Below are 52809 nucleotides of genomic sequence, written 5' to 3'. Positions count from 1 at the left end.
TTAAAATTTTAATATATTTTAATATATTAAGTATATTAAAATTTAAAATTGGTTATACTCAACATTTTCTTTAACATATTTAAAATTTTAATATATTTAAATTTTTAAAATTTTAAATATATTAAAATACTTTTCTCTTTACCTATTAAAAATATATTAAATATATTAAAATTTTAAAATATATTTTTAAAAATATATTGAATATATTAAAATTTAAAATTGCTTATACTTAATATTTTATAATATATTTAAAATTTAAAAATTTAAATATATTAAAATTTTAAATATATTAAAAAATGTTATGTATAACCAATTTTAAAATTTTAATATATTTAATATATTTTAAAAATTTAAATATATTAAGAAAACATTTTTTGTCTTTACCTATTAAAATATATATTAAGTATATTAAAATTTTAAATATATTAAAATTTTAAAATTAATTATACTTAACATATTTTTAATATATTTAAAATTTTAGAAAACTTAAAAAAAATTACATTGGAAACTCGTGGCGCCAACTTATTTGACTCCATTAGAAAGTGGAAACTTTTTTAAAGTCCCCCATTTTTCAAAAATTATAGTATTTTCCTAATATTTATACAGGTTACGCCATTCTACATGGCTCCACCAAAAAATTGATTTTTTTTATTCCGATTGCTAACGTGGCATGTTGGTGGCACCAAACTCTTTGGCTCCACCAACTTTCACTGTAGATTTTAGGTCATTTACGTGTTTAATAAAAAACATGGGTCATTTATGTAATTAATTAAATTTTTTGAGTTAATTTTATAAAAAAGCCTTAATTATATACAAGTGAGCCTCCCGTCATCATTGGAGTAAATTGATTACCTCTTTAGACAGGCTGCTATGATCATAGAATCCAATAGAAGTGTCTAACCCCATTTTAATCAATGTTAAAATTTGATGAATTTATTTTTAATAAATTTTATATTATATCTGAAGTGATATTTAATATTTGAAGTTAATGATTAGATTAAATAAATGATAATAACACTAAAATGATTTGAAGGTTAATGACAATTTAAAATCCGAGTAATAGTTTAGCACCTCTTATGGATTAATCCAAAAAACCAGAATAAGACGGAATATCAAGGTTTTTGGAAGTAAATAACTACAACAATAATTCATAAACAGGCGGAACAAAAGCTTAATCAACATTGGCAGATAGCTATCTACCTTCAGTTTGAGGTTGAAGATGATGATGCATCTAATAACTCACATTACCGAGGGTATAATTCCGTGATAGAGGCCTCATTGTTAGACCATGGCATTGATCGACTAGTAGATTGATCAGATTCAAGACCCTTGTCTGGCATCCTCCCATCTGTTCTACTCTGAAGCACAAATGCTGGTTGTTTAGGCACTTGTAGTGTGGCAGAGTAACTGTGGAGCAAGAGAACAACGGTGGCCATTGTTGGCCGGTCAGCTGGATCTTCTTGAACGCATAATAACCCGAGCTGGATGCATCTAATGACTTCATTTGTCGAGTAATTGTATCTTAGAACAGGGTCCAACAATTCCAGGGATCTCCCATCCTTCCATAGCTTCCATGCCTGCATTGGTTCATCAAAGGTTCTGTAAGTTCTATTAAGGATATTTGAACAAACTAGGCCAAAAGAATTTTACTCACATAGCTAATGAGGTCCTGAGCGCCTTCTGTTTCGTAGAAATCACTGTTCCTTTGGCCACTTACGATTTCTAGAGCTAAAACCCCGAAACTGTATGCATCTGATTTAACCGAAAATTGCCCCTGCATTGCATATTCCGGAGACATATAGCCACTGTTGAACCGGTAACAATGTCAGTGTAATGGAGGTGTTAGGCCATCCAATAGTTGAATTGCTTATGAACAAAGGTAAAACTTACTAGGTGCCAACAACTCTTCTTGTTGTTCCTTGAGTTTGATCAACCCCGAAAATCCTTGCCATGCCGAAATCCGAAATCTTGGGGTTCATGTCTTCATCTAATAATATATTGCTGGCCTTGAGATCACGGTGGATGATTCTAAGCCGGGAATCCTCGTGCAGATAAAGAATTCCACGTGCAATCCCTTCGATTATCTTGTATCGTCTCAACCAATCCAAATTTCCTTGTTTTGCAGGATCTAAACAAAACAAGCAATTGTGTTAACAGATCATCAATTCAAATTCTCAAGAGGGTCATTGCAAAGTATGAGAAAAATACCAAAAACAAAATAGTCGAGGCTCTTGTTGGGAGCATATTCATAAACTAGTATCCTTTCTTCTCTTTTCAAGCAAAAGCCCAATAGTCTGACTAGATTTCTGTGTTGAAGCTTGGCTACCAATACGGCCTCGTTTTTAAATTCCTCATCACCTTGTCCTGAACCTCTTGATAATTTCTTAACAGCTATTTCTTGTTGGTTAGAAAGGATACCCTGAGCATATACAAATTAATAACCAATCATTAAATGCATATTTAGATCAATTACTTGGTTTTTCGGGTCAGGTTACAATGGATTTGCATCCTTCCCTTTACTTTTTATGATCAAATTGTGTTGGGTCGGGTTTAGAATCTGGTTAATGAAATCGAGTTTTCTGCTTCGGGTCAGAATCAAGAGGAAGTAACAATACCTTATAAACCTCACCAAAACCGCCTTTACCTAGCTTGTTAGCATCTGAAAACTTGTCTGTTGCAGCTTCAATTGTGGCATAATCATACTGCAAGGAGTCTATGGTGGTTATGTCATACCCTACTGCACAGCCCAACCAAATAGCAAAGACTGTCAATTTCTTTTTTTGAGAGACAAGGAAATAAATATGGTATGGCTCAAAAGGAACACAAATTTAAAATTCCCATTACCATTAGTGTCGTACTTCTTCTTTGCTCTTCTCTTTAACAGCCAACACATCAGTAATAAAAGCAAAATGGAAGCAGCAATTGGAACAACAATGGCAACAATTATTGGCCATGATCTTCGGCCATTCCCTCCTGGAGCTGGAGGAGAAGGTGTTGGAGAAGGTGGAGATGCAACGCCTGTTTGATTATAGAACGGGTAAATTTCATATCTAACGTTACAGCTAGGATTCAACACTCTTGCGCCTTGCCATCCAGTTGGAAGAGTTGATATTACCATTCGCAGACATCTATTGCAATCCATGCTTATCAAGTCCGGTGTACACTGACCAAGGGTATACAGTGCTTCAAAAGTTGATGAAAAATTAACATCTTCCTCTCTAGTCGCAAATTTTTTAGCACCTTCTGGTGTGTTTGCTGCTTGGTTTGCTGTATCGTTCATCATAGCTAAGACTTGCTGGTTGAAAAGGTCTTGGTTATCGGTCACATTCTGAGTGTTACGCAATCTAACTTCAGGTTCTTCTGTCACAACGGAAAAGATATTTTGATTCGAGTACCGTAGGAGGCACTCGTCGTACCAAACCACCGCTGTTGTTTGGTTGGGACAACGTTGGGAAATATCGGTGGTGGCAAAGGTGACACACGCTTGGCAGACGCTGGTAGAAAGATCCCCACGGCAAAGGAAAAGACCGTATACCATGTCAGGGCTCCTGCCGGCGGTTGTGTTGTAGAAACCATCACCACGGGTGCTATTAGACGACAGCGATGATAAGACGGTATTGCGGTTGGCTTGATAAGTGCTGTTTACGGTGAAAGTGGTGGTGTTTGGACAAGAGTGAAACCGATAAGTAGGCTGCTGAGCTTCAATTGCAGGGCTAAGCAAGGAAAGCACTATTACTAACAGCAACAGGTTTGTGGAAACTGTGGAGATTTGCATAATTTTTGTTCTAATTAAATTAATCCCCTTTCTTTATCTTGGATCATAAGACAAGAGAGATCAAGCATATAAATCTGGGTTCTTGTCTTGAAATTATGATTTGGGTGATTTTTCTTCCATTGCAGAAGCTTCTTTGATCCTTACTATGAAAATTTTGAGTCAAGATCATTAGTTTTTTTGGTAAATTCTGCTTTTAGTCCTTGTATTTTGTGAAAATTATGAATTTAATTTTTATACTTTAATTTGATCATTTTTAGTCTTTGAACTATTAACTATTTCCAAAATTTGAGGAGTCAAATATATTGTCATAATGTAATACCATAACATTTTATTATTTCCGTATGTTACTCACTAAAAAATTAGGTTATATTTGGGTTAAGATTGAAATTTCAAAGTTTAAAAAGTATAAAACTTAGAATGATACAATTGAAGAATATAGACCAAATTTACAACTGTACACATAATACAAGATTAGTAATTGAATTTAACAAAACATATTTAATTACTATTATTTAGGTTAGGAATAAAAGTTCCAAAATTAAAAAAATCTAAAACTAAAATTAATTAATTTTAAAAATATAAATATTAAAATTAATTAAATTAAAATATAAATTTATCACTTCAGATATAATATAAAACATATTAAAATAAATTCATCAAATTTTAACATTGATTAAAATGGGGTTAGACACTTATAATTAGGGTTTTTTTTATAAAATTAACCTAAAAAATTAATTAATTACATAAATGACTCATATTTTTGATTAAACACTTAAATGACCTAAAATCTACAGTGAAAGTTAGTGGAGCCAAATAGTTTGACACCACCAACATGCCACGTCAGCAATCGGGATAAAAAAATCAATTTTTTGGTGGAGCCATGTAGAATGGCGTCACTTGTATAAATATTAGGGAAATACTATAATTTTTTGAAAATGAGGGACTTTAAAAAACTATTCCATTTTTTGGTGGAGCCAAATAAGTTGGTGCCACCAATTTCTAATGTGATTTTTTAAAATTTTCTAAAATTTTAAATATATTAAAAAATGTTAAGTATAATTAATTTTAAAATTTTAATATATTTAAAATTTAAATATACTTAATATATATTTTAATAGGTAAAGACAAAAAGGTTTTTTAATATATTTAAAATTTTAAAAACTTAAAAAATTAAATATATTAAAAATGTTAAGTATAACCAATTTTAAAATTTTAGTATATTTAATATATTTAAAAAATAAATATATTAAAAATGTTAAGTATAACCAATTTTAAAATTTTAATATATTCAATATATTTTTAAAATATATTTTAAAATTTTAAAATATTTATTTTTAATAGGTAAAGAGAAAAATATTTCTTAATATATTTAAAATTTTAAAAACTTAAAAATTTAAATATATTAAAATTTTAAATATATTAAAGAAAATGTTGAGTATAACCAGTTTTAAATTTTAATATACTTAATATATTAAAATATATTAAAATTTTAAACATATTAAAAAAAATTGAAGTATAACCAATTTTAAAATTTTAATATATATTTTAATAGGTAAAGAAAAAAAGAAAATTTCTTAATATATTTAAAATTTTAAAAGGAAAAAGGGGCGGGCAACAATTAGGAAATGGGCCGCGCCAATTTATTTGGCTCCACCAAAAAAGGGAATTTTTTTAAAATCCCTCTATTTTTTTTATAAATTACAATATTTTTTTGGTATTTATATAGGTAGCGCCATTTTATATAGCTCCACTAAATAATTAATTTTTTATCCTAATTGCTGGCGTGGCATGTTGGTGGCGCCAAACTCTTTTGCTCTATCAACTTTTACTGTAAATTTTAAGAAATTTACGTGTTTAATTAAAAATGGGTCATTAATGTAATTAATTAAAATTTTTAGGTCAATTTTATAAAAAAAGCCTAGAGAAAGTGGTGGTGTTAAGACAGTCGTGATAGAGATAAGTAGGGTGCTGAGATTCGCTGGTAGAGCTAAGCACGGAAAGTACTATTACTAACAGCAACAGGTTAATGGCGGAAACCGTGGAGAGATGCATAATTTTTGTTTTAATTAAAGTTATCTCCTTTCTTTATCTTGGATCATAAGACAAAGATAGATCAGACATATAAATCTGCGTTCTTGTTATCAAATTTGATATGGTTTTTTTTTGCAATTGCAGAAGCTTCTTTGATCCTTGCTAAGAAAAAATTTAGTCAAGCCTATTGCATTTTTTTGGTTAAATTCAGCTATTAGTCCTTGTACTTTGTGAAAGTTGTGTAGTTAATCCCTATACTTTAATTTGGTCATTTTTAGTCTTTGAACTTTTTAATATTTAAAATTTCAATCCTCCTCAAATGGTAGCCATTAAATTAGTTAAGTTATATGCTATTTTCAAAATCTGATGCGTCAAACATATTATTATATTGTAATGTTACGACTATTACTTTGGTCAGATTGAACTTTAAAATTCAAAAATATAAGACTTAGAATGATCGGAGAATATGAACCAAATTACAATTGAACACATAGTACAAAATTAATAATTGAATTTAACCAAACGAATTTAACTATTATTGTTTAGGGTTAGGAATAAAATTTCAAAATTCAAAAAGTAAAGGGACTAAAATTAACCAATTTGAAAAGTACACATACTAAAATGATCAAATTATAGGGACTCATAGTAAATATAATATTTCCTTTATATTAGTCTACAAGAAAGAAGAGTTGGTACACAATGAATGAATGGGATGGAAAGTGAATGATAAAATAATATTGAATGCGACAGTTGGCTACATGGCTGCGTCCGGGATGGTGAAAGCACTGCATTTTGCATTTTGACTTTGATTTTCGAACAACATGACATGTATATAAAGACTACATGAAATCTAATCTGGTTAGATAAATTTGAATATCATCTGTTTGATTCAATATTAAAATCATTTAGATTTTTCTAGACAAGAAATTATAGATTCAAATTAAATAATTTTAAGTTAGTTGTTGGAATGAATTTGGGTTTAAATGGTTTTGAGTTGAATTAGATTTGATTTATATATTTTTTAAGTTTAGATTATTTATTTTAATAATCCAGTTTGATTAGGTGTGTTATATCTCATTCGAGTTACGATATGCGGTAAAGTAAAAAAAAAGAGAAAAAACCTAAACAATAAGCTACCAGTAAATCGTGAAGTCATCAACAACACCCTCCATTTTAGAATGACCATCCGGACAAATATGTCATTCACCATCCGTGCCCCAAGCTTTCATTGGAAATGTGATATTATTGGTCACCAAATACCATATGGGTTCAATTGCTCTATATTATCAAGTCAGAATAAATGGCAGGGTCTGCCCCATCATAGCATCTTCGTCCCAACGAAGACATCCACCCCATGTGTTCCACAATAATGGTTTAATGGCACTTGTACTACGAAATCAATTTGTTGAAAATTCTTATCCTTTGATAGTGTTAGTCAATTTGTTAATTGTTACTATAATATGAAATTAGTTAAATTAATTAAAACCTTCTAAAATTTAGAAATTTATTTTATGTTTCCAAATTAAAATCTAATCAAATAACTTAATTTTAATAATTGTTTATGAAACATAAATTTCTTTTAATTATATGATCTTGAATCTCTCATGCTAAGCTAAAAGCAATGAAAATTTTTACAATTAATTAATTTATTAAATATGAGTTAAGAATTCTTTTTGCTTTTAATTTATCTCGAAGATTCAAGATTATATAATCGAAGAAATTTAAGTTTCATAAATAATTATTAAATATAACTTATTTGAGTTCAAAGGATAATTTAAAAACATAAAATGAAAATTTAAAATTTAGGAGGAGATTAAATTAATTAATTTCAATAATATAGTAATAAATAGGTTGACATTATCAATGGATAAATTTATTTTAACAATTTTTGATTGATTTTGACGTTTTAAAGAAATTCAACAAGAATTTTCAAAATGAGATAAACATGTATAATATGACATTTTTAATGCATTATTTTAGTTTCTAATGCTTTTTCAGTTAATTTATTAATTTTTCTATTTGGACAAGTACACAAAAAAAAGAGATTTTTCGGTGACTAAAGTGATTTAAAAGTTGGGTGATCAAAATGAAAATGTAAACATGATATTGACATGTACAGTTAATCATCATTAATGATTCAATGGTTAGGTGACTAAAATGAAAGTGCTTTAAGAATTGAATGTCAAAATTACAAAAAAAAAATTAGTGGCCAAAATGAAGTATTCCAAAAATTTAGTGACTAACTGAGTAGTTTACCATTTTATTTGTTACCAATTAATGCATTTCTCATAAATTGCCAATCAAGTTTGTGGGAAAAAAAGAAGATGATTTTTGCCGGTTGTCGACTTTTAAAAACAAAAACTGGAGTCGCCACCGATCCTTTATTGAGGTGTGATCGGTTCACCTTAAAAACGATTCTGGTCAACGAAATTCGAGAAAATGGGTTCGGGAGTCAGTTACGTACGAGGAAGGGTTAGCACCCTCATAACGCCCAAAAATTGGTACCAAATTGATTATTTGATGTCTTAATGTCGAGAGTCAAAAATGTTTTTTTTTTTTAATCAAATGTTGAAATCTGAAAAGGATAATCAATTATTCAAGTCATACGAAGAAATTGAGTCCCAATACGTTAGGGTACAATTTCTCAAAAATCCCCGAACTTTGAATATCACTTTTGCTTTATAAGTAAATCTTCATTTCGAGGAAGCAATTATGTCATGCCCAATACGTTAGGACATAACAAACTAAGTTCCCAAAAATGATTTTTACTTATATATTTTAAATAACGAATATTCTCGGTTATTTGGAATTAACGAAGAAAATTGGAACCCAATACGTTAGGGCTCAATTTTCCTCGAAAATCCCTAACTTTGAATATCGTTTTTATTTTGAAAACCTTTGAATCATAAAATGATTTTAATGTTTTGACAAAATCAAAATGTATTTAAAAAATATTAAAATGTCAATGCAATATGAAATAAATATTTTAATCTAAAATAGACATGTATATGACATATATATATATATATATATATATATATATGTATACATATATAAATAATGTATAAATGAATTTTGCAAGTATGTGTATGACCATGCAATAAATAAAAATGAAAAAATGCATAATTGTTATAAAATGTTAATGCATACATATATATGAATACAAAAGTCATGAAAATAAAATATTAATAAAATACATACGAAATATATTCATACATAAAAATAATAATAATAAAAGTATAATATATTAATAAATTATGATAATATGAAAATATATACATAAAACATGCGAAAGAAAGGAAAAAATATTTATAATAACTTGAATAATGTATAAACATGCATATTATAAAAGAAATATATATAGGATTATAAAAATATGAAAAATGTATAAATATTATAAAATAATAATGTATGTAAAATATATATAAACTATATAAAAAAATGGTATGATAATAAAATGTATGCGTACTATATATATATTTAAAACATTTATAATACATATATTAAGTTACATATATATACGCGCATATATACATACAATAATAATAATTATATAGTAATAATTATACTAATAAATAACATTAACAATATAAAAAAAACCAAAAAAAAAACAAATTAAGGACTAAATTTAGAAGCCAAACAGAATTTATGAGCCGAATTTGAAAATAAAAACAAGAAAAGGAGTAATTTAAAACACGCGCAGCATGTAGAGAACTGAAAACGCAAATTACCCAAACCTTCCAAAATATTGCGCAGCATTGGATCAATTTGAAACAGTAATAAAATGTGCTGCCAAATTTAAAAGAAATAAAAAACGATTTAAAAGTACTGTAAAAACAGGGGGGCCAATTACGCAAATGCTCCATTTTTAAGAATGCCCTATAAAAGCCCACTTTTAAACTCTAAAAAATAACACTTCTCCAGCTACCCACAAATGTGCCGCAGCTCTTCATTTGCTCCTCCACCATTCTAGTCCTCTCCCTTTTCCGACCATGAAACGACGAAGCGAGGTCGCTTTCCGACGAATCTCCCGACGGTAAGCCTTCTTTTCCCTTTCCCTTGCGTTTATTATTTTTTCCAAAAAAAAAAACAAAGGAAAACAAAAGCAAATGAAAACAATAAAAGAACAGAAAGAAAAAAAAAACAAACTGTTACCTTCCAAAATCCTTTTCTTTCTATTGTATTTTCTATTAATGTTCACAATATTTTTTTTGCTAAAATCCCTTTTTACAGATTTGATTTCTCTCCCTCTTTTCTCTTTTTTTAATCTTGGTATACAAATTTGCTCCTCAAAATCAGTTTACATTCGGCCTCTTATACCCAAAACTAATAACCATTAATTAACTCCTATCCCCTCCTGTTGTGCTGTGATTCGTGGTTTATTGTAGGCGTGGGCGTTGTGCAAGCGAAGACGCGGGGCGGTTACTGCGACGTGCGTGCTGAAACTGCTGCAACAGAGGCTGCTTCTAAGTTTCTGCTGTTTTGTTTTTGTTATGGGCTAATATTTGGGCTAATTTGGGTTTAATCTAGGCTTGGGTTAATTGGGTTTAGTAATGGGCTATTAGCTTTTTAGTCAGGCCAAAATTGGCCTATTACACCGGCTAAACTCCACTGTATAAAAAAGCATTAAGCCTTACAACATCTCAACCTTTGATTCCTTGAATGAAAAAGAATATTTAGAAGTACGAGGACGGACGCCCAGGAGATCAAGGGCACAAATTCTGGTATCGAACTATAACAAAGAATCCATGAATTGGTAGAACAAAAGGCTTATTCGAGATTGGCAGATAGCTATCCACCTTGATGTTGATGATGATGCATCCATTTTTTAAAAGTTGCATTATTACAAATATAGTACAATTATAATAAAAGTACAAATGTGTGTTCAAAATCAGACTATAGCACAAAACATAACAGGCGAAGAACTAGAAAGAACAGGAACAATTTGGAAATAACTGAACAAAGCCTGAACATCGCATATGCACGTGGTGGGGATGCATCCATTAACTTACATTATCGGGGGTGTAATTCAGTAATAGATACCTCATTGATAGACCATGGCATTGATTGACTTGTAGATTGATCAGATTCAAGCCCCTTGTCTGGCATCCTCCCATCTGTTCTACTCTGAAGCACAAATGCTGGCTGTTTAGGCACCGGTAGTGTGACAGAGTAACTGTTGAGCAAGAGAACAATGGTGGCCATCGTCGGTCGGTCAGCTGGATCTTCTTGAACACATAATAATCCCATCTGGATGCACCTAATGACTTCGTTTCTTGAGTAATTATCCCTCAAAACAGGATTCAACAATTCCTGGGATCTCCCGTCCTTCCATAGCTTCCATGCCTGCATTGGTTCATCAAAGGTTCTATAAGTTCTTAATAAAGGATATTTGAACAAACTAGGCCAAAAGCATTTTACTCACATAGCTAATGAGGTCCTGAGCGCCTTCTGTTTCGTAGAAATTACTGTTCCTTTGGCCACTTATGATTTCAAGGACTAAAACCCCGAAACTGTATACATCGGATTTAACCGAAAATTGTCCCTGCATTGCATATTCTGGAGACATGTAGCCGCTGTTGAGCCAGTAACAATGTCAGTGTAATGGGGGTGTTAGGCCATTCCGGTAAAATTGCTTATGAACAAAGTAAGAACTTACTAGGTTCCAACAACTCTTCTGGTTGTTCCTTGAGTTTGATCAACCCCAAAAATCCTTGCCATGCCGAAATCCGAAATCTTGGGGTTCATGTCTTCGTCTAACAATATGTTGCTGGCCTTGAGGTCGCGGTGGATGATTCTAAGCCGGGAATCCTCGTGCAAGTAAAGAATTCCACGAGCAATCCCTCCGATAATCTTGTATCGTCTCGACCAGTCCAATTGTCCTTGTTTTGTAGGATCTAGACACAAACAAGCAATTGTGTGTAAAAACCACCTCAAAAATAAATTCAAATTCTAAAAAGGGTATTTGAAAAGTATGTGAAAAATACCGAAAACAAAATAGTCCAGGCTCTTGTTGGGAACATATTCATAAACTAGTATCTCTTCTTCTCTTTCCAAGCAAAAACCCAATAGTCTGACTAGATTTCTGTGTTGAAGCTTAGCTACCAATACAGCCTCGTTTTTAAATTCCTCATCACCTTGTCCCGAACCTCTTGATAACCTCTTAACAGCTATTACTTGTTGGTTTGGAAGGATACCCTGAGCATTTACAAATCATTAATCAATTATTAAATGAATTCTTTGGACTCCGCATGAAAAAAAATGACCAAGTATTCAAACTAGTGGTATAAATTGGTGCTTGTAAGTTATTTGAGTTTGATTAAAAAATTTTAAATTCAATTCAGTAATTATCAAGTTAAGTTTGAATTCAAGTAGCTTGAGCTATCGATGGAGCCAAATTTGAGCATAGTGATACTTGATTCAAATGGCTCGCGAGCTTAATCAAGCTTTTCATTTGACTTTATTTTGTATATTATGAAATTACAATTTTGCTCTTATTATATAGAAAGAGCTTAAGTACGAACGGAATTAATTGAGCTTGAGTATGAAAATTGATAAATGAGCTTAATTGAACTTAAGCATGAGTAGCTCAAGTATGTCTCGAGCTTAGAAATTGATGTTTAAGCAAGCTCAAGTTGAGTATTGAGCCCTAAATATTGAGTCAAGCTCGAGCTTGAGCTGAAGCTTGCTACTATTTAGGCTGGACTCTACTCGATCATAGCCCTAACTCAGACATACCAATTAGATTGGTCATGTTAATTTCGGAAGAGATAAATTTAGATTGAGTTAATTTAGGTTTTAAAATTTTCAGATCATGTAAGTTTGGGATAGTTTTGGGTTTAAGTTATTTTGGGTTGTTCGGATCTAAGGGCATTTCAAGTTAGGACACTATGGGTTCGAGTAATTTCTTATTATTTGTTTGAATTATTTTGGGTTTAGACTAGTTTAAGGGTTCAAATCTGTTGAGGTGATTGTTAAGTTTATATAATAGAGTAGCCAGTAATGTATTGACCAATGTATCCTTTTTTGTCCCAATAATGCTACATACAAGTATCCTTTTATTTTGTTGTACTATTTTAGATATACTAATATTTTTTAAAATATTTTTCATATATATTCGTAGCTTAATTTTAGTTTCTTTCTAAAGTATATACTATGTATATAAAAATATATCTCAAATGTCCATATAAATTTTAAAATTATTAATTAAATTTAATAATTAAATTAACAAATATCTTCTAATTTTAAATGTAATTATAGAAAGATTAAAACGTTTAAAGATAAAAAAATTGATTTTAAATATATATATATTTTACCAATCGGTATTAAACAATATAGATAGATACAATCCAGTATAGACCACAGGCTAAACGTACCAAAATTTGACGAAAACAAAACTTAAACTACCAACAACCATGTTTTATAGTCAGATTAGATTAAGTCGGATTTGATTAGATTTTTTTGGGGTTGGGGTCAGAATAAAAAGGGAGTAACAATACCTTGTAAACCTCACCAAAACCTCCTTCGCCTAGCTTGTTAGCATCTGAAAACTTGTTTGTTGCAGCTTCAATTTTGGCAAAATCATACTGCAAGGCCTCTACAGTGGTTATGTCATACCCTGCTGCACAGCACAACCAAATAGCAAAAACCCTAACTTTTTTGTGAAAGACAAGGAAAATAAGATTGTTATGGCTCATAAAATCACACGCCCTTTACCATTTCCCCCCTGGACAGCATCGTATTTCTTTGCTCTTCTCTTTGACACCCAACACACCAGTAATAAAACCAAAATGGAAGCAGCAATTGGAACAACAATGGCAACAATTATTGGCCATATTCTTCGTCCATTCCCTCTTGAAACTATAATATTATATACCGGTAAGGTCAAAGTGAGTATCATGATCTAACAAAAAGATCAAGACAAAAGAGCAAGGACCCAAAATTATGAATGAAACAGTAAGGATAAACCTGGAACTAAAGGAGGTGGAGGAGATGCAACTGCTGTTTGATTTAGATTATAGAACAGGTAAGTTTCATATCTTACGTTGCAGCTAGGACTCAACGCTCTTCCTCCTTGACTTCCTCTTGGAAGGTTTCCAGTTACGTATCGCAGACATCTGTCGCAATCAGAGGTTGGCAAATCCGGTGTACACTGAGCAAGGGTATATAGTGTTCGAAAACTCGATGTAAAATTGGCATCTGCCTCTCTAGTCGCGAATTTTTTAGCACCTGGTGCTGCGTTTGCGGCTTGGGTTGCTGTACCACTCATCACTTCTTGAACTTGGCTGTCGAAACGGACTTGGTCACTGATGTTCTGAGTGTTGAACAAGGTAACTGAAGGTTCTTCAGCCACGGCGGAAAATATATTTTCGTCCGAGTATCGTAGGAGGCACTCGTCGTACCAAACCACCGCTGCTATTTCAACAGGACAACGTCGGGAAATGTCAGTAGAGGCGAAGGTGACACACGCTTGACAAACGCTGGTAGAAAGATCCCCACGGCAGAGGAAAATACCGTAAACCGTGTCGGGGTTTCTGCCTGAAGTTGTGTTGTAGAAACCATTACCACGGCTGCCATTAGACGATAGAGAAGTTAAGAGGGTATCACGGTTGGCTTGGTAAGTGCTGTTTATGCGGAAAGTGGTGGTGTTAGGACAAACGTGGTAGCGATAAGTAGGCGGCTGAGCTTCAGTTACAGGGCTAAGCACGGAAAAGACTATTAATAACAGCCACAGGGTTATGAAAACTGTGGAGCTCTGCATTTCTTTTTTTTTTTGGCTTTACCTTCTTGTTTGGATCATAAGACGAGAGAGCTCAGCTATATTCTGAAATTTATGATATGGGTGCTTTTAGTAAGGGCTAAAGTTTTGGTCCATCGTGGAAGATTATCTGATCCTTAATAAAAAAATACGAGTCAAGTCATTAGATTTTTGGATTGTTTGCGTATATGATTTAGTCTACAAAGATGACGAGTTTGGGTCCAGATGAGGATGGAAGTGAAAAACTATTCAATGTGGCAGTTGGCTACATCTACGTCCAAGACAGTGAAAGAACTCCATTGACACAGATTACCTAAAACATCTGACATATATATAAGGACTGTAGTATGCAAGACTGCAAATAATAATCTAATTTGTCTCACTTTGAAATGAGTTTTACTTTGAGGTAGATCTGTCAGGTTCTGTTGCTTCCAGTTAAAAATTTTAAATTATTTGTTTAGGATTAATTTTGGATTTAATTAATATGGGTTTGGATCATTTTAGGTTTATTCCTTGAGATTTTAGTATTTTTAAGTTACTCATTGAGTCATATTGAGTTTAAGTTGTTTAAAATTTGAGTAGGATTGATTCACATAAATTCAACTTTGAGATAAACATATTCTCATCACTTCTATTGTTTTCTTTTTAAATATTTTTATCTGAAGAATAACTTTTGTTTAGAATAATCACTACTCAAATCAACCTTTGTTCTAGAATAGCTATTATGTTCACAACCGTTGATGCCTATAGTAGTAATTGTTTGAGAATAACTCTTGTTAAGAACAATTAATATTTAAAACAACTCTTATTTAGAATAATTGAAGTTTAAGAATAGATATATTCAAACACCTATTGTTAGGAACAACCTGTCAATAATACTCAAACACTCTTATCAATAAGATATGAGAAAATATTTCTTGACTAGAATATAATAAGATTCTTGATTCTCTTTACTCTTTTAATATTTTGGAGAGCTTAATTTTGTGTGATAAGTCAATCCATCCATCTTCAACAAAGAAACTTAAAGCACAAGAACTTGTATCGATAGTTAAATGTTACATGTTAACCTTTTCTTGTAACATGAAATACATCTTCCATTTTTTAAAATGGACTATTATACAAGACTTGAATTCTTTATCAGTAAAAATGCCTCTTATTACTCCTATTTAATGTGCAACTTCATTACTCTTGTACCTACAGCCACACTTATAAACTATCATCTATCTTTACACTTAATGTTATAAAATATCTATTCTAATCGTCCTTTTCATCGTCTTTTGTTACATTCCGTTTCACTTAGGAAATTCCTTTTTGCCATAAAAAAAATCCTCTACAGAAATGAGAATATGAGGATACAAAACATGATGTTTTTTCTGGTGCAGCCAATAACGACAAGTTTATAAGACTTGGTCTTTGGGTTCCTGTATGTTTTTGTCTGCAATTGATGGATATTTCTCATAAAATGGCAACCAAGTTGTGGAAAAATATATGGGTAGAATTTAAAGACATTTTGAAAGGACATGATAGGAAACGTGTCTCATTTTTCTTGGTTATCTTTAGTGCATATATACCCAATTATCAGACTGCCTTGATTTATGGTTTAGGACTTTACTTGATTCTTCAAAGTCAAGTTAATTTGGTTTCTTTGATTAGAATAGATTTTAAAACTGAAATGCAATGTTCAATTCGGTGGTAGAGAAATTATTCATTATTGGATCCATTATCAAATAAATTTTTAGATTTTATAATTTAGATTAACCCATTTTAGAGTATATTTATAAAAAAAAGCACATGTAACTTTTTGAAATTTTATTTTTAGTATAAAATTGAACTCTTCCTTACTACTATATGTTTTCTATTTGCGACGTAAATAAGGAAGAAGGCTCAATCGAATGAAGTGAAAAAATTTCGAGTTAATCAAGTTGACTAGTCCTATTTTATCATCTTAATTTGATTTGAATTTTTTTTGAATCAAGTCGCGTGAAATGAAATTTAAGTCGAGTGAAATTGTTCGAGCTAAATCAAAAAATTAATCACGTCAAATTAAAATATTATTACAATATAACTAATTTCATGTTTGAGCACTTAAATTTGAATCAGTATATATTTAAAAAATTCAAAGAAAAATAAGAAAAAGAAAAGATATTTTACTATGATAAACTTGAATAATTAATTAAATTATTTAAGTCCCTAAAATTATTATTTTAGAAAATTTTAAAATCGTAACTTTCTTTATATATTATTTAGAATTTTTTACAATTTTTTTACAATTCTTTAAAAAATATAAGGTTTGAAATTTTATAAATGTTTTGAATTTTAAAAATTATTTTGAAGTTTTGTAATTTTTGTTAGAGAGAGACGAATTGCTCATTGTTAAAAGGAGTAGTTATACCAAAATGTTATTCAATTATTCGAGTTATTCAAATTATGAAATTCAACCTGATTTGAGCTCGAAAATAGAATTACTTGTCTGAGTTGACTCGAGAAAATTAAATAACTCGAATAACTCGATTTGATTAATTTTAAATTTGAAAATTTTCAATTTTTTCAAATTGAACCAAAATTTTCTCATCCCTAATGTAAGTCTTGCAGAGCGGATTGAAAGAAGAAAGGTTAGCTAAAATTTGTATATTTTTGGGAGTATAATTTGATGCAAGTTTGAACTTTGTTTACTAATTAAGGTGCTTCAACACATTAAAAATATATTCATAAAATGATTAGTTATCAGCTTTATACTAATTTTTACATTCAAATATATAATCTTAAAATTAAAATAGTGATCAAATCAGCGTGGTGAAAAATTTTAATAATAATAATAATAATAATTCATAATTTGAAATGTGTTTGATTGATTCTGCAATGATATGCCCACAAAGGATGTTGGTTTAATTGCACGAGCAAGCTTTACGGTATCGGTTGCCAACATGACAATAAGAGATGATTTGATTAGTCTGAGTACCAGATTTTCCTGCATGTACAATAACCCAAAATGCATTTAAGCACCTCAAAAATTACACTCGACGGGATAAGGAACTTATCTATTACCTCTATTCAGATAAGAGTTTCCATACCTAAAATTGTAGCTTAGTAGGGAAAAAAAAAGGTAAAAAGAACATGATTTCATTTTTGAACTCAACAAGCTTTTGATCGGAAGTTCTTGATAGCCTTTTAACTGCAGTTGTTTACCATCAGCTAGTGTTCCCCGAAAGAATTCATTTATTTATACCTAACGTTACAAACTTGATTTTCACATATCAATTCTTCCCTCTACCAAGTCAAGTAATTGAATTTCTCTGTACTCTGTATCTGCAATTAATAAAAGAAGAAAGTAAGAAAGTGATCAATATAACAATACAAAACAAATTTGTAATGTTTGCCATTGCATACCTTGATTGTTTCTCCTCTTCCAGATTAAGAAACCTGAGATAGAAACCACAGCTACCCCAAAAATCACTGATAAACTTGCAACAACTACTGGAGTCCTTTTTGATTTGTTTGGTTCCTCTTCTAATTAAATAAGGGCAGAATCAGATTTTCTCGATTCAACAAGAGTGATAGACTAATATAGTGCCTCCAAAGTGAAGCTGTGCTAACAGGTGGTTGGAAGAAGTGACAGTGGAAGGAAAATTGTCGTACCTTCTTTTTGCCGATCGCCCGAGGGTGACGGGGGTGGTGGAAACTCCGCTCCGGCTTCAACAAAGGGATATGTTTCGAACCTCAAGTTACAGCTAGGACTAAGAACCCGGCATCCCCTCTGCTTAAGGCAACACCGCCGAATCCCGTCAGTTGCCGCCTTATCAAGACAATGATTGCAGTCTCCCTCAGACAAATCAGGAGTGCACTGCACTAGAGCGTATAATCTTTCCGAAGCCCTGAGCGACGAGTTACCTGCTGCGTATTTAAGAAGAGCACCCCCTGCTGCTGCTTTATTACGCAGGTCACTCAACAACTCTCCGAGTCTGAGCTCAAAGTACTCATCAGCCGTAGATCCTGTATTATATAGACAGGTTTGAGGATTAATTTCCAACTTCTCGGAGAGGTTTGTGTTCGAGTACCGTAACGTGCAATCCGCAGACCATCCGATGGCTTCTTTGCTGTTAGGACAATCCAGCTTGACCCTTGATATAGTTTCATTTAAACAACCAGTGCAAACATCTAGCTTAACATCTGCTCTGCAAAGTGCCATGGCGTTGACTTCGCCGACTTTCTTGCTGTAAAATCCGTAATTCAATTTCGTAATAGAGGTGATCTGTTTGAAGATGGTATTGAGGTCACGCTCGTAAGCACTATTGGCGGTGTAGTTGCCGATGTTGTTTGCACAAGAATGCAGGAAATAAGGGTCGAAGGAAACGGCAAAAGTAACGAGGAATGTAAATGTTAAACCTGAAAACAAGAAGTGAAACAGTACTGTTCTTGAAATTTCCGTTGCCATTTTCTCTAGGGAATTCACTTACAGATTAAACGTTTAATTGTTGAAGGTGGCTGTATTTTGTTGACTGGTTCTAACAATACGAAGATGATAAAGCAGTTTTGTTGTGTAAATTGGTCTACAAGGAGAGCTGGGTCCGCAATGAATCGATGGAACGGAAGTAAATGATAAATAATTATTCAATGTGGCAGTTAGTTACGTGACCATGTTCGGGTCAATGAAAGCACTCCATTGACTTGGTTACCAATAAATGACATGTATTCAATGACTGTAATAAGCAAGCCTGCAAGTAATCTAGTTTTAAAATTTTTAGATTATTTCAATTAGGATTAATTAGGATTTTGAATTATTTAGGGTTGAGGTACTAGCCTTTTAATTTCGTCATTATAAATTTGAATCGAGTTTTGATCTTTTTAGATTTTAGTAATTTTAAATGATCTGTTTGAGTCATTTTGAGTTTAAATCTATTCCATTTGTGTCAATTCAAGTTCAAAATAATTAGATTTGAATTCTTAACTTTTTTTTAATAATAATTAGATATTTTCATTTAAACAACTAGAGCGAACATCTAGCTTAACATCTGCTCTGCAAAGTGCCATGGCCTTGACTTCGCCGACCTTGTTGCTGTAAAACCCATAATTGGATTTTGTTATAGAGGTGATCTCCTTGAAGATGCTATTCAGGTCACGCTCGTAGGCACTATTGGCGGTGCAGTTGCCGATGATGTTCGCCCAATAACGCTGGAAATAAGGGTCGAAGGAAATGGTGAGAATAACGAGGCATGTAAATGTTAAACCTGAAAACAAGAAGTGAAACAATATTGTTCTTGAAATTTCCGTTGCCTGTTTCTTTAAGGAATTCACTTACAAATTAAAAGTTCAATTGTCGAAGGTGGCTGTATTTTGTTGACCCGTTCTCACAAGATGAAGATGATAAAGCAGCTTATGTTCGAGGAAGCTACACAAGTTAGTCAATTCTTTGTCATATGACTAAAAACATTAATTTACGCATGTTGAACTATTTTTGCTGTATTTTGTTTAGGGCCTCCCAATGAATGGATGGGGCAGAAGTTAACAAAAAATAATATTCAATGTGGCAGTTGGCTACATGACCATGTTCGGGACAGTGAAAGCATTCCATTGACTTGGTTACTGATATTATTAAATGCAACTCTTTATTTCCTGATTTAATCGTCGGATTCGAGTAATGAAATATTATATTGATGTTGAAGTAATATAAGTCATATAAATTTGTACTTTTGTGAAACACAGTTATAATTTTCCACATAATTTAAATTAATCTAAACTGAGCATATGAGAAACTTGCACAAAGTAGCGACACTTTGCACAAGGTAACACGTATCCAAACTCTTAATTTCTAGATGCAAGACTAGTCTTTGGAAGTTAATTGGATCCTTTTATTGTAATTGAATTCCAGATTAAGTGTAAACTAATGAAATAAATTATTGCAACTCCTTTATCATTACAAGAGTATAAAAATTACACTCTTCCCTGCTATATGTTTGTTTCCTTGTGCAAATCGCAAAGAGTAGCTAAATTATATATGCTTTAGAAAGTATAAATCCATATAATTTTCAACTTTCTTAGGTGCTTCGATACATTAAAAATTTGAGTAAAAATTAATTTTCTTAAATTGATTTATCACCAACTTCATACTCAATTTGAAATTCATATATATGTATATCTAGTTTCATCTTCAAGTTCTTAAAAATCATGGCTTTAGTATTCATAGTTGTTAATTCAGACTGGAAAATAAAAATGAAAGGTTTTTGATAAACTAGTATTGTTAGTACAACAATCAAATTAGCGAGGTGAGAAATTTGAAATTGTGACCTCATTAACCGAAAAGACTCCATCATCTGAAATAGGTTCAGTTGGCTTTGCAATTGCACGCCCAACGAAAAATGCTGGTTCAGATGGACAAAGAAGTGTTATGGTACTATCACTTGCCAACATGAAAATCACAGATGACATGGTTGGTCTGTCTGCCGGGTCTTCTTGCACACATAATAGCCCAATATGAATGCATTTAAGCACCTCAGAAGCCACACATGAAGGAACAAGGACCTGATCTATTAGCTCCATTCCTTCGCCCTTGGACCATAATTTCCATGCCTACAATTGTAGCTTAAAATTATTAGTAGAATAGTTAAAACATTTAATCTATAGTTTGAGAACAAAAGGGAGGGTAAAGAACATACAAAAGTCAACAAGCTTTCACCATGCTCTAAATGATGAAAACCATTGTTCTTTTTTCCACTAATAATCTCCAATAAAAGGACTCCAAAGCTGAAAACATCATATTTGATAGAAAAGAGTCCTTCCATAGCATATTCTGGTGCCATATATCCACTATTTTAATTCATAAGAAACAAAGAGACAATTTATTAAAATAAAATTGGATGATATCATAAAAAATTTATAAAGAAAGAAAATAATTAAATAACAATATTCCCATAAGCCTCGCACTGTAAAGGAATGTGTCATGAAAATATGCATACTTACTATGTTCCAACGACTCTATTGGTATTTGCTTCGTTTTGATCTTCAAAAATTCTTGCCATACCAAAATTAGAAATTTTCGGATTCATCTCATGATCGAGTAGAACATTACTTGCTTTAAGATCCCTGTGTATAATTTTTAGACTAGAATCTTCGTGTAGATACAAAATACCTCGAGCAATTCCTTTAATAATATTGAATCGTTTCTGCCAATCCAGTTGAGCAGCTAATTTCGAATCTGATATAAATGTGGAAAAAAAGGAAAAAAAAAAACAAATGAGCACATTTTCATTAATTGTTTCATGTTTTTTTTTCTTATTAGTTAAAGGTTCAAGAATCAAACCGAATAGGAAAACGTCCAGGCTTTTGTTGGGCATGAATTCATATACAAGCAACTTCTCACTTTTCTCTAAGCAACATCCTAAGAGCCTCACAAGATTTCTATGTTGTAGTTTAGCAATTAACATGATTTCATTCTTGACTTCAACAAGCCCTTGACTGGAAGTTTCTGACAGCCTTTTAACTGCAATTTCTTTACCATTTGCTAATGTTCCCTGGAAGAATTCATTCATTTACATAGCATATCAAAATTCAAATGCAGGAGTATTCACATACTTAATTCGCATACATCAGTTCTAAAGCCAACTCAGATAAAAGTTTCAAGTTATATAATTACTTTGAATACAGGACCAAATCCACCCTGTCCCAGCTTATTTTCATCAGAAAAGTGATTTGTCGCTGCATGTAAAACATCCAACTGTATAGAAGGAAACTCCTGAGATCTCTCCCCATTTTCTCCGTTAAAAGTTTCCCTTGAGTGCTCATTTACCAAGTCAAGTAATTGAACTTCTTGGCTGTTTTCTTCGTCTGTAATAAAATCATAATATGATCAGCATAAGAATATAAAAAGAAGTTACAATACTTGCCAGAAAGATCACTCCGATATGTACCTCGACTGTTTCTCCTCCTCCGGATGAAGAAACCAGAGATAAAAACCACAGCCAGCCAAAAAATTGCTGATAAACTTGCAACAAGTACTGGAATCCGGTTTGATTTGTTTTGTTTCTCTTCTTCTGATTAAATAAGAGCAGAATTAGATATCCTCAATTCAGTTCATTATAATCCTTATGACAACAGGGGATTGTTCTTTACCTATATATTAATTTACAAATTACCGACCAGAAAAAAGAAAAGAGAATGTAGTGAATCTTGTTTTCTTTTTGTCGAGAACTATAAAAAAGGAAAAAGGAAAGGATCAAATTTATCAATTAACAGTGAGGATAAACCTGCTGCAGGAGGAGGTTGAGGCGAAACTATCGTTGGATTATAGAAGGGGTAAATTTCATATCTGACGTTGCAGCTAGGACTCAACAATCTTCCGCCTAGCCATCCAGTTGGAAGAAGTTCTAGTGCTCCTTGCAGACATATACTGCAGTCACTGCCTGATAAGTCCGGTGTACACTGGGCGAGCGTGTACAGTGTTCGAGAACTTGAAAGTTTGGTCTCTCTTGTCGCAAATTTTTTAGAACCTGCGGGTTTATTTTCCGTTTGGGTTGTTATATCGTTCATGTTCATAACAACTGTGGCGGCCACTAGCTGGTCGAAAGGGATTTCTGTCCCAGTTGCATTCCGATAGTTACTCAATCTAACTGCGGGTCGGTCTTCGACAACGGAGAAGATATTTCGATTCGAGTACCGTAGGAGGCACTCGTCGTACCAAGCCACCGCCGTTGTTTGGTTGGGACAACGTTGGGAAATATCGGTGGTGGCAAAGGTGACACACGCTTGGCAGTCGCTGGTAGAAAGATCCCCACGGCAATGGAAAAGACCGTATACCATGTCAGGGCTCCTGCCTGCGGTTGTGTTGTAGAAACCATCACCACGGGTAGGGGTGTGCATAATTCGGGTAAAACCGAAAAAATTCGGTTAACCGACCGAATTCGGTTAATTTTTTTATGATTTTTCGGTTAACGGTTAATTCGGTTCGAAATCGGTCGGTTAACCGAAATTTTTCGGTTAACCGAAAAAATTAATAAATAAAATTATCCAACCCAGCCCAAACTCAATTAGCCAACCCAATTACCCAACCCAATAAAACTAAAACTAAAGTTTACTCAATTACCCAATCCAATAAAAATAAAACTAAAAGACAACCCAATTTACTAAAGTTTAAAACCCAATTTACTTTAATAATTTATAAATTTTTTAACTTTTAAAAATAAAAAATAAAAATTTTGGGTAATTCGGGTATTTTTCGGTAATTCGGTTAATTCGGGTAATTCGGGTAATTTTTAACCAAAAACAAAAAATACATAATTTTCGGTTAATTCGGTTAACCGACCTTATTAACCGAAAAAATTTCGGTTCGGTTAATTTTTTTTTTTTAAAAATCGGTTCGGTTAACGGTTAAAATTTTTGGAAGGTCGGTTAATTCGGTTATAGTAATTTCGGGTCGGTTAACCGGTCGGTTAACCGAATGAACACCCCTAACCACGGGTGCTATTAGACGACAGCGATGATAAGACGGTATTGCGGTTGGCTTGGTAAGTGCTGATTACGGTGAAAGTGGTGGTGTTTGGACAATCGTGGTACAGATAAGTAGGCTGCTGAGCTTCAATTGCAGGGGTAAGCAAGGAAAGTACTATTCCTAACAGCAACAAGTTTATAAAAGTCATCACCTTGTTTTAGCTTGGATTATAAGACAAGAGATACCAGATTTATAAATTATAATATGGGTTGTTGTATAAAGGGAAATACTTTTCGCCATTACAGAAAATTCGTTGATCCTTTACTGAAAAATTTGAGTCGAATTTTTGGATTGTATTAGTCTACAAGGAAGACTAGAAATCTCAATCAAATTGGAAGCTAAGAACTTAAAAGAGTAGGGTCAAAAACGAATACTCAATGAGCCAGTTGGCCATGAATCTCGGTGGGTCGAAACACTCGAGTAATCCGATTGCAGTAGTACTGAGTAATCTAATTTGTTCCACTTGAAGGGGTTTTTGGTTTGTAGTAGGCAAGCACTTTCAGTGTGTTTTTTTCTCGTGCATACGTGTAATAACAGAGAGTTTTACGTCATGGTCTTGGTTTTTTTTTTTTTTAAAATTTTCTATATCGTCTTCTGTTATTAATTGATCGAAATCTCATAAATATGATAAAGCAGTTTATGGTCCAGGAAACTACACTAGTCAGCCACAACTTTGCAACACGACTATGGACAGTAATTTTGACCAAAAAAAAAAAAAAGAAGAATATTTCTTCATTGTTTTTTTTCTTGATAAGCAAAACTTTCCACTTTGTCATGAAAACAAAAATGAACATGTGTATTCTTCGGTTTTTGAATGCAAAAGAAGATTTCTATAAGAAATTACATTTTTCCATAGAAATAAGTTTGGTCATAAAGACTAATAAATGAGAAGATTAATTGCAGAGAAAATAGAAAACGATTCGTTTTCACATACATAAGAATTACATAAAAATCCAAATGAGGCCAGTGACCTAGGTTGGGTCATGACACTCCTTTTTACATTATCGACACCATATCCTAATAATATTATAAATTATATTATATTATATTATTCTAGCTAAGGAAATAATCATCCATGTTTACATTATAATTTTATAAAATTGATTTTAAATAAATTATCACTTTATTTAAAATTTTACTTGTTGATCAACGTCGGTAGATAGCTATCTACCTTGAGGTTGAGGATGATGATGCATCCATTAGCTCACATTACCGAGGGTATAATTCCGTAATAGATACCTCATTGATAGACGACGGCATTGATTGAGTAGTAGATTGGTCCGATTCAAGCCCCTTGTCTGGCATCCTCCCATCTGTTCTACTATCAAAGACAAATGCTGGTTGTTTAGGCATTGGTAGTTTGGCAGAGTGCCTATTGAGCTTTAGAACAATGGTAACCATCGTTGGCCGGTCAGCTGGATCTTCCTGAACACATAATAATCCGAGTTGGATGCATTTGGTGACTTCATTTCTCGAGTAATCATTCCTCAGAACAGGGTTCAACAATTCTAAGGGTCTTTCATCCTTCCATAGTTTCCAAGCCTGCATTGGTTCATCAAAGATTCAATAAGTTCTATATAAAGGATATTTGAACAAAAAAGGCCAAAAGAATTATACGCACGTAGCTAATGAGGTCCTCAGCACCATCTGTTTCATAGAAATCTCTGTTCCTTAGGCCACTTATGATTTCTAGAACTAAAACACCAAAGCTATACACATCCGATTTCATCGAAAATTGCCCATGCATTGCATATTCTGGAGACATATAGCCGCTGTGGAACCAATAACAATTTCAAGGTAATGGAGGTATTAGAACATTCAACAATTAGGCTGAACAAAGTCAGGGCTTACTAGGTTCCAACAATCTTTCTAGTGGTTCCTTGAGTTTGATCAATTCCAAAAATTCTTGCCATGCCAAAATCCGATATTTGGGGGGTCATGTCTCCATCTAATAATATATTGCTGGCCTTGAGATCACGGTGAATGATTCTAAGTCTAGAATCCTCGTGCAAATAAAGAATTCCACGAGCAATTCTTCCAATTATCTTGTATCGTCTCGACCAATCCAATTGTCCTTCCTCCGCACGATCTAAACAAAAACAAAAAATTGTGTTTAAAAACCAACCTTAAAGCAAATGCAAATTCTCAAAAAGGTCATTGCAAAGTATGTGAAAAATACCAAAAATAAAATAGTCAAGGCTCTTGTTGGGAACATATTCGTAGACAAGTATCTTTTCACCTCTTTCCAGGCAAAAGCCCAATACGCTGACTAGATTTCTGTGTTGAAGCTTGGCTATCAATACGACCTCATTTTCAAATTCCTCAGTGCCTTGTCCTGAACCTCTTGATAACCTCTTAACAGCTATTTCTTGTTTGTTGGGTAGGATACCCTAAGCATATACAAATTAATAACCAGTCATTAAAATGCGTATTTAGACCAAGTTTTTTATCAAATTGATTGGACTCTGTATGAACAAAATGACCAAGTACCTTGTAAACCTCACCAAAACCTCCTTTGCCTAGCTTGTTGGCATCTGAAAACTTGTCTGTTGCAGCTTCAATTGTGGTAAAATGATACTTCAATGATTCTATAGTGGTTATGTCATATCCTGCTAAACAATCAAATGGCGAAGGGGTGACAAATTTTTTTGTGAAAGACAAGGAAATAAAATGGCTCAAAAGAAGCACAAGCTTAATCATTCCCTTTACCGTTTTCTCCGTGGGTAGCATTGTACTTCCTTGTTCCCCTCTTTAACAGCCAACAAGTCAGTATGAAAAGCAAAATGAAGGCAGCAATTGGAGCAACAATGGCAATAATTATTGACCATGATCTTCTGCCATTCCCTTCTGAAGCCATGATATATACCGTTAATAGAGTCAAAAAGGGTGTCTAGGTGGTAGACTATTAGATTAAAAATCTATTTCCTCTAGCTTTATCATTTTAATGATCTAACCCAAAATTATGAATGAATAGTAAGGATAAACCTGGAACTAGAGGAGGTGGAGGAGATGCAACTGCTGTTTGATTTAGATTATAGAACAAGTAAACTTCATATCTGACGTTGCAGCTAGGACTCAACACTCTTCCTCTTTGGCTTCCTCTTGGAAGGTTTCCAGTTACGTATCGCAGGCATCTGTCGCAATCGGAGGTTGGCAAATCCGGTGTACACTGAGCAAGGACATATAGTGTTCGAAAACTCGATGTAAAATTGGCATCTGCCTCTCTAGTCGCGAATTTTTTAGCACCTGGTGCTGCGTTTGCGGCTTGGGTTGCTGTACCACTCATCACTTCTTGAACTTGGCTGTCGAAACGGACTTGGTCACTGATGTTCTGAGTGTTGAACAAGATAATTGCAGGTTCTTCAGCCACGGCGGAAAATATATTTTCGTCCGAGTATCGTAGGAGGCACTCGTCGTACCAAACCACCGCTGCTATTTCAACAGGACAACGTCGGGAAATGTCAGTAGAGGCGAAGGTGACACACGCTTGACAAACGCTGGTAGAAAGATCCCCACGGCAGAGGAAAAGACCGTAAACCGTGTCAGGGTTTCTGCCTGCGGTTGTGTTATAGAAACCATTACCACGGCTGCCATTAGACGATAGCGAAGTTAAGAGGGTATCACGGTTGGCTTGGTAGGTGCTGTTTCTGGGGAAAGTGGTGGTGTTAGGACAAACGTGCCAGAGATAAGTAGGCGGCCGAGCTTCAGTTATAAGGCTAAGTACGGAAAGGACTATTACTAACAGCCACAGGGTTATTAAAATTGTGGAGCTCTGCATTTTATTTTTAATTTTTTGCGTTATCTCCTTGTTTGGATCTAAGACGAGAGAGCTCAGCTATATAAAATAATTTATGACATGGCTGCTTTTACTAAGAAAAAACCCAGTCAAGCCTCTTGGTTGTGTATAATTATTTTACAAGAACGAAAAGATGGTTCAATGTGGAAATTGGCTACATTACTTCGGCCGGGACGATGAAAGCAATCCATCGACATAGATTACCGAAAACATGACATGTATATAAGGATTGTCGTATGCAAGACGGTAAGTATTGGCAACCTACAATCTTTGACTTTTCAAAGATATTTGTCAGAAAATTGGGCACCGAAAATCTAAGCATTTAAGTCATAGATTTTTGGGTTGAAATTTAGCTTGGGATAATTGCAATTTTGGTCCCTAATTGTATAGTGACTTTGCAAGTTGATCCTTAAGCTTCAACTATAAATAGGCCTAGTTATTTCTCATTTTCTCCATCCCACAAATGCCATTCTCTACTTAAGGCATTATTCTCTCTCCTTATTTGTAAAATTTCACTTGTATTTTGGAGTGAAATATATTTGGTAGTGCCCGAGGGCGTAGGCAAAATTTCTTTGAACCTCGTTAAAATTCTAGTGTTCTTTATTGTTTATTTTGCATATTTTGCGAGTGTGATTGTAGTGATTTATTGTGCTATTAAATTACGATAGAGGGATATTCTGGCTAGGAAAGACCTGGTACTTAAGCGATCCTTGTGATCCACCTCTCTTTCCTGGGAATTAAACTTAGTGTGATTTTTTAGTACAATAATTTTACTTTTACACGCTTCCGCAACAATTGGTATCGAGCTAGATTCGTACTTGGGGAATACGACCATTTACGATACTATTTACGATATCGGTATTGTTCATCCACGGCACTATTCACGTGAGCGATCTGTTCACATATCGATGAGTTGGGATCGAGGAGAAGAATGGCAGAGGCATCGTCATCAACAAAGACTACCGTGACCAATGCAAAATTTGAAGTAGAGAAATTTGATGGTACCAATAATTTTGGTATGTGGCAATGTGAGATCTGGATGTCTTATGTCGCAAAGAGTGGATATAGCCCTTGAAGAAAAACCTGACAAGATGGATGACAAGGAGTGGGCCAAGATCAATAGACAGGCGTGTGGTACAATCCGCCTATGTTTGGCCAAAGAGCAGAAGTACTCTGTCATGAGGGAGACATCAGCGAAGAAGTTGTGGGATACACTGGAAGAAAAGTTTCTAACGAAAAGTCTTGAAAATAGGCTTTATATGAAAAAGAAACTTTTTCGGTTCACGTATGCACCCGGTATGTCGATGAATGACCATGTGAACTCATTCAATAAAATTTTAGCAGACTTGCTAAATTTGGATGAGAAGTTTGAAGATGAAGACAAGGCATTATTGTTGTTGAATTCTCTTCCCGATGAATATGATCATCTTACCACCACATTGCTTCATGGGAAGGATACGATCACATTTGATGCGATCAGTAGTCGTTATGCAGATCGAGACTCGAAAGAAAGATAAAAGAGATCACAGAGATACAACTGCGAAGTCTTAGCGATGAAGAGGTCGTTCACACAACAACAAACACGGTAGAAGGGCAAGTCCAAAGGAGACCCGCCAAAGATGAATGTGCTTTTGTCGTGAGAAAGGGCTTTGGAAAAGAATTGTCCTAAGTTACAAAAGGGCAAGGCTATTTCTAATGCATGTGTAGTGAGCATGATGAGAGTCGACTTTAGCTTGGTTGGTATGGTAATGACATGTCATACGGATGAGTGGATCTTGGATTCGGGATGTACTTACCATATGTGTCCTAATAAGGACTGGTTTTCTAGTCTTGAAGAACTAGAATGTGGAGTTGTTTTTATGGGCAATGACAGTGCTTGTAAGACAATGGGAGTAGGTACAATCAAATTGAAGAATCACGACGGCTCAATCCAAGTCTTGACAGATGTTCGCTATGTACCTAGCTTGAAGAAAAATCTCATCTCATTAGGGGCCCTAGAATCTAAAGGGCTCACAGTCACTTTGAGAGATGGATTACTAAAGGTAGTAGCTGGGGTATTGACGGTGATGAAAGGCACTAGAAGAAATAACTTGTACTATTTAAATGGAAGTACAGTTATTGGATCAACAGCTTCTGCGAAAGATGCAGATTCAGAGTCTACCAGGTTATGGCATGGGCGATTAGGACATGCTGGTGAAAAAGCTTTGCAGACTTTGGCGAAGCAAGGCTTGTTGAAAGGTGCAAATTCTTGCAAATTGGAATTCTGTGAGCATTGTGTTCTGGGCAAGCAGACGAGGGTAAAATTTGGTTCAGCAATTCACAATACGGAAGGAATTTTGGACTATGTTCACAGTGACGTGTGGGGACCTACCAAAGTGGCTTCTTTGGGAGGTATGCATTATTTTGTTACTTTTGTTGATGATTATTCAAGAAAAGTATGGGTGTATCTAATGAAAAGAAAAAGTGAAGTTTTGGATGCATTTTTGAAGTGGAAGAAGATGGTGGAGACTCAGACTGGTCGAAAGGTCAAACGACTTCGATCAGATAATGGTACTAAGTACAAAAATGATCCATTTCTACAAGTATGCCAAGATGAGGGCATTGTACGACACTTCACTGTTCGGGATACACCACAGCAGAATGGGGTGGCAGAACGTATGAATCGGACTATACTGGAGAAAGTTCGATGTATGTTGTCCAATCTTTGGATTGGGCAAGGAATTTTAAATGAGGCGATTACATATGCGTGCCATCTAATCAACCGGTTGCCATCACCGCAATAAAGGGAAAAACTCCTATAGAGATGTGGACCGTAAACACACTCGATTATGATTCTTTACATGTTTTTGGTTCCACTGCATATTATCATGTAAAAGAATCTAAGTTAGACCTAAGAGCAAAGAAAGCATTATTCATGGGTATAACTGGTGGAGTAAAAGGATACCGTCTCTGGTTTCCTGATACAAGGAAGATTGTTTTCAGTAGAGATGTGACTTTTGATGAATCAACCATGATGAAGAACAAGGATTCACAAAGGATGACAAAACCGGTGGCACTTTGCGTGCAGTGGAGCTTAAAAGGTTAATGATGATCCAGCTAATATTGAAGAAACAAATGATGATGAAGTTTCGACCCAAGAACTTCTACAGCAACAAGATTCAATTGCATATAGGAGGCCAAGAAGAGAGATTCGTAAGCCTGCTCGCTTTGATGATATAGTGGCCTATGCACTTCCAATTGCAGATGATGATGTTCCTTCTACTTACACAGAAGCAATAAGTAACCCTGATGGTTTAAAGTGGAAGCAAGCTATGAATGAAGAAATGCAGTCTCTTCATAAAAATAGGACTTGGGAGTTGGTGACACTACCCAAGGGAAAGAAGGCAATTGGATGCAAATGGGTATATGCAAAGAAGGAAGGATTTCCTGGAAAAAATGAAATTCGGTACAAGGCTAGATTGGTAGCAAAGGGTTACGCTCAGAAAGAAGGAATAGACTACAATGAAGTATTTTCTCCAGTTGTGAAGCATTCGTCTATTCGGATTTTGCTAGCCTTGGTTGCACAATATGACCTTGAACTAGTTCAGCTTGATGTGAAGACGGCTTTTTTACACGGTGATTTGGAAGAGGAAATCTATATGACTCAGCCTGATGGATTCAAGGTTGCTGATAAAGAAAATTGGGTTTGCAAACTGACGAAGTCGCTTTATGGATTGAAACAATCTCCGAGGCAGTGGTACAAGCGATTTGATCAGTTCATGAAAGGGCAAAGGTACACAAGAAGTAAATTTGATCATTGCGTGTATTTTCAGAAGCTACAAGTAGGAACTTTCATATACTTGCTCTTATATGTTGATGATATGCTGATAGCATCTAAGAGCAAAGTTGAGATTGAGAGATTGAAGACTCAACTCAATCTCGAGTTTGAGATGAAAGATCTGGGTGAAGCTAAGAAGATTCTTGGCATGGAAATATGTAGAGATAGAGCTCAAGGCAGAGTTAGCTTGTCTCAGAAGCAGTATTTGAAGAAAGTACTACAGCAATTTGGCATGAACGAGCAAACCAAACCTGTAAGTACCCCGTTGGCTTCTCATTTCAAGCTTTCTGCACAACTATCTCCTTCGACGAATACGGAACAAGAATACATGTTACAAGTTCCGTATTCTAATGCAGTGGGTAGCTTGATGTATGCAATGGTGTGTACAAGACCCGACATTTCACAAGCAGTTAGTATAGTGAGCAGGTATATGCATAATCCTGGAAAAGGACATTGGCAAGCTGTGAAATGGATTCTACGGTATATTCTAAAGACCGTGGATGTTGGATTACTGTTCAAGCAGGATACTACACTTGGTAAAGGTGTTATTGGGTACGTTGATTCTGACTATGCCGGTGATTTGGACAAACGAAGATCAACCACCGGTTATGTGTTTACACTTGCTGGAGGACCAATAAGTTGGAAGTCTACACTGCAGTCTACAGTTGCGTTGTCAACCACAGAAGCCGAATATATGGCTGTAACAGAGGCTGTAAAGGAAGCTATTTGGTTACAAGGTATGGTTAAAACCTTGGGATTGGTTCAGGAGCATATTGACGTGTATTGTGATAGTCAAAGTGCTATTCATTTAGCAAAGAATCAAGTCTATCATGCACGTACAAAGCATATCGACGTACGATTCCATTTTGTGCGGAAAATTATTGATGAAGGGAAAATTCGTCTTCAGAAGATCAAGACTGCAGATAATCCCGCAGATATGATGACCAAGGTGGTAACAACAATCAAGTTCGAACATTGTTCGAACTTGATCAATATCCTGCAAGTTTAACAGTTGAAGAAGGCACTATCAAGTATTGTTGTCGAAGGCAGAAAGAATTGTGTGAAGATAAGATTATCCTAATCAAATCTTCAAGGTGGAGATTATTGGCAACCTACAATCTTTGACTTTTCAAAGATATTTGTCAGAAAATTGGGCACCGAAAATCTAAGCATTTAAGTCATAGATTTTTGGGTTGAAATTTAGCTTGGGATAATTGCAATTTTGGTCCCTAATTGTATAGTGACTTTGCAAGTTGATCCTTAAGCTTCAACTATAAATAGGCCTAGTTATTTCTCATTTTCTCCATCCCACAAATGCCATTCTCTACTTAAGGCATTATTCTCTCTCCTTATTTGTAAAATTTCACTTGTATTTTGGAGTGAAATATATTTGGTAGTGCTTGAGGGGCGTAGGCAAAATTTCTTGAACCTCGTTAAAATTCTAGTGTTCTTTATTGTTTATTTTGCATATTTTGCGAGTGTGATTGTAGTGATTTATTGTGCTATTAAATTACGATAGAGGGATATTCTGGCTAGGAAAGACCTGGTACTTAAGCGATCCTTGTGATCCACCTCTCTTTCCTGGGAATTGAACTTAGTGTGATTTTTTTAGTACAATAATTTTACTCTTTTACACGCTTCCGCGCAACAGTAAGTCATCTCATCTCTCAGATGCCATTCCATCCAATTGGTTTTAGGTTGGATAAATTTGGTTGAATGAATCTGGTGTCATAGTTTGCGCACAAATTTGGGTGTATAGCTTTCTTTGTGATTGTAAATTTCTTGGGAAGAACCGGGTACCTATGATCAAGTTGATCAATCCCTATCGATAAAGAAAATACTTTCTTCAAAATACTCTATTTTTCCATAGAAATAAATAAGTTCTACAATCACTTTAAATGTTATTGATAATAAATGAGAATATATATGGAAAGGGCGTATCCAGATGGAAATTATTGGGGAAGGGTAGTGATATTGTTTTGATTTATTTTTCATTCTTTTCTTTAAATATATATTGATACAGTATTTTTAAAGATGAATTTAGGGTTTTTTTTTTTTAGATTTTGGTTTTCGTATATTATGATTTCAAACATTTTTTAAATTATAATGATATGATATCTGATATAAGTTGTAACATATGCTAACTATTACGATATTGTTTTTGAAAATTTTAGGTTAATGATTTTAAATTTTGGTTATATAGGGTTTTATTTTTATTATATGTAGAATCAATCACAGATTAAGGTGGTACCATTTAGATAATTTTATTTTTAGTTTTTCGGATCGTAGAGCAATTTAAAATTTTGATTTTGACTTTTGACTGTTATGAAATTTTAAATTTAAATATCGATATATTAATATATATTATAAAATAACTTAGTTGAAACAATAAGTTGTCAAAGTGACCTTTGTTGTTGAAATTATTTTGTTTTAAAATATAAAAGTTTGTATGCATGTAACTTAAGCTACGTTAATCTTGATCGGTCCAAAAGAAGGTTAATATTTAATAAAATTACATGTGCAAGCTGTGGTAATAAACATGTGATGATTATTCGGTTTTACATATGAGTAATAATCAGTCAAAGAAAAATTATTATTCGACATATTTTTATTGTTAGTGTTTGATTACTATAACAAGATATCACTTACAAGTTAATATTTTTGTCCAAAGATAAAATATTAATGGAGTGTCTGGTATTCTGAGATGGGGTTTACCTTTATTTAAATTATTCTGGTTTAAATTTAAAGCGTGAGCTTGTTTTGTTTGATTCAGCTATTATTACACCTTCTAACATCACAACCAGCATTAACTTGATTCTTATGTTAAATGGCACCAACTTTAAATCATGGCAAGAGAATCTTATGATTGTTCGCAAGAGTCATGGATCTCGACCTTGCGTTAAAGACTCATTCTTCTCCACCACTTACAAATGAGAGTACCTCTGATAAAAAAAAGTGAGATGGAAAGGTGGGAGAGATCAAATTGTGTGTGTATAGTGATCATAAAGAAGGTCATACCAGAAACATTCAAGGGCACTATTTCTGATAAGATTACCACGGCTAAGGAATTCTTGACCGACATTGAAAAGAGATTTGTCAATAATGAAAAGGTTGAAATTGGTATACTCTTGGCAAAGCTAATTTTGATGAGGTATAAAGGGAAAAGGAATATCAGAGAGTACATTATAGAAATGTCTCATCTTGCTTCAAAGTTGAAAGCATTTAAAGCTAGAACTCTCTAAGGACTTGCTAGTGTATTTTGTTTTAATGTCTCTTCCACCACAATTTAGTTAGTTTAAGGTGAGCTAAAACTGTCAAAAAGAGACTTGGTCTTTTAATGAGTTCATCTCACATTGTGTTCAAGAAGATGAAAGGATGAAGCAAGAAATGACAGAAAGTGCTCATTTAGCCACAACCATGAAGGATAAGATGGATAAAAAGAGAAAGAAAATTAAGGAACCTACGGATACAACACCAGAAAAGAAACAACAAAATGAACCAATTAAGGATGGTTGTTTCGTCTGTGTTGCGAAAGGTCATCAAAAGAAGAATTGTACCAATTATCATGCTTGGCGTGTTAAAAAATGTACACTTTTTAATTTTGTTTGTTTTGAGGTTAATTTGACTTTGGTACTTTGACGCACATGGTGGATAGATTTCAGTGATATAACTCACCTCAGTGTGTCTATGCAAGGTTGTTAGAATTGCCAAAAGCTAAATGATGGTGAAAGATACATCTACATTGGAAATGGTCATTCGGTAGAAATTGAAGCAATAGAAACTTTAGATTATTTAGAATTGAATTTTATTTGGATTTAATTAAGAAATTTTATTGTACTTCCTTTTAGGTACGTACTGGATTTTGATTTCTATTTTAGCACTGGAAAAATTTTTCTATTTTCATTTTTGAAATAGAATTTTTAGTTTTCAAAACTTAAATTTGGTTGGCTTCGATTCTTTATCAAGTTATGCTAATATATTTTACTTAATACTATTGCTTCATTTAATCAATTCTTGCATACTACCGTAACAGGTAAAAGACACAAATTAACCATTAAGAATTTAGCTTTATTGTGACACAAGAGATTAGTTTATATCTCCAAAAGGAAAATTGAGAGGCTTGTGTCCAGTGATATTTTTGATCACTTTGATTTTTTGGATAGTCCGAAAGATCTAAAGATTAAAAATTTTATAATCTCACTACTAAGATTATTTTAAGACGGATAATATTTGTTCTTTAAGGATGTTGAGTTTGTGGGAGGGAGGAGAGAATTAAGGGCATTGTCTTTGAAAAAGAGTATGTTGATATTCCTCAACACATTCTTTTGATTATTATTAATAAATATTAGGAACAATTTATTATATCTAATATTGTTCAAATAGCAACTCTGGATCAAGACAATGTCGTAGAACCTTATAGTCAAGTAACAAACTCTATAACCTCAAGAATCAATGCCATAAGAAGGTCCACTAGAGAAAGAGTTATAATGGCTTTAGTGACATATTTTGACCTTAAGCTACATTAGATGGATGCTAAGACTATGTTTCTCAATGGTAACATTGATGAGACGATTTATATGGTGCAATTAGAAAACTTTGTATTTAGTGATGCAAAGTTAATGGTTTTCAAATTAAAGAAATCCATCTATGAGCTTATGTAGGCCTCTCATCAGCGGTATTAGAATATTCACCAAATGATTATGTCATTCGATTTCGAGATGGCTTTGGTTAATGATTATATATATCACAAGATCAATAGGAGTAAAAATAGTCTCGATCAATGCCCCAAGAATGATTTTGAAATTAAAGAAACGTGTATATTGTTGGGATGTTGTGCAGACATTTAAGCAATTCGAGTATGGATCATTAGAAAGCAGCTAAATGATTCATACATTATCTTTAGAAAAAAATTTTGCATGCTCACATATCGGAGGCCTAATAAGTTAGAGATTGTTACGTATATAGGCTTCGGTTTTAATGGAATATGAATGCAAAATTTTGTCACTAAGATGCAAATTGTGACAATAAATTGCAATATTTTATTCCAATAACAATTGGAGCACATCAAAATCAAAACACATAGACTTTAAATTCTTCGTTGTTAAAAAGTAAGAGTTCAAAGTGGTCATGTATCTATAAAGTATATTGAGACAAACTACATGATTGCGGATTCGCTTACTAAGGGACTACCACCGAAGGTTTTTATTAGCACACTACTCATATTGGTGTAATGTTATTTCAAGATATTTAGTTTTAGTGAGAGTTTGCAATTTTAAATGCTTTTCTGTTATAGATACATTTTCAGTTATTTCAGTTTAAAGATATTAAGGATATTTTATATAGAAATAAAGTTTATTTGGTTTATTCACACTGATTTTGGTAAAATTTGAGCTCACTAAGGTTTGAGGGGAACCAGTTGGAAATAAATATGTTTGGATCACATTGCACGTTATTTTCATGCTACACATTTATAGTTGATCTATATCATTTGGTTATGCTAATATATGTGATCGGGGATGGATTTAGTTACTATATATGTAACGAAAGTCATTTTGGTTCTATGTTAACATAATTAATGGACTAGATTATTTGAAATACTTTTGGATATAATAGTAAAGTTTTGAGCTCATAAGGTTATATATGACATGTAATTATAGAGTAATTGTGTATATATATATGTGTGTGGTCCAAGTGAGAGATTGTTGAAAAATATGGACATTACATATATAATAAGAATAATTATATATTATATATTATTTACTATTATAAAATGTTAGCCCAAACTAAAAGTGATCTAATTTAATCAAGACTTATTTGGCTTCAGTTATTAAATAAAGTATGAGCCAAATATATGTAAATACTCTATAACTAATTTTTAATTGATGATGGACTGATTAGAAATTTTAAAGTTAATGTGCAAAAGTTATATATATTAGGGTTATGGTGCCCAAATTACATATGCATAACTTTTCGACATCGTTTCTTCTAAAATACTTGTGTGTAAATTTGAAAGATCAAAACCACAATACTATAGTTTGAAAATTCAAATATATAGTAATGATAAGAAACTTTCAATAGTAATAACTTTCAAATGCATTGCATCAATTGGATTTAGATTTGCTGGTTTAGACAAGAAAGTAACAACGAAAAACTTTTACATAACCTTGAATGTTTAAAACAACGATCAAATCAGCGAGGTAAGAAATTTGAAACTGTAATCTCATTAACTGAAAAGACTTCCTCACTTGAAATGGGTTCAATTGATTTTGTAACAACACGTCCAACAGAAAATGCTGGTTCAGTTGGACGAGGAAGCTTTATGGAACCATCGCTTGCCAACATGAAAATCACAGATGACATGGTTGGCCTGTCTGCTGGGTCTTCCTGCACGCACAATAACCCAATATGAATGCATTTAAGCACTTCAAAAGCCACACATGAGGGGACAAGGAGTTGATCTATTAGTTCCATTCCTTCACCCTTAGACCATAGTTTCCACGCCTACAATTGTAGCTTAAAATTGTTAGTATAAACCGTACATTAAATATATAAATTGTTTGAAGACAAAAGAAAGGATGAAAACATACAAAAGTTAGCAAGCTTTCGCCACGCTTTGCAAGATGAAAACCATTGTTCTTTTTTCCACTTATAATCTCCAACAAAAGTACTCCAAAACTAAAAACATCGGATTTGATAGAAAAGAGTCCTTCCATAGCATATTCAGGTGCCATGTAACCACTTTAAATTCATAAGAGATAACAAAAAAATTAAAAGTAAATTAGGTTATATCGTAGAAAATTTTAGAAACAGAAAATTATTAAATAACAATATTATAATATTAATAATGACCTCATCAACCCGTCAAGCAATGAGTATATATGTACTTACTATGTTCCGACTACTCTATTGGTGTTTGCTTGGTTTATATCTTCACAAAATATTCTTGCCATGCCAAAGTCTGAGATTTTCGGATTCATTTTATGATCTAGTAAAATATTACTAGCTTTAAGGTCTCTGTGTATAATTCTGAGGCGAGAATCTTCATGTAGATACATAATACCTCGGACAATTCCTTTAATAATATTAAACCGTTTCTGCCAATCCAATTGTGTAGCCAAATTTGAATCTGATATAAATGTGAAAAAAAGAAGGAAAAAACAAGTGATTACATTTTCATTACTTCATTTACTTGTCAAGGTTGTTGATTAGTTAAAGGTTTAGGGAGCAAACCGAACAGGAAGACGTCTAGGCTTCTGTTGGGCATGAATTCATATACAAGCAACTTTTCATTTTTCTCTAAGCAGCAACCTAAGAGTCTCACAAGATTTTTATGTTGTAATCTAGCAATTAACAGGACTTCATTCTTGAATTCAACAAGCCCTTGACCCGAAGTTCTTGACAGCCTTTTAACTGCAATTTCTTTACCATTTGCTAGTGTACCCTGCAAGAATTGTTTCAATTATATAACTTCTCTGGAATACTTACATACTTATTGATTCACACAGATCATCTCTAAAGCTACCATATAGAGATAACTGTAATTACCTTGTATACAGGACCAAATCCACCCTCTCCGAGCTTATTTTCATCAGAAAAATGATTTGTCGCTGCATGTAGAATATCCAATTGTATAGAAGGAAACTCTTGAGACCGCTCCCAATTTTCTCCACTAGAAGTTTCCTTTGAGTGCTCATTTTCCAAGTCTAGCAATTGAACTTCGTGGATGTTTTCTTTGTCTGTAATAAAAATCAAAATCTGATCGGCATAAGAATATAAAACGAATTTGTAATGCTTATCATGAAGTTACTCCATTGCATACCTTGACTGTTTCTCCTCCTCCATATAAAGAAGCCAGAGATAAAAACCACAGCTACCCCAAATATCACCGATAAACTTGTAATGAGTATTCGAATTCGGTTTAATTTGATATGTTTCTCTCCTCCTAAATAAGAGCAGAAGTTCTCAATTCAGTTCATTGTAATTCTTATGAACACAGGGGATTTTTCTCTTTTCTTAACATTGATAGGTTCAAATGCACTTTCCACAGCCAAACTACACACATCCATCCTATAACAGACTCTTGATTACAAGGCAATCGTGATGATAAATGTGCACTTTTGATATGCAAAATGCTCGGGAATTATACATAATTAATTACAAACCAAACACAACACAACATTGCCTCCTAATAAAAATAACAATGCTATTGATATTATGGATGTGTCAAACTCAACTGATATGAAATCAAATTTATACTAATCAACCAAATGTCGAATCCTAAATATCTCAAAATTTTAAAGGCACGAATTAGGTTAACCTAAATTAGCTCCACCCGAATTCAATCAAACCCTTCAATTAATAGTTCTAAACTGATTTATTCATGAATTGGTCTACCTGCTCAAGTTTAAAGACTTGTCCGAAATATAAAAAGTTTAAAAAAAATACAAGGCTCAAAAAATGGGTTATATACCATTTGGTATTTGAACTTGGCATTCTTTTTTAATTCGGTCTCTAAACTCTTTTTTTTTTGCCCAATTTGGTACTTGAACTTGATACTTTTCCTAATTTGGTACCTAAACCCTTTTTGGACCCAATTTGGTACATGAACTTGACATTTTTTCCTAATTTAGTGCCTAAATTTTATACCTAAATTTATTAAATGTTATACAAATTAAGCAAAACACTAATGGTGTTATTTTTATTTTTATTTTTATTTTTTTATGCTACAAAAATTTTGTCAATGTTAAAAGAAGTTCATGTAAAAAAATAGGTATTGAGCTATGATTCGATAATAATATTAAATAAGAAAAAAAGAGTTTTAAAACCCAAATTAAAATAAATTCAATATTTTTATTAATAAATAATTAACTAAATAAATAAAACTAAAAGTAATTCAACATATAAAATACAAAAAATCATATCATCTGTAACATGTCGATCATACATTGATGCTACCTCATAAAAAAATAACGTTGTTAGTAAATGGATTAATTTATAAATGTTTGAAAAGTTTAAGTACCAAATCGAACAAAAAACAAGATTAGGTACCAAATTAGGAAAAAAGTCAAGTTCGGTATCAAATTGGACCCCAAAAGATTAAGTAACAATTTAAGAGAAAGTGTCAAGATTAGTACCAAAATAAGAAAAAGTGTCAAGTTTAGGTACCAAATTAAACAAAAAAATTAATAATCAAATGAGGAAAAAATGTCCGATATTGAATGTTACATTAAGCCTAAAATTAAATATGTAATAATATAGTAGTATGTAAACATTAAAAATTATGCTAAGTTATCTAAATTTAATCTAAAACATTAAATTAAAAATAATATATTTTAAAAATTAATATGAATAGAAAGTATTAATAAATTTCAACAAAAAATTAAACCTATATTCAAGCACAGCTTGGCCTGGGTAAACATAAATTGCAGTCAATGTTATGGTAATTCCTGGTCCGACTAATTCGATCATTTGGTGTAATTTTATTAAATAAATTTATAAAAATAGAAAATAAAAAACCTCGATTCCTAGTTGAGTTTTTTTTTATTTTTTGGGCTAAAATCAATAGTAAAAAAAAAAAAAGGGAGAACAAAAAATTTTGGTGAGAGAAACCTTTAGCTGGAAGAGCTGCAACCGCGGTTAGATTAAAGAAGGGGTTAAATTCATATCTGACGCTACAGCTTGGATTAAAAGCTCTTCCACCTTGCCGTCCAGCCGGAATATATGCTCTGGCTCGTCGCAAACATCTACCGCAATCCGCACCTAATAAGTCCGGTGTACAATCGACCCTGATGTACAGTGTTTGAAAACTAGATATATTCTCAACTCTAGTCACGTATTTTGAAACACCTGCCGGTCTACTTTCCGCCATGGCTATAGTTTCATTGATCACCTTCAGAACAAACTGCTCGAAACGGTCTTCCTCGGAGATAGTCACAACCGAAGACCTACCGCTCAAGAAGTAAATTGTAGGGGTTTCAGTCACAACCGAAAAGATGTTTCGGTTCGAGTAGCGTAGGAAGCATTCTTCGTACCAAACCACTGCCGTCTTGTCGAGGGGACAACGTCGGGAAATGTGGGTGGCGGCGTAGGTGACACACGCTTGGCAGGTGCTGGTAGAAATATCCCCACGGCAGAGGAACAGACCGTATACCATGTCAGGGCTCTTCCCTGCGGTTGTGTTGTAGAAAAAAACACCACGGGTAACATTAGACGATAGCGAAGACAAGAGGGTATCACGGTTGGCTTGGTAAGTGCTGTTTATGGTGAAAGTGGTGGTGTTTGGACAGGATGGGATTCCAAATCTATGCTGTTGAGCTTCAGTTGCAGGGCTAAGCAAGGGAAGGACTGTTAGTAACAGCACCAGGTTTATGAAATTGGTGGAGATCTGCCTACGTTTTGTAATAGAAGGCATATCCTTATTTTACCTTTGCAGTTTGCACCATAATACTGAGAGACCAACTTTATACATCTGGATGTCTATCCTGTCAGCCATAAATTATAAAGTTAATTCACTTTTGGGGACTATTGGAATCTCTCTAGTTGACCTACTGGCTAAGCGCTTTTACTCTTCGAGTTGTAAGAAATATCCACATATGATGTGCATGTGTATTGATGGTGATTTACTTTTGTCATTAGTGTACGAGATCTGTAAAAAAACAAATGGAAAATATGTTTCTAAAGTATTTATTTAATTTGCTATATAAATTAAAGATTATTTTAAAATGTTAACAACATGATTTAGCCGATAAAAAAACTTTTACTGTGTAAATTAAAATAAAATGATATATTATGATAAAGTGAACAAGTATATCATCGATTATTTAATACTAATTTAAGAATGAAAGGATACAAATATGAATATTATATGGAACACATGACTAAGATAAGAAGTGAAGTTGATAATTGAGACCCAGCATCCTAAATGTGAGTGCTTAATTATTGGACCCCAATAATGTTATGTAATGATGATGATTTAGTAATTGACCCAATCCTTTTTGTTATTGGACGAATATTTTAAGAAGTTATATTTAATAAATGGATAAACTTTATTTTACATTTTTTTTTTTTAAGATTAGTCGGTAAACTCTAAACGATGTTTCGATAATCGGTTCGATGGAACGGTACTCATCAAATAGAAACATATATCTTACATCTAAATTAATTTAATAGTAGTATTTAAATTTTAATATAACATCATGTTGAAATGTATTTGAAAAAGTCGTATAATAATTAGCGCGATCTTCATCCTTTCTTAAAAATAGAAAAATATAATTAGTGACTCAATTTTCATTCAATTCAATAGCTCCACTACTACATTATAATATAATACGTACATATGAAAGAAGGCATTGTAGTATTTGAAATACAAAAGGGATAGTCCACTTTCAAGTATTCCTATCATGAGTTCACATTAGTGATTCTACAAAATTAAAACTCGTGTGCATTTCTATTTCTTTATTATAATCCAAACTTTAAGTAAACTATATGTATTTATAAGATGTGGAAAGTTTTCACTCATCCGCCATTGTTGAATTCTCATTCAATGAATTTGCCCCTGCATTTACGATGGCAGGATATAGGTGCATTGTATTTATTATCCTTTTCTAGTTCATTGGGTTCAAAATCGGATCAAGTAGATTGCATTAATTGGATCAAGAATCAATTGAAATATTGATTCGGAATAAGAGGTTGAACCAGTTGACTCACGAATAGAGGTGTTCATGGGTCAGGTCGAGTCGGGTTCGGGTTCAGGTTCAGGTTCAGGTTCAGGTTCGGGTCAAGCCTAAGCATGATATTCATTTTTTATGCTTGCCAAGCTCGGCCTGGCCTGAAACATGGGCCTAAAATTTTGTCCAAATCCACCCATATTCACAAAAGATTAACCTAAACCCATTTCAAGCCCGCTTATATATATTTTTTAAATTGTTTGTATTATTTTAATTTAATATTTTTTTATTTATTAATTTTTTTTATAAAGTCATCTTTAACATAATACAAAGTGATCATAAACTTAAAAACGGGTCAGGCCGGGTCGGGCCAAGCTCAGGCCTTGAATGTTCAAGCCCAAGCCTAACTCATATTTTAAATGGGCTTAATTTTTTTTTGCCAAAACCATTTTCGGGCTTAATATTTTTACTCAAACCCTCCCAAATTTCAAACGGGCCTTCGTAGCCTGACCCATAAACAAGTCTACTCGCAAACCAATTGAATTGATTGATCGAATCAATGGAACCAATATTTTTATTTTTTATTTTTTAAATTTTTTTAAATAATTTATCCAATTGAACCAGATAAACCGATCAAACCAAAATCTGGTGGTCTAACCAGTTCGATCACTGATTCGGTTTTAAAAACTTTAGTTAGTTGTCAAATTTTATGAGAACCTTAAATTTTGAAAATTTCCCCAAAACTAAAATTTATCAACATTTTATTTGAATCTAAAGAAAGAAATATTAAATTATTAACTTATATTATCATACTAGTTTTGTTTTTTGTTTTTTTTGTCTCGTGCTATGCATAAATTTTGTTGTTTATATCAACTTTTAATACTTGGTAATTATTTAATATTTATTATAAAATTTGTATCCTTCAATAATACTATGATTGAGAATGTAAAAATACAAATGTTTGATTTTTAGAATTATACAGTTTGTATTATGATGAATATAAATTAGGAATGGAAAATTTTAATATTTAAAATAACTTTGAATTAACTACTAATATTCATCGAAATAAAAGAAATTGTAACGATTCGATTTTAGTCTATGTCAAAAATACAATTTTGAAATTTAATTTCATAAATCGAGTCTGAAATATTGAATAGAAAGATTTACATATTTTGTATGAAAATATATTAGTGGACAGTTAAATAATTAAATCGAGAAAGTTATTACTTATAATATAGAGATTAAATTGTAATGTACCATCGCTATTAAGTTTTAATTTATAATTGCTTGAGGGCTTATTTATTAATTAACCAAAGGACTTAATGGTTATTTAACCATTATTAAATTGAACTTAGTGGGATGGGCTGATCATGATCATCCATTTCCACTAACTTTGTCATGATTAACTATAAGCCATTAAATTAGAATTAATTAAGGTAAACTAGTGTCTTAATGACATGTATACAAATATGAAGTGGAGAGAGAATGTAAATATATATATATATATAGTCTTCTTTTCCTTTTCAATTTGCTCCAAAATCTTTAAGGTAAGCATTCTTTTCTTTTGAATTTTTATGAAATCATGGTCTTGTAAACTAGACTTAGTAGACCCATGTGTTTAGAAATTTGAATTGGTTAATGTTTACCAAATTACCATGTTGAACCTTAGTGAAATTTGAGTTGATTATGATGAATTATAAAAATATGTATAGATTTTGTTAATATTATATTAGAAAGGTAGTGAAATTAGCTTAGAATTAAATGTTTAGATATATAGTTAATTTTGATATTAGGGATTAAATTGAATAAAATGAAACTTGTTAGAAAATTTTGTCATAGATTGAAAGCTTTGGGTCCCTAATGAAAGAATATGAAATTTGATTTTGATTCAATACTAGATATCGAAAAATATGAGCATTTCAGATATAAGGACTAAAATGAATAAAATGTAAACTATGTTTATTTGATGTGTTGTTCATGTGATTGCTTGAAAACTAATATTATTTCTATAATCGAATTATCGTGCATAGTTAAAGACAACATCACGCCATCTCGAGATAAATAAAAGGTAAAGTCCATAGACAAGTAGCCTATTTCGGTTTGTGCTTTCATTACGAGTTTTAGTTCATAGTTTAACTAAGTATTAAATTAAGGAAAGTTAAGTTGTACCCATGACTTACTGTTTAATTGTAATTGTTATTTGATGAAAGATGTTGTGATAACATAAATGATGACATGAATATAATGATTTGATATAAATATGTGAAAAATATAGTTAAGATATAAATGAAATAATAGAAATTGAAAGTATGAACTCATATGTAAATAAAATGTAAACATGGAATTAGATTTGTATGTGATATGTGAGATTATCGTATATATTGTTCATGAAATTGAAACATAGTAATGATATCTAATGTTAAACAAATGATTGAGTATGAACTAAATTTACTATGTAATGGCTTATAATATGTGGATCTTATATATTTTGAAACATTGAATACTTTACTAACGATCTTGGATAAAGTTGGGTATAACTGATATATTATAAGATTAATGTACGGGATTTTACTTCGATTTATATTGATGGGGCGTAAAGCGCATAATGTACTTCAAACGTATCAATGAAGTGCTCCTTCAAGAATTTAGAAGACATGAATATGCGTTTAATAAAAAAAAGAATTTCCATATGCATCCTATGAGTTGTTTACGGGATAAGAATGAAACGTGGAAACTTTCCATATACTGTAATTATTAACTTTTAATTTCAAGGTTATTATGAACAAATATTTTTAGTCAAAAATACCATGAATTGAATCCATAAGTGTTCGTTTATATAATAATTATAACTTGTAATTTTAAAACTGTTGAAATATACAGGCTTTCGGAATAATAATCATAAAGAGTGATGAATTGAAGTAGGTGTCCAAGATACTAGTTGATTGGATTTTGTCTATGCTGTTGGTTTTAGCTCTCAAGGTTCCAATGAGCTCACCAAGCGTTGCTAGTTGACTTTGTTCTCATGAGTTGCAAGTATAACAAAATAATTAAAAGGAAAAGTTTATTATGCCTCAATTATTTCGTCGGTTTAGCTTTACCTTTTGCTCCTTTAAAAATTCTATTTGGTGAAGTCTAAGTGAATTTATACAATAACTTTGAAGATATTAAAATTTATGTTTTGAGATACATTTCGATGTTTAAGTCAATAAAGAATAACAAAGTTAGAGAGATCAAAGGTAGAAAAAGTAGATTTTATACCAAATGTTTAAGGTGTTTAGACGACTGTCTATGGCCCTTGATAACCCGCGTGGCTACGCAAGTGCTATACTTCATGTTAGATCTTCAAGCACATATAGAATTCCCCTAGCAATTCCATTAGTAATGTTAATACCTTTGCTTCAATTTAGTTGTCTAAGTTTCTTTGAATCTGATGCAAAAACAAATTTTTAGTAAAGAATTTGAGTAATTTCCTTATATTAATTAGATTCAATGGATCAAATTAAACATCTGAAAGCAAATATAGTGTTAAGAATAGACTAAACAGGACTATATCTATAATTACATTGATTTAATCATGCCTATTCACAAAAACAACCACATCAATATTCCTGTTATATCATTTGAACAAATGGGATATTGAAATTTCGGACATCGAATCCTACAGTAGTTAGGTTAAATTCTATTTTCACTCGGAGCCAATTTTTTCAGCGGGCCGAGATATTAGACATTGTCATCTGGTTTATCGACGGATCTATTACTGAAGACTGATAGTTCGTAATCATTCTTCCGACCGAAAATGCAGGTCTTTTGGGTGGGCTAAGCGTAATCGTGTCACTTCCTAAGACAACTACTACATCGGACATGGTTGGTCTATCTGTCGGATCTTCCTGCACGCATAGAAGCCCGACATGCATGCACCTCCTTATTTCGGGTATCGAGCATGATTCCAGTAAACAAGGGTCCATTAATTCCAATTCTTTACCTTCTTTCCATAACCCCCAAGCCTGCAAAACCCCAATGCATTCATTTCATCAATATTCTAGACATCAATGAACACAATGTTACAGCTATACTTACATATGCAAGCAGTGTTTGGGCAAGTTTGGTTTGGTAGAAACCGCTGTTTTTTTTCCCGGAAAGGATCTCTAGCATTATCACGCCGAAGCTAAAAACATCGGATTTCACCGAGAATAATCCTTCCATTGCATACTCCGGAGCCATATATCCACTGTTTCACCACAATGTTTTCTACTTTTAGTAATTAAATATCGAAATTAAAATTACAAAGCAAAGCATATTTAGCTACTCACTATGTTCCCACAACTCTTTTAGTGTTGCCTGCGTTCTGGTTTTCACAAAAGATCCTTGCCATCCCAAAATCTGATATTTTGGCAACCATGTCTTGATCCAACAACACATTGCTGGGTTTTAAATCTCTGTGAATGATTTTAAGCCGAGAATCTTCGTGAAGATAAAGAAGTCCTCTGGAAATTCCAGTAATGATGTCGAACCATGTTTTCCAATCAATTTGTGAGCGTTTCTCAGGATCTGAAATTGAAAAATTAAAGATCAATTAATAAACAAAATTAAAGGGTTAATTTCACTCGATGTCCCCAATTATCGCCCAGAGTCTAAATTGGTCTCTAACTTTAGAACATTGTAATTGAGTCATTAAAGTATCAATCAAGTCTTTTTGTCAACCTAACTTGAAAATGACATGTAGCATATTTAAAACACATAGATCAATTTGAAAACATGTTTGTACTTATTAATAATTTGGTTCTGGCATGTTTAAAAAAGAAATAATCTTCCTCAATTTTATTAGCGCTGTCTTTTTTTGTCCTAATTTGGTACTTGAGTATCAAATTGAAAAACTCAAGTGTCAAATTGAGCATTGAAACCAAACTTAAGTGCTTAATTAGGACAAAAAAAAAACTCAAGTATATTAAATTGAAAAAAAATTCAGATACTAAATTGAATATTCAAGGCAAATTAAGGCACCAAATTAGGACAAAAAAACTTAAGTACCAAATTGAACAATGAAGTTGAACTCAGGTACCAAATAGTATATTAACCCTTTACAATTTGATCTACACCAAAGTCAAATTGCTTCTAAGGTCCTTGAAAAATTATAAAATTATAAATCAGTATAATGATAAAATTACCTTTTGGCCTTTCAAAAATTTTTAATTAAATTCCAACCCCCTAATTTTTCTTTCTACCTTCACCCCTGGTCTAAACGTTTAGAATATGCTATACGTCTTATTCAAACTAGCATTGAATACCTAATTTCGCAAGTAGGTTGATAAAAGTACTTCATTAATCAAATACTTTGATAATTCAATCAAAACATTTTGAAATTTAGGAAGTAATCTAGAGTCCGCACTATAGTTTTGGGACTTTTAGTGGAATTAACCCAAAAACATATGAATAATTTCTAAGCTTCTACCCTAAAAAGAAAGAACAAAAAAAGGGTACCTACCAAAGATGAAGAAATCAAGGCTTTTGTTAGGCATAAGCTCGTATAAAAGCAACTTTTCATCACCTTCAATCCCACATCCCAATAGCCTTACAAGGTTTCTATGTTGAAGCTTTGCAATCAAAATAACTTCATTCTTCAATTCTTCCAAGCCTTGCCATGATTTCCTTGATAACCTTTTAATTGCCACTTCCTTCCCATTTGGTAACACACCCTTAAAATCATTGGATTCAATTCACAATTTCAGACACCATGAACCAAAATGACAAAAAATTAGACCATAACAACACTCAAGTACCTTATAAACCGTACCGAATCCGCCTTGTCCGAGCTTGTTTGAATCCGAAAAATCATCCGTAGCTACCCTTATTGTAGCTAAATCAAGGAAAGGAAATTCTTGAGCAGTCACCAATTCGCCTTCTTGTGTTATGATCACTTCTTTGGGACTTGCCAATTCATATAGCAATATTGTCTGGCTTCTTTCCTCATCTGCAAATATATTTCATAATTTGATCATTTAATACGATATCAAAGACGGTTTTAAATTTCTTTTGTGATTTTACCCTTTTGTTTCCGTTTCTTCGATCGGGTGTATACGAAACTCGAAACAGCGACAAGCGCAACAACCAGTACGGCGGCACATACGACTGCGATAATCATCCCAAAGCTCCATTTAGACCCTGTTTGGAGACCAAACATGTAAGATAAAATGTTTCAAGGAAAGAAACAAATTAATAAATGATGTTCATATACCTGTTTTGGATTCAGCGTATATTAATGGAGAATTCATGACATTATAAAATTTATATATTTGGAACCTCACGTTACAGTTCCTACTAAGAACACTTCCCCCTGTCCGAGACCGGCAACAGCCATTAAGATCTTTAAGTGCTGAATCTAAACAGCTACGACATGTATCACCAACAATGTCCCTTGTACATTGAACTAACCCATATAATGTTTCCTTCTTATTAACCTTCACTTCGCCGGTTTTGAACATCAACTCGGAATCATACGCTGCATCGTTCGATACATTGTTCATTAAAAACGTCAATGCATCATCAAACCGACCGGGATTCGATATGTTTTTCTCTTTGTTGTTCGAATCTGGGTATTTTCCGGTATATACCATCAACGAACTGTTTTGAAATGAGTACTGAACTTGACAATCATCATACCATACGATTCCTTCTAATGTCTTGCAATCGGAAAGGACGTCTCGGCTAGCGTTTTTAACGCAATTTCGACATAACGTAGCGTTCACGTCTCCCCGGCAAAGCGCTCGCGCGTAGACGCGATCGACGCCTTCTCCGATCAAGGTACTATAGAAACCTGTACCCGAAGTATTGGATGGTAATGAGTCTAGTACCCATTTAAGGTTGTTCTCGAATGTGCTGTTACTTGTGTAATTGCCTGTATTGTCTGAACAAAAAGTATAAAGAGGATTTGAAGAAACTTTAATGGAGAAAACGAACATGATCAACAAAAGCATAGCTGAAAATGCAGAATTGTCCATTTTTTTTTAAAAAAAAAATTGGAATATGTTTTCATTGGATTAATTTTTTGTCTTAATAACCGTAAATATGGAAGTGGAGTTTGATTACTATATTCAAAATTTTAATATGGTCAAGCTAATGAACGTCACGGTGAAATTTACACTACTGTAGCGAAGCTGGAAATTCAGGCAGCATTATAGAAAAACTCAGACCAGACCTGATTAAGTCAGTCCAGTAATTATTAATTTTTAGTCTTTTAGTACCTTTACTATACTCAAATTTGGGATATGGTCTTTGTATTTTATTTTACCTTTAACATAATTTGGTTCTTCTATTTTTATAATATCAAAATATTTATAAATATATTCTATTTAAAAAAATTTAAATATTTTTAAATTTATTTTTAAAAAATATTATCAAATAATATTCAAAAGACATACAATAATTATTTTTTCATTGTCAAAATAAGTTCAAAACCCAAAACTAGTATGAAAAAATTGACAACTGAACCAAATTATAGAAGACAGCTCATGAAATTTAAAAACTTAACCGAATCGAATCAAACTTACCCTTAATGTCATTGGGTAGTTCAGATAACTACCATTATTAACTATTTCAATTAAAATCATGAACTGAACTTTTCTCAAAAACATATTTTTTAATAAAAAATTATGTCAACATTCTTTTAAAAAACCATGTCAATACAAAGGATATTTAAAAGAAAAATCAACATTAACAATTCAACCATTGAAATTAACTAATAACATTAATTAAAATAAAGAGACTAAATTGTTTCAAATTAAAATATAAAAAATAAGTACCAAATTTCAGCATAAGAAAAGGACCAAAATCAAAATTTCACCGTTTTTGTTTAGTTAAACGTGATTCATAACGGCTGATAAAAGAATAGGACGTCTCAAACTTATCCGATGGAATTTTCTTGTTAAACTTCTCTCTCAAATACTGATTAAAATACAGTTGTAATGATACAATCAAGGGACTAAAATGGATGGTTGAATTTCTAATTTAGAGATTCCAGGGGCAATTGCTTTTGTTTACAAGAGACGAAAGCCCATAGTTAGTACTGCACCTATGGGTATTTTATATAAATTTTATAAACATTGAAATTGATGAATTTAAATTCGAATTAAATTTACGGAAAAAACAACTCGAAAAACAAATAAATTTTTATTTTTCTTAAATAAATGTGATTATTGTGAAATCAAAATTCTAATATCAGAGAATTAATAGTCAAGAAAGGCAACCGAAGAAAGACTAGCTTATGATAGCTCTAGGTTATGAGGAATAAAATATGTGTAATTGTCATTGCTGTATGGTCAACTTTTGACTATTATTTGCTAAGGCAACCAAATTTTTAAGGTCAAATTATACTTTCGGTCTTTTATTATACTTAAATTTACGATTTAATCTCTCTAAGTAGCTAAATTAGAATACTGCTTTTTTTATTATATAATGTATAGTACTACCGAAAGTCCCTCTCCAACCCATGAATAAGAGGATAACGTGCTTCAGTGCACTCGAACTCACGTCCTCCTGTATTGACAACAATGTCTATGCCAATCGAACTAAGACTCAATTAGTTTTTTAAGATATTAATATTTTATGCATGATGGTAATTGTATATAAAATACAAGAATTGATTTTATTCTATTTGACCTTTTCAATGTATTGAATGAATAAATTATATATTTATAGTCAATGCTTCAAATTCTACATCAGCACTTAGTTGTTGGTTATGATCAAAACTAAAGGTATGTATGTATGCATTATTTTCATATTAAGCAATTGAGTTAAAAATATCTCAGAATTTTATACTCATCAACTGTGTGTTAAGAAACTACTTTGAAAATAAAATTTTGATAATCATTTAATTTCATTTGTTGGAATTAAAAATTCAACTATTATTTTATGAAATTGAGAAAATGGGTGGATTGATATAAAGTCAAATATTGATCCTAATTAACTTGTTTATCCCGTAAGAATAATAAATTAGAAATTTCAAATGAAAATAAAAATAGTCTTTTAAATTTTTAATGATTTTTTTAACACAATAATTCAAGTTGTTTATATGATTTAATTATGTTAGCAATTAAGCTGATGGAAGAACGTGAATAATATAATATTAAAATTTTAAAGATTTATTTAAAATATTTTAAATTTGTATAGAAAATTTTAAATTTTGCTTCATAATTTAAGGATATCGTGTAAATTAACCCCAAACAATAATGTATAAGAATAATTAGAGATTGAAATTGGACCTTCTGTAATACAAATAACTATTGGGCCCGTTAATCTCATATTTGGACCATTGCTTAAAAGGCCCACTTAAAATTGGAGTTAATTTGAGTTCAAGTTATTAAAATGAAACATCTTAGTTTAATGTCTCCAAAATGATAAAATTGCATGTTAACCTTTCTAAATATAAAAAAAATCTATTTAGTCCCTTTAAAAATGACATTATAAATTAATATATAGTAAAATTATATTTGGAT

General features: G+C 32.6%; 7 protein-coding genes and 1 long non-coding RNA gene across 14 annotated transcripts; 1 reads left to right on the top strand and 7 right to left on the bottom strand.

Annotated features, from left to right (window-relative positions):
• Window positions 1-1051: 1051 nt before the first annotated feature.
• LOC105775117 (cysteine-rich receptor-like protein kinase 10) lies at window positions 1052-3874 on the bottom strand. Its single transcript, XM_052621999.1, has 6 exons — window positions 2845-3874; window positions 2616-2737; window positions 2209-2419; window positions 1891-2128; window positions 1655-1805; window positions 1052-1577 (listed from the first exon to the last, which is right to left on the bottom strand). Exons 1-6 carry the CDS (start codon window positions 3773-3775, stop codon window positions 1245-1247), a joined length of 1986 nt encoding a protein of 661 aa, XP_052477959.1. The 5' UTR covers window positions 3776-3874; the 3' UTR covers window positions 1052-1244.
• Window positions 3875-9717: 5843 nt separating this feature from the next.
• On the top strand, window positions 9718-10491 carry LOC105776356 (uncharacterized). The gene is made up of 2 exons (XR_001127971.2): window positions 9718-9842; window positions 10195-10491. It is a non-coding gene; the product is annotated as an uncharacterized LOC105776356 (long non-coding RNA).
• Window positions 10492-10559: 68 nt separating this feature from the next.
• On the bottom strand, window positions 10560-14839 carry LOC105776349 (cysteine-rich receptor-like protein kinase 10). Of its 2 annotated transcripts, none has more exons than XM_012598949.2 (7): window positions 13775-14839; window positions 13523-13666; window positions 13306-13424; window positions 11794-12004; window positions 11466-11703; window positions 11232-11382; window positions 10560-11152 (listed from the first exon to the last, which is right to left on the bottom strand). In XM_012598949.2, exons 1-7 carry the CDS (start codon window positions 14565-14567, stop codon window positions 10820-10822), a joined length of 1989 nt encoding a protein of 662 aa, XP_012454403.1. In that variant the 5' UTR covers window positions 14568-14839; the 3' UTR covers window positions 10560-10819. The 2 variants fall into 2 exon arrangements, with proteins under 2 accessions (XP_012454403.1, XP_012454401.1); XM_012598947.2 differs by having other exon boundaries at window positions 13306-13427; window positions 13775-14838.
• A 2650-nt stretch (window positions 14840-17489) lies between these two features.
• LOC105776355 (cysteine-rich repeat secretory protein 38) lies at window positions 17490-19167 on the bottom strand. Of its 3 annotated transcripts, XR_008189897.1 has the most exons (4): window positions 18201-19164; window positions 17952-18071; window positions 17636-17870; window positions 17490-17532 (listed from the first exon to the last, which is right to left on the bottom strand). XR_008189897.1 is itself a non-coding variant. In XM_012598958.2 (3 exons), the coding sequence occupies exons 1-3, from the start codon at window positions 18994-18996 to the stop codon at window positions 17812-17814; spliced, it is 972 nt and encodes a 323-aa protein (XP_012454412.1). In that variant the 5' UTR covers window positions 18997-19167; the 3' UTR covers window positions 17490-17811. The 3 variants fall into 3 exon arrangements, 2 of the variants coding, with proteins under 2 accessions (XP_012454412.1, XP_012454411.1); XM_012598958.2 differs by having other exon boundaries at window positions 17490-17870; window positions 17952-18068; window positions 18201-19167; XM_012598957.2 differs by having other exon boundaries at window positions 17490-17870.
• Window positions 19168-20764: 1597 nt separating this feature from the next.
• On the bottom strand, window positions 20765-23429 carry LOC105776352 (cysteine-rich receptor-like protein kinase 10). 2 transcript variants are annotated; one of them, XM_012598954.2, is made up of 7 exons: window positions 22802-23429; window positions 22466-22588; window positions 22192-22382; window positions 21859-22069; window positions 21519-21753; window positions 21215-21365; window positions 20765-21128 (listed from the first exon to the last, which is right to left on the bottom strand). In XM_012598954.2, exons 1-7 carry the CDS (start codon window positions 23412-23414, stop codon window positions 20817-20819), a joined length of 1836 nt encoding a protein of 611 aa, XP_012454408.2. In that variant the 5' UTR covers window positions 23415-23429; the 3' UTR covers window positions 20765-20816. The 2 variants fall into 2 exon arrangements, with proteins under 2 accessions (XP_012454408.2, XP_052477961.1); XM_052622001.1 differs by lacking the exons at window positions 22192-22382; window positions 22466-22588; window positions 22802-23429 and having other exon boundaries at window positions 21688-21753; window positions 21859-21914.
• Window positions 23430-24913: 1484 nt separating this feature from the next.
• On the bottom strand, window positions 24914-28039 carry LOC105776350 (cysteine-rich receptor-like protein kinase 10). Of its 3 annotated transcripts, none has more exons than XM_012598952.2 (7): window positions 27028-28039; window positions 26752-26889; window positions 26533-26654; window positions 26282-26432; window positions 25894-26131; window positions 25664-25814; window positions 24914-25584 (listed from the first exon to the last, which is right to left on the bottom strand). In XM_012598952.2, the coding sequence occupies exons 1-7, from the start codon at window positions 27818-27820 to the stop codon at window positions 25252-25254; spliced, it is 1926 nt and encodes a 641-aa protein (XP_012454406.1). In that variant the 5' UTR covers window positions 27821-28039; the 3' UTR covers window positions 24914-25251. The 3 variants fall into 3 exon arrangements, with proteins under 3 accessions (XP_012454406.1, XP_012454404.1, XP_012454405.1); XM_012598950.2 differs by having other exon boundaries at window positions 26222-26432; window positions 27028-28038; XM_012598951.2 differs by having other exon boundaries at window positions 26222-26432; window positions 26533-26651; window positions 27028-28038.
• A 9691-nt stretch (window positions 28040-37730) lies between these two features.
• LOC105776348 (cysteine-rich receptor-like protein kinase 15) lies at window positions 37731-42129 on the bottom strand. The gene is made up of 7 exons (XM_012598946.2): window positions 41265-42129; window positions 39475-39597; window positions 39201-39391; window positions 38886-39096; window positions 38544-38781; window positions 38243-38393; window positions 37731-38156 (listed from the first exon to the last, which is right to left on the bottom strand). Exons 1-7 carry the CDS (start codon window positions 42064-42066, stop codon window positions 37845-37847), a joined length of 2028 nt encoding a protein of 675 aa, XP_012454400.1. The 5' UTR covers window positions 42067-42129; the 3' UTR covers window positions 37731-37844.
• A 4649-nt stretch (window positions 42130-46778) lies between these two features.
• On the bottom strand, window positions 46779-50339 carry LOC105777246 (cysteine-rich receptor-like protein kinase 15). Its single transcript, XM_012600396.2, is given in 8 exon segments — window positions 46779-47109; window positions 47112-47325; window positions 47399-47549; window positions 47632-47869; window positions 48804-49014; window positions 49099-49289; window positions 49364-49480; window positions 49554-50339. Coding segments are annotated over 8 exon segments (1953 nt in total). The 5' UTR covers window positions 50317-50339; the 3' UTR covers window positions 46779-47041.
• Between the last annotated feature and the right edge of the window lie 2470 nt (window positions 50340-52809).

Source organism: Gossypium raimondii, chromosome 10, assembly GCF_025698545.1.
Source record: "Gossypium raimondii isolate GPD5lz chromosome 10, ASM2569854v1, whole genome shotgun sequence".
In the NCBI taxonomy this organism is placed as follows: Eukaryota; Viridiplantae; Streptophyta; class Magnoliopsida; order Malvales; family Malvaceae; genus Gossypium; species Gossypium raimondii.
Note: the sequence above shows the minus strand (reverse complement) of the source record. Positions and strands in the feature narration are given on the sequence as shown.

Excerpts from the sequence above, each read along its gene's own strand:
- LOC105776352 (XM_012598954.2), bottom strand. The coding sequence starts at position 23,414 with ATGCACACCCCTACCCGTGGTGATGGTTTCTACAACACAACCGCAGGC. Across the intron at positions 22,070-22,191 it reads GATTTGGTCCTGTATTCAAA|GGAACATTAGCAAATGGTAA; the intron begins GTAATTATATAA and ends GAATTCTTCCAG. Across the intron at positions 21,754-21,858 it reads CCTGGACGTTTTCCTATTCG|ATTCGAAATTAGCTGCTCAA; the intron begins GTTTGATTCTTG and ends CATTTATATCAG.
- LOC105776349 (XM_012598947.2), bottom strand. The coding sequence starts at position 14,567 with ATGCAGAGCTCCACAGTTTTCATAACCCTGTGGCTGTTATTAATAGTC. Across the intron at positions 13,667-13,774 it reads TCCACCTCCTTTAGTTCCAG|TTTCAAGAGGGAATGGACGA; the intron begins GTTTATCCTTAC and ends ATAATATTATAG. Across the intron at positions 13,428-13,522 it reads TGCTGTCCAGGGGGGAAATG|CAGGGTATGACATAACCACT; the intron begins GTAAAGGGCGTG and ends TGTGCTGTGCAG.
- LOC105776348 (XM_012598946.2), bottom strand. The coding sequence starts at position 42,066 with ATGCCTTCTATTACAAAACGTAGGCAGATCTCCACCAATTTCATAAAC. Across the intron at positions 39,097-39,200 it reads GATTTGGTCCTGTATACAAG|GGTACACTAGCAAATGGTAA; the intron begins GTAATTACAGTT and ends CAATTCTTGCAG. Across the intron at positions 38,394-38,543 it reads AATAGAGTAGTCGGAACATA|TGGTTACATGGCACCTGAAT; the intron begins GTAAGTACATAT and ends ATGAATTTAAAG.
- LOC105776355 (XM_012598957.2), bottom strand. The coding sequence starts at position 18,996 with ATGGCAACGGAAATTTCAAGAACAGTACTGTTTCACTTCTTGTTTTCA. Across the intron at positions 18,072-18,200 it reads GGGCGATCGGCAAAAAGAAG|AAGAGGAACCAAACAAATCA; the intron begins GTACGACAATTT and ends TTATTTAATTAG. Across the intron at positions 17,871-17,951 it reads GAAGAGGAGAAACAATCAAG|ATACAGAGTACAGAGAAATT; the intron begins GTATGCAATGGC and ends TATTAATTGCAG.
- LOC105775117 (XM_052621999.1), bottom strand. The coding sequence starts at position 3,775 with ATGCAAATCTCCACAGTTTCCACAAACCTGTTGCTGTTAGTAATAGTG. Across the intron at positions 2,129-2,208 it reads CCTCGACTATTTTGTTTTTG|ATCCTGCAAAACAAGGAAAT; the intron begins GTATTTTTCTCA and ends TGTTTTGTTTAG. Across the intron at positions 1,578-1,654 it reads CTCAGGACCTCATTAGCTAT|GCATGGAAGCTATGGAAGGA; the intron begins GTGAGTAAAATT and ends GAACCAATGCAG.
- LOC105776350 (XM_012598950.2), bottom strand. The coding sequence starts at position 27,820 with ATGCAGAGCTCCACAATTTTAATAACCCTGTGGCTGTTAGTAATAGTC. Across the intron at positions 26,655-26,751 it reads TGCTACCCACGGAGAAAACG|CAGGATATGACATAACCACT; the intron begins GTAAAGGGAATG and ends TTGATTGTTTAG. Across the intron at positions 25,585-25,663 it reads CTGAGGACCTCATTAGCTAC|GCTTGGAAACTATGGAAGGA; the intron begins GTGCGTATAATT and ends GAACCAATGCAG.